Genomic DNA, 55,848 nt, shown 5'->3' on the forward strand with positions numbered 1-55,848 from the left:
TACAACTGTCAAATTCAAGGGAATATTTTTTTCGACCTACTGTCGTATACAACCAGATGTGACGTACCATGATTTGGTGGTATTACACCTAAAGAAGTCATTAATGTTCAATAAACTGAATGTGACTTTTTTTCCTTTGTCTTACTGGTTATTTCAAGCATTTCTGTCCAATTTTGTCATAATCAGTTCAAAAGTTTGAGAAAAATCTAGTATAATGAAAGACGACATCTACAGCGAGTCGAGCAAAATTTCTTCGACAAATCCAAATCAAGTCGCATCAAGATAGAATTGAGTGTGGAACAATAAATGATCAAATATCTATCTTATCTGCCTACAATCAGTTGAATACGATACACAAGATTATTTAAGGAAGATAAATACCACTAATGGACCTCTTTGTCTTCTTTACAAGGTCTATTTTGGTCAATTTATATCTCTCATTTCCTCAAAATTTCAACTTTTTAGGCCAATAAATAAAAATTAAGGGGTAACTTTCACTCATTTATGGTAGAAATGTTATAAGAAATGAGTACATTTTAGCAGACTGAACAATCCATATAAAAGTTTACTGTCTCCAAGGAGGTTTCAATAAGTCCTTATGTAAAAATTAAATTTACGCCGCGTTCCATAGAGGGACATAAAAGGCTTTTCTTTTAGTGAATAATATGTCGTTACAGCATTAAAAAACCCATTTCATCTATTTATAACTATATATTTATTTAAGAATTTCCTAGGTTAATGTTCTATCATACCATAATATAAGAAATAAGGAGACCCCCCCCCCACAAAAAAAAAAAAAAAACACAAAAAACAACAACACTTGGTATGGCTTGTTTTGTCAAATGAATATTCATGTTAGAGTCCTATTTCAAGAAAATTTTCTCATAAAATGTGTTTTGGAGACTCAATCTACTCAGAGTATTTCATTTTTTGTAATATTTCACTTAAATAGCAAGTTATTTTAACACATGAGATTACTCACAAGGTCAAAGGTGCATGTACAGCTTCCCATATTAGGTGTAATACCACCATTAATCTTTGTTAAATTTGCACTTTTCAAAAAAATGTGCAGAATTTATCTTTGTTTCAAATAAAGAAATACTTGGCATGAGTAAAGTTTTACCCTGTCCAGTACTATAGAAAAAAATTTCACATAACATTTCATGGCATATAAGAAAAATGACCATCATTGGAAGTTAACCAATCAAACCTCTTATTTTATCTGTGTACAAGGTTTAGTCACCATGTAACCTGAAGATTACAAAATATTCTATAGAAATCCCAAATAAAAATAAAGGTGTTTTAAAATACCCAAGTACATATGTTTATGACACAGAAATGTTTTACTGTAATAACATGAAGGATTAATTACCTACAGCTGTCAAATTCAAGGGAATATTTTTTTCGCCCTACTTTCGTATACAACCGGATGTGACGTACCATGATTTGGTGGTATTACAACTAAACAGAAATACTGACGATATGATTTCCATTTTATTTTACAACACACGTGTTGAAAAGGACTTGACCACAACAAAATAAGTAGAGCTCATCAATTTGCCATAAATTCATAATTAATATACTAGTATATCGTTATTCGTGATTGTTATTTATTACTGAAGTAATTCACTTTTCTCGGTTTTCGATGGTAGGAACATCACACGCAAATATTTTCTTTTCCGGACAGTTCCCTTTTTACGTTTTGCTATACTATTGGTTTTCATATGTATTTGTATACATGTTGTTAAAATGTAGACACACCATTATTTTAAATTAAATACTGTTTAGTCGTGCATGAAACAAATTACGATTTTTTTTATTCTAGTGAGCCGCAATCAGTTATCACATTGTAAATCGTCGAACAAATTATATATACAAATTTCAATAATGACGAACATTTTTAAGTCAAGGTCCAAACTATAGGACCAACAACAATCCACACTCGCCTCCATAGTTAAGCTGTATCAAAACAAATCTTTACATTTTTATGTATTTTATCAATATGAAATTTCCGGTAATTTTTTATAACTTCACGTTCTCTCGATTGAGAAACATTCTATATCAATAATGTTCACTGGCGTTTCATTTTGGAAACTAGTAGATATAGACCGTAACTATAAATGACACTGATAACAATGACAATCATCTATCGATTTTTTCTCGGAAACGAATGTTTCCATGCATATCGACTGAGCGTTATAAGTCTACTCCGGGATTTCTTCTTGCTGGCCTTTATATTGTGTTTGAATGTTCTGTTTTCAGCAGCATTTGGGTCCAGACAGCTACAGGGTTTACCACATGTAGATGGAATAGATAATACTATTCCATCAAATACTGTGGATTTGCAACAGTCCCCTCCGTCCCAAGAGCATTCCGCGGTATTGTAATCAGCCTGACACAGCCCATCTGCTATATTGGACTACAATATAAAAAAAGCAAAAAACTAAAACATGTTGAACAAATTCAAAACCGAACAAAGGGCTAAATTTTCAACATAATTTTCTACTTTATTCAATTTAAAGAACAAATTCGTTGATCATAGAATAAAATTGAGAATGGAAATGGGGAACGTGTCTTAGAGACAGCAGCCCGACCAAAGAGCAGATAACCGCTGAAGACCACCAATGGGTCTTCTTCAATGCAGCGAGAAATTCTTTCACTCGGAGACCAGTGCAGTAAAAATGAACGTCATACTAGACTCCGAAATATACAAGAAACAAAAAATAAAAATCATACAAGACTAACAAAGGCCCGAAGCTCCTTACTTGGGACAGGCAAAAAAATATTTTTAAAGTATAAAAATGTGGTGGGATTGCCAATGTGGCATCTATCCACCAGATACCACATTCCGTAGATGAAAGCAATAAAAGGTCACCATAGGCCAAACAAGAACACGATCTAAGACAGTTACAGATACTAGCTGGTTAAATATTTGGTACATACATAACTACTTCATACCTTACTACATTCTGCTATGCATGATATAGTTTCTGGGTCTGGTATCCACTCTAGTAACACTCCACATGTTATTTTTCGTACTGGACCTTTTTCTTGATGACTGTCGGTAATACTTGCAAGCCTACCTCTCACTTTATTTGAATGACCATTTACTATTGCAACAGCTTCTGGTAAGAAGCAGTCTACTTCACATTGGTCGCCTAAAATATCAATTATGTTTTAATTTAGGAAATCAATTTAAAATTTAAATATTAATAAATTGAAATGAATTTTGTGCAATTTTGGAAAAACATTACTAATGTAAGTATATGCGAAAGACACGATAGGACTGTTTGCGGTAGGATTCTAATATAACAGAAAACGTTCAATGTATGTTACATATTATTAATGGAAGTACCAGGCTGAAGATTAGTGGATTATATGTTACCGTATTGTTTACATTGATTCATTTATATTGATTGTGAAAAGTAAAATGACTACTACTCAGGCATACTCGGGTCGAGTCTCACATAAACAATATGTGCAAAACAATTCGAAAAGTATACAAAATAGATTTTGTCTTTGGCTCAAAATACCGAATGACCTTAATCATAGGATTTTTATTTGTCACTGGCAAAAAAATAGCTACCACTTCATTTGTAGTTAAGTAAAAAGTGTATATCCTTTCGAAGCATTAGATTGCATACCTGATTTCATTAATTGATTAACAACCAGATCAGCCAACCACTTTGTTCTTCAAATTGTCCTGTACCAGATAAGGAATATAGTAGTTGTTATCACATAGTACGTTTCTATGTTTGTTGGTGTCGTTTTTGTTGCATTTCAGTGTTTCTGTTGTTCCGTTGTTGTCCTCCTGTAGTAGGTGTGTTTCTGTTGATTTTGGTTTGTTACCCAGCTTTATTGTCACTCAGTCGAATTGCGATTTTTGAATAGCGGTTTACTACTATTGCCTATATTGACACATCATCCCGCATACATTATATGTGTGCTTCTTGTTGTGTGGATTGTTTTTATTTTCTCTTATTTTATTCTTTTATTGCGTGCTGTCGTCTATCTATAATTTAAGGTGATATTTGAGGTCTTTTTACATTTTCTATTTGTTTTAACTTTTATAATACTTGCCTACTTTATTACCATGACAGTTGAATTTGACCTTTGTACTCTCAGCAACAGTTGGACATGATCCAGCTAAGGACGATTTACAAATACTAAAACTGTTGTTCCAGGAACCGTCTATTCCACAATTAATCACTTGTTTAACCTAAACAAATAGATGTAAAATCATAATTACCTATGGGATAATATATATTGTAAGGTTTTTAAACATTTTGCAATGTCAACACAGCAATACCAAACAAACGTAGACACATTCAATCTGATATATGAATCATTTAAATAAAGATATATATAAAAAATAACACTCAATTTTGCCCAGTGGGTACGCTTTAAAACTCACCACTGACCAACTGATAATTCATGTCAAGACGTAACGCGTAATAAAATATTAGTTTTCTTTTTTGGTTGCTGTTTTCCATATGGTTTATGAAATTTTAGGTCCTTCTTCCTTTTTTGTAACAAGTCATATTATTTTTTTTGCATGAAAAAGGTCTTACAAAACTGAAAACTAAACATGTTTTGTAATGCATTGTGGCTATATGATTTTGAGAGTTCCTGATGAAGGTTATTCAAGAAAAGAGCTTTGGACAGACGAAATGTATAACGTGTTTTTTTCTTCAGTTTCTTATATTAATATACAGAAAGGACCGAAAATTTATTTAAATATATACATACTGGGTTATCTGGACATATCATTGTACATGTACTGCCTACATTGAACAGATCTGTACATCTATATAAACCTTTGAACACTATGTCTTGCGGTGGACATGTAATTGGTACACAACTTTCACCTTTCCACAATCCATCCTCATCGCATTCAAGTTTATATATTTTTCTGTGAATAAAAGTAATATTCATACATTTCGGGTGTATTAATATGAAATGACATTAATGATAACAGTACAAAGTATTTGCTATTGTTGTTACTTTGTTGGTTTTCTCTTTGAACTGTTGAACAAACTATTAATAAACAGTTGTAAAAGGTATCAGATCGACTAACAAAGGAATTTGAGCCACAAAGTATCGATCTGAGATTGCGAGAAGTAACTAAACGCTATTTCTTAACCAATTACAACTAATTAACAGATAATGTATTCAAGTCTAAAATACGGAACAGTACATATCTGGTGGATTTTTAATAACTAATAACAAAAACATGACTTTGTACAATGCTAAAATATAAGCATTGACAGAACGAAGGACAGCAAAATAGTTTACACACGAGATAGGAAGGAGTGGGGTAGGATTTCTTCAGAACAAATATTCTTTAGTTCATAAATATTTCTTCAGGGTCAAGTATCAAATTGTGAGTGCAACAATTTTAACTTTGCTTATTCGGGAATACAAACAAAAACATGTATCCTGTTTAATTCTACGAAAGAACTATTGTTAGTAGACTGTTGACATGTATTTTCACACACAATAATAATAAAAAAATACAATTCATACCTGAAATTGCTCTTTCCTACTACATGGAATTCTTTCTCACATTTGAACTTGCAGACTTTTCCAAGGCCATGATACCCCCTTTTACATGCTTTAGTCATGAGTCTGGCATCATCGGTGACTGATGGTGCTTTACAGTGTATCTGACAAAACGAATTTGGTAAAGACCAGGTTCCTTCAGAATCACATTGTATTGTTGAGACATCACCTTTAAAGTACCAGATATCAATTTGGTAAAAAATTATTCCTTATAACTATTTCCATAATTCATTTTATGAAAATTTGGGTTGGTGAATAACCAAATAAACTCATCATAGATACCAGGACTAAATTTTGTATATACGCCAGACGCGTGTTTCGTCTACCAAAGACTCATCAGTGACGCTCAAATCCAAAAAAGTTAAAAAGGCCAAATAAAGTACGATGTTGAAGAGCATTGAGGACCAAAATTCCTAAAAGTTTTGCCAACTATAGCTAAGGTAATCTATGCCTGAGGTAAAAAAAGCCTTAGTATTTCAAAAATTCAAAATTTTGTAAACATACGTTTATTTAATATTAACCTGTGAGCTTGATACATGAATCCGTCTTCATTTGTTGAAATTGTAGAATATAAAAAGTAACATAAAAAAATACTGAACTCCGAGGAAAACTCAAAAAGGAAAGTCCCTAATCAAATGGCAAAATTAAAAGCTCAAACATATCAACGAAAGGATAACAACAGTCATATCCTGACTTAGTACAGGCATTTAAAAACAAGAATGTGTCCTCAGTACACGAATGCCCCACTCGCACTATCATTTTCCATGTTCAGTGGACCGTGAAATTGGGGTAAAAACTCTAATTTGGCATTAAAATTAGAAAGATCATATCATAGGGGACATGTGTACTAAGTTTGAAGTCGATTGGACTTCAACTTCATCAAAAACTACCTTGACCAAAAACTTTAACCTGAAGCGGGACAGACGGACGGACGAACGGACAGACGGACGGACGAACGAACAGACGGACAGACGGACGGACGCACAGACCAGAAAACATAATGCCCCTCTACTATCGTAGGTGGGGCATAAAAATGTAAAATGGTGGATTGAACCTGGTTTAATAGCTAGCTTAAACTCTCACTTGTATGACAGTAGCATCAAATTCCATTATATTGACAACGATGCCTGAACGAAACAAACGAACACACTAGATTAGAATGTCAAACCTATGGGTAGAGCTTATATGTGCCGTTTACTGTATAGTTTTTTTAATAGAGAAAATTTTCTAGTACGGCGAAATAATAAAAATATGTTGTATAATCAATTATGTATCAAGTGATATGTGTGGATTGTGTTAACGTATTCAGAATATGTATACTGAAGTCTACATATGATTTTGAGTGTAGTCTCCATATCAATATTCACCCTGTAATCTGGACGGTGCTTTACAGTTGAAGTTGCATTTATCTCCATATTGAAATCCATCTGGACATGAAATACTTGCATACGGAATGTATGGCTCTCCACAGTTAACCGGAACACACGATAAAGAAGTGTAACTCTGCCATGTTCCGTTAACACACATTAATTCATTAACACGACCTTCCAATACGTACCTAAAAGAGAAGAAATTTCGCCTTGTCATATGCCCCTTTTTGAAGATTACTGTTAGTGCTACGGATGTTTTCATTTGGTATTTAGTATACAATTAGATAGATTTGTTATATCATTATAAAAGGAATATCGACTAACACTTATTGGTGAATTTTCATCACGATCATTCCAGATGCTATGATGTACTATCTAAATTAAAAGACACGGACTTTTATTTGTTCACATATAGTGTTGCACATTTGTTTAATTTTTATGGAAAATTGATTTATAGTGGGATAAACACAGATACAACGTTGATCCATAAAGACTTTGCAGATTTATTTAAAGAACAATTATGGCAAAAAGTTGCAGATGTGTCTATATTTCTTTTAATCTCCTCACTATTATTCGCGTGTAATTTTTAAAATGCTTAATTGTTTTGTGTGTGTAACATGAAAGCAAGCCAGTGTAATCTTTATTGGTAATGTTAGTTTGTCGATTTAAAAAAAACCAACATGCAACAAAAATTACTGCCGGAAGAGCTTTTTTCTTAGTCATCAATCATATGTATATACAGTATATTTCTTACCCCTGATTGCATTTGACTGTACATACGCTTCCCTCTCTTTTCCCATTACACATTGGAACACCATGCTTCACACGTGGAGTCCCACAAACAGGTCTGTTACATGATCTATTGAAACACCTTCCTACAGAAGGATCATATAATTCCATAGAGTCACAAGATGCGATCGTCACTGGGTCTAAAAATTTAGAAGACCTCAAACGAGCACCTGCTATGCTGATCCTTGGTGAGGAAAACTTTATCCTCACGCCTAGAGAGAAAGATGAAAAATCAAGGTTTTAAATAAATATAAGCAATTACAATTTTGTATCCAATACATGCTAATAAACATAGAAATGACATTCACGGTACCAATTTAAAAATATGTAACAAATTAGAAAATTCAAACGTTTGTTCAGGGCATGTTTTTTTTCATGAACAGACATGACAGTAAAACAAATGAATGCATTCATGCTTACAAGTTTTTCGTAAAACGTGAAAAATCACAAAAGTATGGATTGCACCTTAAAAATCATTTCTTTTTAAAAATAAACGTGATCAACATTTTTACCCAATACATGTACATGAAGATAGCAATTCCATGCATTCATGCTGACAAGTGTAAACATATAAACGAAAGCAAAAATCACCAAAGTATGGATGGCTCCAAAAACTTATTTCTTCCGACTTGACAACATAACTAGTAATTCATACGAACTTCTAGTCATTACCATGAACTTAAATTTGCCCGATTTTTTTAATAATTGCTATGAGGTTGTACTATTGTTCACCTTTAGTAAGTAAGAATTGCTGTGTCAAGTCATGAATGATTGGCACATGAATCGGGTTGTGTTTACATGAGATAGAATGGAGTGCCGGAGTTAAAGTCTTGGTTATGTTGTCATTGGTAATAAGTTCGATCCTCATCAACTGTTTTCTATTCAGATCATCTAATCCGTCTGATCCGAAGTGTATAATTATTTCTGTTGCAACCTTAGGTTTTCCAAAATAGATCTGGAATAAACATTGTTAAAATATGAATTGATGTTTTACGACATTACGTTTTATCCTGACTTTGATATTAACAGTAGTACCAGGCATTGTTATTTGATAAAGCCGACACAACACGTTTCACTCTTATTAGTTTTTTTCTCACAAGAATGATTGTATTTTTTTATTTACAATTATTTTTTCAAAACTCTTTGAACTCACAAAAATACACAGTTGGTATGGATAAAAATATTGTTTGCAAAATATGAATTTAAGCTTTGAAAGACACTATGTAAAGTACTTTAGCTTAATACAAATACCAGACTTGGGGTCAATTACATTGGAATGTAATTAATTAAATTACACATTGCATTGCAAAAATTGTCAATTACACTAATTGCACAGTTTTTGAAATGTAATTAATTAAATTACAATTACTTTCCCACAGTAATTAATTAAATTACACATTACATTTCATCATAAATTTTTTTAAACAATATATATCATGTATATATAGCATGTGTAAAATATTCACGTAAGCTTAGTTTTAGCATTGCATTTGATCATCATTAATATTTTTAATGTTTTGTCATTTAGTCTGCACCTCTCTGGTCTGAACACTTTGTTTTGACAGGAGCTGATGTGGCAGGTATTGCTTGATCATAAGATGTGTTGACAGAAGAAGGAATGTGTTCCTATTAACTTACCAATACATAAAGGGGTATATTGAAAACTCATAAATGGCTTCATTTATACATAATATAAATAAATAATTAAAAAATGTGTCCATTTTTTTTTACTTTACAATTATTCAAAAGTATTCTTGTCACTAGATTGAAAATAAATTTTAGCACAAACAATGTATAATGTCTAAATATTAGCGATATTTTGCAAATTAGATAAAATACATGTACTAGTGACATTGTCTCTAGGCTGTTTTATTACACATTTAGTCTGATTAATTCCCATTTGTTTTTACAGCTGATAATTTTTATTTTTATAATCCTTTTGTGTATACTAATTTGACAAAATGATTGTATGCATTGATTTAAATTCTAAATGAACAGTCTAAGAAATTTTTACATATTTGTTTTACCATACATACATGTATTGATGGTATGCATACATATTATCAATCTATTTATATGTAAGATAAAGATCTTTCTTAGAAACTGACAACACCAATATATGATTATCACATTTTTTTTTAAAGTTATAAGACTACTAATTTAGCAACACTTCTGTATGTCAAATAAAAAATATTTATATGTACACAATATCTTATCATTAAAATCATAACAGTACATGTAATTGAAATGTAATTCAAAAGTAATTTAGCATTACATGCTTTTTTCATTGAAGTTAATTAAATTACCATTACATGTAATTAAAAAAAATCCTCAATTACACATTACATTCAATTACATGGAACATTGTAATGCATTACACTTAATTGCCATTACATTTTTAACAAGAAGTAATTGTAACAGGATGCTGTTACGAAGTCTCCCAAACAAAGCTCCGATAACTCCCCATTCATATGGTCCCATGTTCATTTGATTTGATTTTTTGTCCCATACAAGAATATATATGGCTTACGAGTAGGGATCTCCACCATTTACAAGTTTTCAAACAGGAGGGGGTGGTGGTGACCCCCAGGGACTTTACCTACATTTCATTTGATTTGTTTTATTGTCCCCTACAAGAAAATATATGGTTTAGGGGTGGGGATCTGGACCGTTTACAAGATAATAGTACATAATCAAATTGAACGGGGTGGGGGTGACCCCCAGGAACTTCCATCTAATTTGATGTGATTCGTTTTATTGTCTCATACAAGAATATATATGGTTTAGGGGTGGGGATCTGGACCGTTTTCAAACAAGAGGGGTTGGGGTGACCCCCTAGGGACTTCCCTTTTATTTCATTTGATTTGTTTTATTGTCCCCTACAAGAATATATATGGTTTAGGGGTGGGGATCTGGACCGTTTACAAGTTTTCAAACAAGAGGGGGTGGGGTGACCCCCTAGGGACTTCCCATTTATTTCATTTGATTTGTTTTATTGTCCCCTACAAGAATATATATGGTTTAGGGGTGGGGATCTGGACTGTTTACAAGATAATAGGACATTCTCAAATTGAACGGGGTGGGGGTGACCCCCAGGAACTTCCATCTAATTACATGTGATTTGTTTCATTGTCCCATACAAGAATATATATGGTTTAGGGGTGGGGATCTGGACCGTTTACAAGTTTTCAAACAAGAGGGGGTGGGGTGACCCCCTAGGGACTTCCCTTTTATTTCATTTGATTTGTTTTATTGTCCCCTACAAGAATATATATGGTTTAGGGGTGGGGATCTGGACCGTTTACAAGTTTTCAAACAAGAGGGGGTGGGGTGACCCCCTAGGGACTTCCCTTTTATTTCATTTGATTTGTTTTATTGTCCTCTACAAGAATATATATGGTTTAGGGGTGGGGATCTGGACCGTTTACAAGATAATAGCACATTCTCAAATTGAAGGGGGTGGGAATGACCCCCCAGGGCATCCCCCTATATTTCATGTGATTTATTTTATTGTCCTATAATCATTTCTGAAGACTGCATGTATCTATCACTTATAGTTTTCAAGTTATATTCATTTAAAAAATTTTGAAAATAAAATCCCATAGGGTTCTATAGTAAAACCCTCCCTGCTTTCTACCCCCCAAAACACCCCTTAATAGACCCCAATGCACAAACGAAAGATTGATGGCTCACCTAGACATATTAGTCTACCATTTTATGAAATCCTAAGTCAATCTGACAAGCGGTTTTGGAGAAACGCTGCGGACAAGTTCATTTTTTAAAGCGGCGGAAGAAGAAGAAGAAGAATAATAAAAATAATAAGAACTGAGCAAAAACAATAAGTCTCCAAACTTTGTTTGGGAGACTTAATTACCCAATCCCTGATAGATACCACAAACGTTTTTATGTATGTTGGCGTTTGTTTATGTTGCAGTTCGATGTTTCTGTTTTTTCGTTGTTTGCCTCTAATAGTTGATGCGTTTCCCTCGGTTTTAGTTTGTAACCCGGATTTATTTTTCTCTTAATCGATTTATGACTTTTGAACAGGGATATACTATTGTTGCCTGAACATATACAAAATACCTCTATCCAATAATTATCCTCCTTTCCATAATTGTTACATGGACTCCAGTATTCATCAGGAACAGTATTGCTTACACACTTCTAGAAAATATACATTTTCATTGGTTGATTTAAACAAAGAAAAGGGAATAAAACAGTCGCCTTAATATTATTACCGAGTTAACTGTTAAAAATCTTATTTTTGCAAAGTTGATGTGCCTCCCTCTGTTTTGGTTTGTGGTCCGAATTTGTTATAGCTTAATCGAGTTATGCCTTTTGAACAGCGGTATACTATTGTTGCCTTAAGTTGTCTAAATTAAAAACTGATATGAATTCTTATATAACTCTCGTCGTAAGGCTATATCGAAATGTTGAATAGGGTTCAAATATGGTCATCACAGACTTCCACCCGACAAATAACAGGACTCTTCTGAAGAGCTTACCGTACTATCTGCATTTAAAAAACAATTGCTGAAAGAATAAAAGATACCAAGCGGGAAATAAAAAACCACAAGTTGAATAAAAACAAAGAACACATTGCCCCAAACCAACCAACTAATGAAAAGTCAAACACAAAACACTACACATACAAACAGAAGATTGAGTTACTTTCACGCAACAAAACATCGGTGGTAATCTTATACGCTCCAAAAGGGTCAATAGAATTTGTTGACGTATCCTCATTTTCCAGAAGCAGTTGTAACTGCCGACTCGGTCTACCCTATTTTCATGACCGACCTATTGGATATATTTCAATAAATTCTCGTTCTGTATTTACATGCTTCCACTGAGTGTTGTGAAAACAAACAATCAATAATTTGAAACTTACTTTTCTCCGAATCAAGAACCTTGAGAATGAAACCACACCAACTTACCTGGTTCCTGGAAGGAATTCCTATGATTAGCGACTCTGGACAGGTATCATCCTGGAATTCTGGATTTGCAACTGCTGTTTTGGCCCACTGGTCTTCAAAACCTGGAGGGAAATAATATCCGCAGTCTGTAACGCTGTATGGCCGCTCAAAATCTTCACAAATACCATCACCATCATGAATAAAACAATGACTAGGTTCTCCTAGAAGGAAGTATAGCAAATGTTAGTAAAGTTCGGTTGAATTTGAATACGAGAATAGGAGTTTCAATTATTTAAACTACAAAGATACAAAATTAGTTCCCAACCCAAAAAGTAACCTGCTACAATTAAAAAAACCGTGACAATAAACTTTATGTAGGGATAGTGAATACATAGAAATGTCGCAGGTCTGACTCACTGTAGAAAGACGAATAGTAAACGATACTAGATTCGAACATCATTTTGAAATTGAAAGAGAATGTTTGAAGTGGTCCATGGGTAAACACACCAAGATATTCTGTTTTATTATGTTCATTGATGATTTGTTAATCATTACATATATTAGCATACCTGCGCATTTAAAGAATTCTTCTTCTTTGCAATCAATATCACACCCATCGCCATCTATTGTGTTACCATCATCACACTTCTCACCACTTTTATCAAAAACAAAAATCTGCATTAATTTTTTTATGAATATATCAATTTGTAGTAGATAACTGCCTTTAATTATTAAACATTATTTACCCAAAAAAAATCACAATATTAACATGATTAATGAAAAGAAATAGACACTTTTCGATAACTGAAGGCCGGGTGTTTAAATCTAAATGTCCCTTGATTAAGTTTTTAGAACAACTGTCGTATGTTTGTTGGTTATTGACATTTTTAACCTTCGTCTTATTTTGATAAGTCTTAAACATAAATACAGAAGTTAAGTAGGTAGAAGTCAAAGTATCTACAGAAATCTTTATGATATAACTACTAGGTTTAAATAAAAAGGGAAATTTCAGAAATCTATGGAATACGAACGACACCGATTTCATTTCATACTGTATTGATTTTTCACAATCTCGATTTTTTTTAAATAATTGTCTCATGAAAAGAAATGATCAATCAACAATACTCACGTGTTAACATGACCATCTCCACAGAAAGACTGACCAACGATAAAATCGACAGACGGTGATGGTACACTTTCATGGTTTCCTGTTACAACAAGTATACTGTATGTATATGTAGTATTATGTTGGATGTCCCTGAAATATTAATAGAATGTTCATATTCTTTTAATAAAGTAAAGGAATATGTCAACGACATTTTTTTTAAATACGTAAATTCTTCATTCATTTCGTGAATTTAATATTGCATACCAGAACAATTTATTCATATTAATGATTCTAGAAAATAAGTCATCTGCAAAATTTCCTAGTTAAATATCAGTCTAAATTTTTTTTTAAAATAATTTCCGAATATTTGAATAAAAGTTAAAACTTGAAATATTTAATTATAAAATGATTTTACCGGTCTGTGAATTCTGTTTTACTGGTCTGAATTAACTGGTTCCCTGTAATTTCCGGAGATCTGATTACCCTGTACTTTTGCTGTCTACACATCGCACATTCTGATGCGGGCGTACTTGTTGATAATTCTGCTGCATCTATAGCTGTGTATGGATGCTGCACATATATTCGTACCTGTACGAGAAAATGTATTAAAGAGGGTTTGAAAGGTACCAAAAAGGACATTCAAACTCATTGATCGAAAATAATCTCACAACGCTAGGGCTTAAAGAAAAAAACAAGCAAACAAATAATAGTTCACAAGACACAACATAGAAAACTAAAGACTAATCAACACGAACCCCACCAAAAGCTTGGGGTGCTCCGGAAGGGTAAGCAGACCCTGCTCCACATGTGGCACCCGTCGTGTTGCTCTTATTATTAAAACCCGATAAATAGTCTAATTCAGTAGGTCATATTCGTGAAAAGGGAACGGGTTTGTAGTTACGACATAAGGAACATATCCGATATCATTTGTGAAACCGATATTCCATACTCGTGATGGCGTCCGTAAAACTTACGAAGGGATGCTTTCATCTTAACCATTTGGAACTCTTGGTTTAATAGGTTCCTTGTAAGCAGCAACCCTCTATCAAGGAGATCATGACAGGAAATACAATCCCGGGAATATCGTAACAATTGGGAGATATATGCTCCGTATGTGTTCTGTATATAACACAATAGCAATGATGTGTTTATAAATTAATGTACAATACTTCTCAGGTAAGGCTTCTTGATATACTGACAACAACCAATAACAGTTACGAGTGTACATTTTTTTTTTTTTTTTTTAGAAAACATGATTTCTACTGCAGTCATAGCAATTAAGTACCTAATGACAATTCATTTTCAAACAACTGAAAGTATAAGTAAATGATGCTAGTCGTACATACCTTTATGACAGGTCTTCTCACATTCAGTCTGATTGACAACGCATTATCACATGAAGCAGGAAAACTATCCAATGGAATCACTGTAAGATCGTCTGTCGTGATTTCTATAAATTTGATTGAATCACCCATTCCTGTCAAAATGAAGTCGTCAACGGATCCAGTATAAGGTACCCATATACTCAATCTAAACAAATGGTTGATACAGTATTCAATGATATCGCTTTTCTTAGTAATTCAGACTTGGTAGCACAGCTTTTTAATTTATAAAAGTTGAAGCTTATAGGGTAAGATGCAATATCTATCTATCGGTTTGCGTTTTTCCCTCTGTTATATGCATTAATGATAACATAAATTCAACGTGTTAAATAGATCTTGAATGAGGGATAGTGCAAAAAAGTGTAATTGTAAGGTGATTTCTGTATGCAGAATTAAAAGAGAGGCGAAAGATACCAGAGGGACATTCAGACTCATAGTTCAAAAATAAACTGACAACGCCATGGCTAAAAAAGAAAACAACAATAGTACACAAGACGCAACATAGAAAACTAAAAACTAAGCAACACGAACTCTACAAAAACTTGGTGGGTGTGATGTCAGGTATAATGGAGAAAGGAATTGTTAAAGACCCAAAACACTCTCGTGGTATGCACTTTCCGGACAGTTTTTAAACGATAACCTAACTATTTTTTCCTGCAAAATAAACATCAGGTATGCACGTGTTCAAATGATTGGAAAGCCAAAACCAAAAATAGTTTGAGTGAATTAAATGCAAATTGGCTTAAACATAGCAACCATAACGGTATAAGGTTGAATTTTCTGACAGAGCTTACTTTAGTTATAGTTCAATTACAAGATCAAGATAAGCTGAAATCACATGTACTACCCGGATGGTCTGAAAATCAACCAGCAGCAATACCGATTCAGTTGTAGTATGAAACGAATGATACATTACGAAAACTCTTCTCCAATCTTCAGACGTTTGTTAATGTCATCACAATCTTAATGGTAAACATATATACAACCAGAACCGTAAATTGTAATTGTTGTAATTTGTATTGGCGATCGGATGTTAAGCAATGACCCTGTTTCAGTAATTTCGTATGGTTTAAACGGTTGAAATCATCTATAAACATTTTAATTGTTTAATACTATACTATTATAAAAGTATTTCTGAATCCAGCTTGAACAAATGGTATATACTAATTATAATTAGTGTCTACGATATACTTACTTGTCAGGTATGAATTTGAAGTTAAACTCAAGGTCTATATAACACTCCATTCTCTGGCAGGTATAACTGTCAGGCATCATCCAAGCCTTGTCACTGGCTGTACATGTCTCAGAATCTGGTGGACCTGAGCAATAAAGTAATTAATAATTGTATAATAACCTTAAGCACTATAAAACAAACACATATGTCAACAAAGAAAAACAAAAAGTCATATAGACACAGCACCTTAGCAAAAACGAAAGACAAGAATACAACAACATCACCATAGCCAAATAACACAATGACGGGATGTATAAGTACCGAGCCACGTCAAATGGATATTACCAAAGGTAGACTAAACAGTCAAAGAAACAAATTACATTGACGAGTACAAAGAACACTTTAATAGGTAATTAAGATAATACAGAATGTCAGTACTTACAATCTAGACTACAACACAATCGTGTATTATTTGTTAAGTTGATACAGAAGCCAGTCAGTATAGAAAGAAAAAAGACAGATTGACTTTAGCAACATAAACTTTTAAAATTGTTCCAATAACAAGTGCTTTGATTTACCTGCAGCTTGCATTGGTTGGGATAAGTACAGAAAACTCTCTGGATGCGATGCTGTGGCATTGTGGGCATACTGAGCAGCACTTCCATCAGGTTTACAAACGTCGCATATAGTTTTTGGAAATGCTTGATTAGAGCCAAGTGGAGATATCCAGCTGATGGTAATACTTACATTGGTAGATCTTGCGATCTAAAGAAAAAATGTAAAATTTCTTATTTATAGCAGATCTATTTAAATAAATATATTTTTCTAAATATAAATTTATATAAAGTCAATTCATTATATGGTGGGATATAAAAACATTGCCGATAATACTGATGTGTAATTTGCTAGATAAAAATTACATCACAAACTAATTGATGTAAAAGTTTAGCTGGTCTTTTCGTAAAACGGACATTTTGATAAGGCAGACTGGAAATGAACCATGCATTATTCATGTTTTAAATGACCGACAACACGTCACATGTATCTATTATCACTTTCGATAGCCCATATTACCCATAATTCTAGCTATAAATAATGCTGCTCTGTATATTGTCATTTTTATGCTCTTTTTTATATACCTTCTTTTCGAAATTTACTTATGTAATTACATCCCGAAGATGTTGATTGAAATGTTTGTAATGGTTTTGGTTTTGAGAACTATGTAAAAATTGAAAAAGAAATTACAACTAAATTACAATAAAACACCAATGACGACATTAAAACGATTCGCATTAAAATAATATTAAGATGTCTATGCTTTTTTACTTGAATGTTAAGGAATATGATTGTATTCTAGTTTGACATTGCTACCCCAACTTCCGATGCAAGATCGATCGTCCGCTCACCGAACTTTCCCGTAGTTCTGCGTTTAATTATTTGCTCGAGTTTATGAGTTTCGGTCTTCGCTTGAAAGTTGTTGCTACTCCTCTTCAGATAGTATCAGTTTCGTCAAATAGACTGACCAGTCTGTCCATTATCTGAAAGATAACCAGAATATCAAAGGGAGACAACAAAACTCTAATGACGACTTACTTTTGGTGGCAGCGGTACTGGTGTTGGTTTCTTTTCTGTCCTCCATGGTTTGTATACAAGGTCAAGGTAACAGTGCATTCGTGCACTCTGGTCAGATGTGAAACTATTTATACAGCTATCTTCTAATATAAGTACACAAAAATGTATATAAGTGTTCCAAGAAAACTGCTTGGCGACTAACTTCTATTTGAGCAATTCAAATAATTTCCCGAAAGGCAGCTAAGTCAAATTCAAAGTTAAAAAATAAATTTGAGTTCATTACCGAAAAAAGCTTTAATGGTTTTATTCCAACTTTTGATGGCCGTTTTCCCATAATGTTTGCAACTAAATGAAAAACAAGCAATCAAATCAACTGATGAGAAAGATTTGAAAAATACATTAAAATTTGTGGAATCAATCTTTAAATCGCTTAATGAATGTATCCATTTATTTCATCCATTTTGTCGATCACTATATATCACGAGATCACAAAGTTCAAAACTGTTTTGACTAACAGTTACACGTAGGTGTGTTTTTAAAGCAAAGAGTTCCGAAGAAAAAAATCAGTATTATAATCTATTATAGTCGGACTTACCAGCATAACTCATGTAGTTATTGAATGGGGTGTTTCTGAAGCTTTCTAGACCACATGTTGACCTTATACTACCATCTGGATCATGGCATTGTTTATTATCTGGTGTAGGTTCGGTATCAGAACAAAGATCTCCAAGTTCTAAAGACGCATGTGTCTCTACACAGGGATCGTCACAATCCATTTCCGATATACCATGGTGCACGTGCCATAGGCCAAGGACATGTCCTATCTCATGTATCAAACCTTTCATTTTACCTGATGCACCAAACGATTCTGGAGGTACAATCACACCACCTATAACATAAAATTGAGAATGGAAATGGCGAATGTGCCAAAGAAACAACAACCCGACCATAGAAAAAAAACAACAGCAGAAGGTCACCAACAGGTCTTCAATGTAGCGAGAAATTCCCGCACCCGGAGGCGTCCTTCAGCTGTCCCCTAAACAAATATATACTAGTTCAGTGATAATGAACGCCATACTAATTTCCAAATTGTACACAAGAAACTAAAATTAAAATAATACAAGACTAACAAAGGCCAGAGGCTCCTGACTTGGGACAGGCGCAAAAATGCGGCAATATACAATTCAATTTTTTTTTACCTCGTTGTTGTTGCATGCAAATCACAAAAAAAAACGGTAGAACAAAGGTAAAATAACAAAAATGCCGAACTCAAAGAAAAATTCAAAACGGAAATTCCCATATCAAATGGCACTGAAATCAAAAGCTCAAACACACCAAACGAATGGAAAACAACTGTTATGTGCATGACACATTTAAAATTTTACAACAATAGTCCAAACTTTTTGACACAATTTGGAACCATCAATAAATTATTATAGTATATTAAAACAAATGTAAGCTAGTGTAATGCTACCTTTTCTATTTTGAAACATACCGTTTATGCCATACACGTGTTTGTCCCAAGGGTATGTGGACAGACCCGCAACATCCGTGTTTATTGTGGAGGCCAGATAAATGTTAAGTTGGCTAGAACTATCCTCGCCGACCATGTCTTGAAATTCATCTTTGCTAAGGTAACCTCTACAATATAGTGTATGTTAATATAATTTTGTTACTTAAGTAAACAGTATTTAAAAAGCTTTGTAACTTGAAAGTTTATTGTTAATTTCGAGAGTAAAAAAAAACAAAACGCCTTAATTGTCAATTATTTTTCAGTAACCGAAGGCATCAATATTGTTTGAAATTATGTTTGAAATTATAACAGTAAGACATGGTTAGAAATTGTATATAAACCATTAGAATCGTCCCCGAAATAAGCAATGAGTAAAACCCATATCGCCTAGTTAGCTATAATAATAAAATTAACGGTACCAATTTTCTTGCACCAGATGCGCATTTCGACAATACATGTCTCTTCAGTGATGCTCGTGGCCAAAATATTTGAAATCCAAAGCTTATATAAAAGATGAAGAGCTATAATCCAAAAGTTCCAAAAAGTATAGCCAAATCCGTGAAAGGAATCAGAGCTTAGCTATAAAAGGTCCCAAGATGTTACACGTAAATCAATTTAAAAGAAAAAAACTAATGGTCTGATTATGTATGAATTATAAAAAATAAAAATAATAAACGAAAACCAAATATAATATTCTGTATTTTGTTTCCGTCTCAATTTTTTTCCTTTTCACTTTGTAATTTTTTAGTCCTTCTTATTTATGGGTCATCCATAATTGTCAATCATATTCCGAAGTATTCAAAAGGTAAGCTTGGGGGAGGGGGTTAAAAAATCAACATTTTTACCGTACACGTTTTTTTTAATAAAAAATAAAACTGTCAGATGTTTCAAATTATTTTCAATGCAACTATATAAAACTAAACTTTAATATGCTTGATCTTCTTTTTATTAAGAGTGATTGATTCTTGTCTTTAAATCTGAAAATGGTTGAGGTACACTTTTTGAAGGAGGGTGGGGATCTGAAAAAGTGTATGTTTTGTAGAGTTTGGAAAATGGTTGGAAATAATGGATGACCCTGACAGATGAATAGTTGTCAGTTATGAAACTGAAGATATGCGAATGGGGTAACTGTTTTCTGAACATCCTATTTTATACTGCAACTGCTTATGATCAAATTATCTACCAAGCATCAAATAATACCAATTTTAGGGGGGGGGGGGGTAATGTCAGAGACTACACAGAAAAAGCAAACGTTAAAATACTTACCGATGCTGCGATTCAGGATTAAAACAAAAATCAGAACCTGGTGTACAGCAATCTCCACCATCCCATTCCCATATAAATTTGTTACATTCTGGATCACAATTGCCATTTGCAATAGATATTAGGTCGCATTCTGCGACTGCCGGAAGTAGATCATCACAATCACCGCCATCATATCCGGTTTTGGCATGAAAACAGTCATCGTCGCAAACATTATCACCAATAGATATTGAATCACATGTGTAAAGCACTGTAGCCTGTCTGAGAAATGTGCTTTTAATATTTTTAACGTCTTGCTTAAATGTTATATTATGCGGTGAGAATGCATCTATAAGTGCTAAATGTTGCTTTTGTAACTGCTTTCTAGTAATTTGTGGCTGGGAACCATCATCGTTCATTAAATTGTAAACTTTATAATTAATTTCTTTAAAATGCCTTAAGTTTGAATTTTCTCTGTACGATTTCAGTAAAACTGGATCATCGCACACTGTTTCGCCACAAGGTGGCGCTTTGATTACAATTTGACTGGAGGTTGATAATGTAACCCTTTGTATAATGTGCGGTGGTGTTTTGAACAACGACCGCCATTTCTTTGCATCTGTAAAACTATCAGATACAAAAAGCCGGTCATCTTTGCCATTTGAATGTTCTAATTCAGAATGATTTTTAGCATAATCCCAGATAAATAAATCTTTTAATGATCCTCGGTAAAAGGTTTTTGAATGTTCGTCCCCTCCAATCAGAATGGTTTTACAGTTTTGTGAAACCTTTTGGAAAATCGCTCCATGCTGATGTCTGTCTACAGCCACTAATGCACCGTCCCTGTACAGCTTAAGTACATGTTTGTCATACGTTACAACAATGGCGGTCCATTCTTCGGGTTTGTAGTTAGTATCTGTATAAACAGTAGATGCATGTTTGCTCCTTTCTGTCTTTAAAGTAACAAAATATTTCTGTCCAGAGTTGAGAATTTCGGGATTACTAGCAATTCCAATTTTTAACCAGTTGTGTGTTTGTTTTCCATTACAAATATCTACAAGCTCTGAAATAAAATATGCCTAACGTATATAAAGCACTTATACATCATACTATAGTAGTTATATCATTAAACTTAAAAGATGTACATGGGTCAGGTTAAGGACTTTTTGTCAGATGTTCAGCCTCCTTGGGTTTTTCCCCTACCATACAGGGTAAAAAGTAAAATTACAACAATACTGAACTCCGAGGAAAAATTCAAAACTGTAAGTCCCTAATCAACTAGAAAATCACATCAAACGAATAGACAACAACTGTCATATTCCTGACTTGGTACAGGCATTTTCAAATGTAGAAAATGGTGGATTGAACCTGGTTTTATAGCGCTAAACCTCTTACTTGTATGATAGTGGCATCAAATTCCATTATATTTGCAACAATGCGTGAACAAAACAAACATAATAGGTAAAATTGTCAAAATAGAGGTACAGCAGTCATCACCGTGTCACAATCTCAATTATAACAAAAACAAACAAATATTTAACAAAGAAGCACAAAAAGCATCTTTCAAATTTAGCAACCACATTCATTGCTAACTTTTATATGTATTTTAATTAAACCCATAAAGCATTAAAATATTTGAAGTCCTGTGACTGAATGGCAAGGTTCGCACCAACTCTATGGCAGAGTCGCGTGTTTGACGTCAGAATGTAAACGTCCCACAGGAAGAGATATAAAATAATTTTGTCGTTCAAAGTATTTTCAAAATTATAATAGAACAATAACATAATGGCATTACAATAGAACAATAGCATAATGGCGGGATGTTTAAAATAGTTTTCCCCCTATCATTTTACTTTTCATATTAAATTCAAAAAATGTCATTTTGGTAAACATGAAAACCATTTATTACTGTACAAAGAACGCTGAACTCCTTATCAGAGAACACTAATTATCCAGTTTATCGTAGTGAAATTAATTTGGTAAATCCTGTATTCTAGAATAATTTAATTTTGGATGTAACGCGTCTTCTGATTGGCTGACGTTATTTTGTTATCAGACCATAGACATAATTTAGTCATGTGACCGTGACGTCTTTGCGGGGTTCTTGTTGCTCAGTCTATTGTTTTCTATGTTTTGTTGAAAACATATTTTTGTTATTTTGTCTTTTAATTTTTTCTACTATGAATGTCCCTTTGGTATCAGTCGCCTCTCTTTTATTGACAAGGCTATACTAAGAATTTAATTATCTTAAACAGTCATACTGGTTTTTTTTTAGATAGAAAAACAACATTTAATAATAATTCATTGTAATAATGAGAACAACGATGTAAGACATTATATTCTAATCCAATTATTTACACTGTATATTGAAGTTGCAACGTGTTGTTTTGTGAACATTTGACACGTTTCAAACGTAAGACAGACATCCCATAACACATTATTGTAATTCCCGCTGGTATTTTATTCTTGAAGCGTTAACGAACACGTTATAAGGCATTATCAAGCGTCTAGACATGCATTTAAGTACATGATGACTGTGGAGAATATCTTGGCAGTTTTCAAGAGTTTGGATTCAATTTGTAAGTGAAAAAATGCCTAGTAGTGTTATCAATCGATTCTGGTGTGTAAGTATAGTAGCCTTAGCGGATCTTTTATTCTATAAAAGGGGAGCAGGACGAGAGGCGAAGAGAAAAATACTAAAAACAAATGTTTTTTTTTTACATATACTCTCTATCCCCCCATTTCGGTCCAACTCTAGTTAGGTCAGGATATTCACCGCGATGATTTACTTAAAACAATATCCAATAGTTGAAAAGAAGTGTATTTGTTTTACTCTCAAAGGCATTGAATCTTACTGAACTAAACATCACTGTATAAGAGAATTTATGATACAAATAGCAAATTAATCATGTGCGTGTGCAAATTTTTGCATCGTTTAAAAGACAATAGATAGCCCTATCTTCTTCGAATAAATTTAGGTTACCGGTATGTTCAAGCTTTCCTCTCATTTCTTTTTATAAAAATTAATACTCTGTATTTGCCTAAATATATTAGCAGCAGGGATGGGGTAATCATAATCTGTAATCGTAATCGATTGTAATTGATTACATTTTTCCAGTAATCGACAGTAATCTGAAGACATTTTCGATTACATGTAATCGTAATTTAATCGATTACAGCAAAATCATGATGTAATCATCGATTACTATCGATTACATTTCGATTACTTTAGTAAAATAGTTCGATGAAATATAACCTATTTTAAATGAAAACATGTATGCATTCATCACTTTGAAGTACTGACATGACTTACAAGTTTATCAACTGCTTTTATATTTCTATCTATTGCCTCAAGCAGAATTATAATTAACCAGATCCCCTACCATAATTTACTTTATATCTATGTATGGCTATGTATCTTTACGCATTTAAAATTTGGCATAATAAAGAGAAAATTCAATCGTAAATGTGAGAACCTCAAAAAATATACATGGAGCTTTTACGGTGAATTTTAGTAAAAGAAATAAAGTTAGAGACCATTAGATTGTGTGCATGAGGCACTGACGCGCTTCTAGTTGAAATCATGATGGTCACTTTCACTTCGAGTACATTTAAAAACAAAAATCCACATTATTCTATTTTCCTTTTATTACACAAACTTTCGGGAGAAATATAGATGAGTTGAATAGAGACCAACGTTTTGCCTTTGAGCAGTCCACCTACTGACCCCTCCAAGAGTTGGTGCATAGATTCTTTGACGTGCAGAGAGCATGACACTCTCATTACACATGCAAGGTATTGCATTAAACATCCCCATTCAGACACGACTTGGTTGCGAATTCACGGCCGACACTCGGCTAACCGAGAGATTGGTCGGTTAATCTATATTGAGTATGCGGCTATATCGGCGGTTGGTCTGTTAATCGTGTTGGCTAAAGTCTGTTAACCAGGTGTTATCGAAAAAATCATAGAAAGTTCAGCATGTTTCATGGTATAACTTTTTAAATATATTGTTATCATAAGAATTATTCATGTCTAACAAAACAATTCAATGTACTGAATGCAGTGGTGTAATTATTATTTTTCTAGCTTCAATGTACGATCTATTAAATGAAAAGGCGAGTTACTCATCAATAAAATACACATTTTACACACACATAAAGTACACAAAATGACACGTTGGTTGAATTTACTTGCATGCAATTATTTGAACATCGAAAAAAGACAGGCATTATGTTTTTTAACCATATTGATATCATTGTGTGAAAAATCTACACGAAAATCTGTGTTTTCGTAACATAAATCAATCTTTATTTAAAACCTGGTCTGTTAATGGGTCGGATGCATAAAACTCGGTCTGTTAATTGGTCTGTTAAGAGTAATGAATGGCAATAAAGTATAATTTTATTGTTATATTGGGTGTGATCGAATCAAATGGGTATAGGCTCAAGACGAGCGGCTAAAATAAACGGAAACATCACATGGGCAGTGAAACATAAAATATACGGAACAACACATGAACAATGAACAATTTAGACAATGGAAAATGAAAGTTGATAAAAATGGTTTCAAAAAGTGTAATAATGTAGTAATATTAATTTCATCCAAGAATGTCGCATATATCATGTGGATTCTGTTTAATTGCCATGAATGCCACCAATTTGCCATCTACATTGGTAACCAGTATATAAATCAGAGATAAACGTCGTAATGAAACTCAACATCAGTAAGTAAAATATATTGGGATGCTAAGATATAAAGAATAGAGAAAGAATAATGAGTAAGATAAATAACATTGAAAAAAGTGACATAACAATTTTAATAGCACAGAAATAAACAACACCCCGATCCGGACCCTCGTTGTATACACGAGAATCTGGATGGAGACGCAGAATATAGAATAATAGATAAGAACAGGAGAGACTGATGCATTGCTAAAAATAGAGAGAACAAATAATATGTTTTTAAGAATACAGACATGAAACCCCTGAGTGTTGAAACAGTAACGGATTGCGATGTACTCATATTGGTGACAAATACTAGAATTTTACATGTGTAGTTCTCCTCTGCACTTATGTAGAAAGGAATTAGACCGTTGGTTTTCCCGTTTGAATGGTTTTACACTAGTAATGTTGGGGCCCTTTATAGCTTGTTGTTCGGTGTGAGCCAAGCCTCCGTGTTGAAGGCCGTACATTGACCTATAATGATTTGCTTTTTTTTAAATTGTTTTTTGGATGGAGAGTTGTCTCATTGGCACTCACACCACATCTTCCTATAGCTAGAAATGGAATGAAATGAGTTAAAACTTAAGATAACCTTATGTAGCTGCATTCGCTTCTTTCCACTTACTTCTTAAGAATGATTTATTAACAACATATGATTAACATGATTAAGTAAAAGAAGAAAAGAATCAATTGGATGGTTCTGACGAATTAGGATTCACGTCCAGTGACAAACATTATGTGCATATGAGAACGACAACACGTTATATGTACCCAGTGCTGTATTAGAAAGACACTTTCAGTCGGATTTGAGAACGTGCTACTCTGAACACACACACAAAAAGTCTGATTGAAAACGTTAATAATAAATGCATGCATATTCCAGCGGCCAATCCATAGAAACATCCTTCCATAAAATGCAAAGAAAGTCAAAATAAAAATGCTCTTACTAGAAGGATACTGTTGCACCGTATTCAGTTTCATTTTTTTTTTACTCAAGTACATCTCATTCTTAGTTTTTCAATGGGAAAATATAAAGGTAGCAAAACTATTATCGTGGCTAAATAACTCTTAACTGACACAATTTCAATTGTCCAACCCATTAACAGACTGTATTCCCATAATTTTCACTAAAACGAGGTATTATTCACGTTATATTACAATTATGAAATATTTACTAATGTCAATTTATTTTTTAGAACCAAAGGACTATTTTGTGTCCTTTAAATGATATCTAAAATTGTTTGTTCGCCTTTTATTAAAAAAATTGCTATGCGTATAAGCATAAATAAAACATACTTGCGCGACGCCTTTTAGTTTTACTGAAAACTGTTCAGACTATGAAATGTTTTTACAGGTGAAAACTGTTCTATGATAGATATCATTTTGTCAGACACTTTTCTTTTTTTTTTTTGATTTGGTTCTTATAATATGCCAAAAATATGTATATTAAATAGAGTTTAACATTACATTGTTCGTTTTACTCTTAACAGACGTATAACCAACCCGATTAACAGACCAATCGCCCATATAGCCACATACTCAATATAGATTAACCGACCAATCTCTCGGTTAGCCGAGTGTCGGCCGTGGAATTTGTACATTCCTCACAGCCACACGAAGACCCAATGTTGGCACAGGTTTTATACCACAAAGACGTGCGAAGTCTAGGGCTATAGTTCTATACTAAGTATCTAATCAAACCTTGGGATTGATTTTGTTTGAAATAAACTATCAATACTAAATACAAATATGGAAAAGTGTAAAATGACAAAAATACTGGAATGAATCATCATTAATATTATAGATCATAATAAATGAACTCATGATAGATACAAGGATTGAATTTTTGTATTTGCACCAGACGCGCGTTTCGTCTACAAAAGACTCATCAGTGACGCTCGAATATAAATAAAGTTAAAAAGGTCAAAAGTACAATGAGCATTGATGACCAAAATTTCCTAGACGTTTCGCCAAATACAGGCAAGGTAAACTGTTTCAGAGGTAGAAAAGCCTTACAATTTCAAAAATTTTCAAAAAAAAAAGTTTTGTAAACAATTTTTAATTAAAACAATAACAATGACAATTCATGTCAACACAGCAGTGCCAATAATAAATATTGTGTTTATGATCTTGACACTTGTATTCATTTTAATTTAAGGATTGCAAATGTTATTTTGTAAAATCATCATTATTTTTTAGTTAACTTATCGAATTATAATGAAACTTCACATATTTTTTTTTTAAATTAATGTTTTATGTCGTCGATAAGCTAAGTTTTGTAACAGTTATAAATAAAAGTAAATCGCAAAAAAAAATGAACTCCGAAGAAAATTCAAAACGGAAAGTCCTTAATCAAATGGCAAAACCAAAGGCTCAAACACATCAAACGAATGAATAACAACTGTCACATTCTTGACTTGGTACAGACATTGTACAGACATCTTATGTAGGGAATGGTGGATTAAACCTGGGGTCTGTTGTTCAACTTGGGATTAAACTAATCAAATGATTGATTTTAATCGAATGATTAAGAAATTTTAACGACACGTTAGCACTAACGACAAGTTGAACAACAGACCCCTGGTTTTATAGCTAGCTAAACCTCTTACTTGTATGACAGTCACATACAATTCCATTAAATCGACAACGATGTGTGAACTAAACAAACAGACATTATAGGTAAAATTGTTAAAAATAGGGGTACAGCAGTCTGCATTGTGTTTAAAGGGAAACTTCGCAAAAAAATCAAAAATTGATATTATGTTCATTCTGTATAAAAATGCTCAAATTCATAGATATTAAAGTTTTATTCTGCTAGATAAGCGATCACCATCGATTTTAAATTTAGAGTATCAATTCTCTGCGTTCGGCCATTTTGTCTTCTTTCTCGATTAATAACAACGATATGTCTATAAACCACAAAGGAACAAAACGACAGTAACCGATGTAGTCGTAATTGCGTGTCGATATCTTGTCACTCGTACGGTTGTTTTATCCGACTAACTTGATACGGAAAATATTCTTATTTTTTTTTAATTACCATGGTCTGTTGTTTTTAAACTGTTAATATTGGAATTAGGTAAAAAGTCAAAGTTGAAATCATAAATAAGTGTTCCGTGAAAATTGTTTTCGAAAATCTAATTTGTTCATAATTCTTTAAAGTAATAAACTTTTTTCAAATAAATTCTGATCTTCCCTCATCTGATCACCAGCATGGCTAAAGGTATTACTTCCAAAGGTATTGTGAGGGGTGTGAGGTGACACGTCCAGGTATTCAAGCGATTTCCTGTCGGGCTTGCAAGTTCATACATCGTTTCACTTCTGCAGGTATTGATCAGTGTACACGGCCGATAACTTTTGAACTATCAGATGTATAATATACAAGTCTGTCTTACTTGTCATTACTAAACTCATACGCTTGTTTATAAATAACATTTTTGGTGTAAAGAATATTATTCATAAAAATATAAATAATACCCCAAAAAATAAGATTTGATGAAATTAAAATCTATTTAAATATTTTTTCCAAGGGTGAATTTGGGAAAATATAATATATACTCGTTGTCAATAGTGAAGGACAGAGTGGAACATACCAGAAATATTGATTTAAAAAATGAACGCACTTGTCGACGATTCGTTTATACGACTGGGTAGGAAGTTACGGAACTATAGCGCAATTTAAAATATATACATGTATACATTGAACATAAGAAAAAAAAAATATTTTGAATAAATTGGTGTAAAAGTTTTGTAAATAGACTAGTTCACGTATGCCAACAGTATGTAATCATCGAATGTCGATAGACTATTGTATACCAAAAGAAGAAGAAGAAGAGAACCAATTTGATTTAAATACAGGTCGATGTATAACTTGCTTTGGTTCATCGTAGTTGTGGACATAGTAAAATCACAGATTTATATTTCAATAAGATTGTTCTCGAACAAAGGAAGGAATTCGTCATCACAATTGTTATATATGCCACTGGACGGACACTAATTATAAAAATAAATTGCTTGTCCGCTAAATAGGGTTATTCTTGTCAGATAAAAGACTTTTAGTTATATTAAAAAAATAGGGAAATATGACATTAAATTGGTTCTTTCTTTTTTTTTAAACATCGTTAAAAAGATGTGTGTCCAAGGTGAACGCCACAAGAACCTTGTAATACTAGTACGAGACTATAGCATGTAAACATTCCTTCTCAATAATATGGTTGTATTGGAAATCTTTTCATACAGATTGACAACTCATGGTCTGATATGCATGTAATATTTGCCACATGACGCCCATAGTTCTTTCTACCATCATCATCTTATTCTTTAATATTGCTGTTAACATCGATGGTTCACACCCAAACAAAATGGGAGTGATTTATACCTTCAGAGCTTCTCTGTGTTATAACTTGTGAATCTTAATATATAGTAGAAATTTCGGTATTGAAATGAATCTACATCTCACAAACAGGATGTTTAAATAACGATTTTGAGTAATCCCCAAACGAACCAATATAAACGTATGGCAAGATATAACCATGATTGAAGGAATTTAGTTTTTGTCAGACGCAAGAACTCATCACTATCATAAACGTATACGTATATATGCATGCAGTTTCAAATATCAAGAACAAGCGGTCGATGTCGATAGTCCGTTTTCTAACTGTTCAGAGTTAGACATGTCACTTGTTCATTCTTGGAAGCCTTTATATTCCCCGTCCAACGATTGGAACTCTTTCTGGTTGTGTTGACTATATATGCTTGTATGGTTATTCTGTCGTTCAGTTATCAGTACAACTGGTTTGCATTTCCTCTCCTTTCCCAACAAACAAACTAACGAAACGCTACTATTCTGCTTTCTCTGGAGCTCTTCCTCAATGGCGCTTATACGTCAGGAAACTTACATGCATACTAATAATGATTGTTTCAAGAACAACGATGTAGGGACGAACTATTCTAATTTCGTCAATATCAGTTATGCATGACTAAAATATTAGTTTTATTACAACAACTGTATTTGGTCTCGAATGTATGTTAATAATCGTTTCCTACCACACCGAGATTTAATGCCAAGCGGTAGACATATTTTAGGTACTACTTCTATTGATCCTACAAAAACAGATGCCAACAATAACGACTTGTAAGGTTTAAATGTGTTTTATGAATTTATTTCAATCTTAATCATCAATTTCTTTGTCTGTTGGAACTTTTAAGATTTTTTCTCAGTACCGGTTTGTTTTTATAAAGGGACATAACACCTTTACTAACCGTGTATGAAATAAGCCCCGCCCCCTTCTTACCTAATATGGAATATAAAGGGACGTAACTCCACTACTAACCGTGTATGAGATAAGCCCCGCCTCCCTACTAACCTAATATCAAATATACACGGTTCGCACGCGGACGCTTTAAACCAATCATATTCCTGGAAATGTATAGGAGGTAAGATAATAATTAATACATGGGTTTCAAAAGTCTAAATGTAAGTATTCTCTTACATTTTTTTGCCTAAAAGACAATCAAAATGCTTTGGTAAAGCTATTTCTAATTTCTAAGTTCCCCTTTTTTATGAGACATAAATCAAGGACAAGAGGTGTATATCATTTCATTCTGACACATGAATTAAGTTTCCCATCTTTTACCGAAAATTGTTTATTTCTTAGTAAATTAATTTATTTGAATTCAAATAAATAATAGCACCAAATATAATTAAATAATTCCACGGCGATCTATTTTCATTTGTCACTAACTTGAATATGTATTTTAAATGTGTGTATTAAATGCTCCCTTGTTTTATAATCCACTGATCCGAATAGACAGTCACACCTGGCAAGGTGTGCCCGAGAGGCGTGGTTAACATGATACCGAAGTGCAAATAACAATTTACCTTTCAACAAGCCATCTACGAGTTTTGCCACAGAACTGTGAATACACACATCGTATAAACCTAGTCATAGCAGAGACAGTAAAAGGTCAATAAGAGTACACCAACATATTGTCTTTACATATTTTGTACTTTAATTTGTTCACCTTATCAGTCCGAAAATGCATTAATTAAAAATAGATTTTTAACATTTTGTGTTGTCTAAAAAATTAATTTGAATATATACGTTTAACATAGAAAATTTATCTCATGAATATGTACAATTGCACGTTTGTGCGTTTTATCTTCTTATTATCGGCTGGTTATTAGATAAAGCAGAAGTCATCGACGCGCTTACGATTACGTTAAAATATCATTAAAAACCAAGACTTTTAATGATTGCATTTTAAATCCCGGCATGCAAAAACCAGGAGAAAACGTCACGACCTACAGGAAGTTGTTAATATTTTTTCATTGATTATTAAATTTCTCCTTTATTACTGCAATTACAGCGATAAAACTTTGTGAATATATATATTAACACATGGCATGGGTAAAATCTCTTTGTTTTTACTGTGCTATAATCTGGATAATGCACAGCAAAGGTGTGCATTAACTACCTCAGATATACTGCACAGTTCAAATCTATTTTTACCTTTAGGGGCGGTTCCTAGATTTTGAAAGGGGCGCTATTCTATCAAATTAAAAAATATATCACCGCGTGTAGCGAGACTAAAAACAATATTGACGATTTTAAGGCAAAACACGATACTTTGTCCAATCCTAGGGTGAACGACATGTTCGTCCCCACCCCGAATCCGCCATCTGCCTTGAAATTACGACACAATTGAACTTTGTACAAACATCGTAGTTTCAAAATAGGAAAAAAGAAAGGTTTCTCATTCTTTTTTTTTACATCTTATCTTGAACATAAAATGTTTTATTATAATTTGCGTACAACATAAATCTTAAATCAGTGTTTTAAAGTCAGAAAGATAGTTAAAACATTTTTTGGTAATTTCCGCCAAAAAAGAAATGTATCTAAGAATATCCGAATAAAAGAAATCTGATTTGGATTAGTTTTAGACTCAATGGAATTTATAACGACTTTTTGAATATCTATTCCCCATATTTTTGGATCGAATTTAAAGGGGGTCATATTTAAGTTTGTTTGAAAACAGGGAGATTAGCTGGAGATCAATCAGACTTCATTTAGATGGACGTGTCTTAAAAATTAATACAGTAGATACAAAGAAATTTGGGGAAGGGGGAGTAAAACATTGGAAAGAGAAACGTATTCTCCGTTTATTCAACATTAAAAATTTAGGTAATATAACTAACATCTTCCTCGGTTTATCTTTCTCTATTAAAGCATAAAATTATCATTGATGGAAAGAAATTCAAAAGCAATTAATCTAAACTCAATAACCCTTCCGGTTATGATTTTTTTTCTTCATACAACGATTTGAAAGTACTCAATTTGTCAAAGTCTTAAACGTCACTTATTAAATAAAAATGGGAATAGATTTAACAGAAACCAAGGATTTGTATAGTGAGATCTCACTATACAAATCCTTGCAGAAACATTAAAAAAAAATCTACCATTAAATCGCAATTTTACAGTAAGTCTAAACCCCCAAAAAAATTATCAATTTGAAACTTACCAATGAAAGTCGTATTTCACCCTTTCTTTACCCTAAAATAAACTTTCCTAGGATCCGTGGATTGCGGAACATCGTCCACATCTAAAACGTTCACGTAAATCAATGACGTCATGTGTTAAAACAGTTATTGGCCAATCAAATCGGTATATAGAATTTAATCTGCACGCGCTCAGGATGACCCTTTAACCCGAACTCCTACGTCGTTCGGGTTAATAAGGGTCACCTGAGCTGTGCAGATTAAATTCTATATACCGACTTGCTTGGTCAATAACTATAACTTATGTCATAATGAACATATTTAAACCATAAGTAAAAAATCGCGAATTTTCCCTTTAATATTAATCACTATAATATAAACAAAATTATATAACAAAGAAGCACATTAGCAAAAATTAAAGACAAGAATACAAAAAATTATCAAAGCACAATAACACAATGACGGGATGTTTTTAAAAGTACAGAGTCACGTCATATGTAACAAAAAATTACAAAAAGGCATATAGACAAAGCACATAAGCAAAAAAGAAAAAAAATATAAAACGTGAACTTTTTATATAAGAAAATCCATTATATTATCAAAATCTTCCTTAATTTGATGCTAATAAATTATTGTCTTCACGTAGACAAATTCGCCGATATTTCCCCGTATGCATTGACCTTAACTACGAGAACTTTCGTTAGAACTTTTAAATTTGGCTACCGCCAAGCGCAAGTTCGAGGGAAAACCGTGACAAAAGAATGTAAACGAACGTGCATAGCAAGCAAATAGTACAAATTGATATGTGAAGAATAAATTTAATACAACAAAACATTTAACAACTGTTAAACAAAAGTTTAATTCACAAATGGAAGCGCATAGAAAATACAAAAATATAACCATGGCTCTATCAATTCACTGCTTCATCTGGTCTGTGTTGGTTGTGTATCAATGCCACGATCCGAAAAACATCGACAACAAACTCGAAAGTTAATTAGCTTGCGATCAATAACCACTGGATGAAATAGTATTTGTAATTAATACGTAATAAATATTTTTTTAAAAACGTGCTTACAGGACTTATTTTGGTATACATGCATGCTTTGGTTCAATAATTTTTCGATAACATTAAAACAACAACAAAAAATTGGTTCACATGACTTTGAATAAGTTTGGTCTGGATTCTTACTTAAGGTGATACATGTATTATCGATGTTTAATCAATTATTGGTATCTTTTAATCTTAGACTTTGGACTTCAAAATTACTACAACGTGTTTATGTTATTATTCCTTTTAACTAAACAGGAGTGTAAAATATCGGACTTTAGACTTAAATCAATACTTAGAACCTCTTTAACGTAAATATAAGAAGTAAATATACTATTTCATACATTTTCGGAGTAAACTTGACTGTATCCGTTTATTTTTGTAATTATTTTTCTCATAACGATTGTAAAAAAGATCGGATTTCATTAAAATTGAAAACTCTAACTTGACATTTCTTAACACACATATTTTAACTTTTATTAAGTAGGTGTGATAATTACATATTAAACAGAAATCATAAGTTATAGCTGATTTAATGAAAATTATAATACTTGTATTTAATAAAGACGTAATCCGATTAATAAGTTGTGAAAACCAAATTATTAATACGACTTTCTTACCTAGTATGGTGACTGGGTCATGTTGTCCTCCCTCGGGATTTAACAATAAACTTAATGTAAAACTGCCACTCGGAATTTTAGAATAAAATGCTTTTAACTTCAGAATTTCTTTTCCAGAAAAATACACAGCGCTCTGGGTGCCAAGTTTATCATAGACACTTGTTGTATCTCTTGGATGTCGAATAAGATGATGAATTTTATCGCCTTTTCTTTTTGGTTTGGTACACACCGTATTTGACTTTTTTCTTAAATTCTCAATTTCTTTGACAACAGCTTCCTTGTGATATATATTTTTTAGAATAGTTTCCTTGATACTTCTTGAACTATTTGTCTCATTGAACATATATATAATAATTCCAATACATATGTATTGAAAAAAGTTATTCCGTGCAATGTCCATTTTGCCGATCTGACAAATATTAATGTTACTTTCTTTTTACAGACTCTCAACAACAAACAAATGACATAAGTTCTAGTGCACCAGACATATCTATTGTTTTCCCATAATGAACATTTAAATGTTTTCGCTGTTTGACGGTTTTCCAATACTAAGAATAATTTTCTAATGGAATTTCACACTATCCAAGACATTCATGAAAAATGTAGTTGTTTACGTACGGATGTACTATTAAGTCTTTGAGATATTTACTAAATAATAAAATCAATTTTTAAATTCGGATGAATATATACAGTGTGAAGTGACCTCAACATATAGAAGGTCATGAAAGTTTGAAACTGTCCAAAACTTGTTAAGAAGAAACACCCCATTGTTACTAGTATAGATTTATAGTACTATTTTAATTAATTAAAAAACAGATTAAAATGGATTACATACCACCCATAAAATAACGTACACATGCAAGGACGATCATGCCGTTTGATTTTGTATTGTAACATGGGATTCTGACCCCATTTTAATCATTAAAGTATGACAATCCGTTAAGACGAACAAATTGTTAGTTGTTTGTAAATGCATAAAAACTGTATGCTTCCTGTAACGGATCTATTATATTATATATTTTTTGTGCGCTCCCCCCTTTTTTAAACGAGGGGTCATGATTCTGAAACAACTTTGCTTTGTTGTAATATTTTTCTAAAGTTTTTTTTTTTTTATATATTTTTGAATTACACATGTTTGAAAGATCAACAAAACTTGAATCATAATATGAATGCACTTTGATGCACCTCCGACTGTTAAGTGTCTCTCATCTTTCTTCAACAATACAGATGAATTAATGATGAAATCGTTACTATTCAAATTATTCAAGGTTAAATTTAATTATTCAAAGTTAAATAATATATGTAAACGCTTATACACGACAGTTGAGCTACAAATACCATTGAGTGATGATATTTTTTCAAATAGATAAAAGTTCTTGTTTTTGCAAGTATTTGAAAATTGGTCCTTTTAATATTTTATTAGGTAACGGTTTAAAAACTTTAAGGTTAAATGTAAAAGTATATATTTTAAAAGTGTTGTCTGCTGTAACCCTATTTTTGACATTTTTTGCCTATTGTGTCTATTTTGATTTGTTCATCCATTGTTTTAAATATAATGGAATGGTATGCCACTGTCATACAAGTTAGAGGTTTGACTTCTATAAAACACGGTTCAATCCACCATTTCTACATACTAAGAGAATACCTTACAACGTCAGGAATATAAGTTTTATTCATCTTTTGTTCTTTTGTTGTTAACAGAATACCTTTAACAATAATAGTTTGGCCTTTGGCATGTGTTTAAAGTCGGAGTATAGACTGTGTTTTGGTAAAATGCAATGTACCTTCAAGTTCATTTCAGTACATGTTACTTCCTCACGAAAAAATGTAAACAAAAAAAAATAATTTGCGTCAATTTAGGACAATTTAAGATTTGTGTTTAACTGATTTATTGACATGTGAATAAATGTGAACTTTCTATTAAAGTCTGAACTTAACTTAATCATGCATTCAGACATTTTTATGTACAAGTCTCGTCTGTATTTTTATAGACAAATTTATAACACCAACGACCAATCTGGGCATTGACCGATGATTATTTAATATTTGATAGGAAAATACATTTAAAATATGTTATTGTTTTCCTTGAACAAGACATGCTATGCTACATTTAGTGACTTCAATATTTAGTTACTGGATAGTGATCAACGGACTGCTACTACAGAAAAATGTTTAAGAAACAAGGAATAGAAAAAAAGAACAAAAAAGTAAAGAATAGAAATCAATGGGTTGATAGATTTAAAAAAAAAAATCTAGAACAATAGGCAAAATTATAAAGAAAGAAAAAACTGAAAAAAAAATTTAGAATTGAAGGACACCCCATCTAAACCCTGAACAAGGAAACAGTAACATAACTAATCAAAATGTTATCCAAAGCTACAGACGATTTAGGGAAAGAAATAAGTTTGAATAAGTCTAAAAAATAAATTGAGGTGATGGCGAAACTGTTTTTTTTTTATACTGAAAAGTAATAGTCCTGCGTCCTGTTACGTCCTTTAAATGGTGAAAAATGGTTGTCCTTGAAGCTGATGTCAGGAGACCTTTGGATTGTTGTGTGTATGTGTGTGTGTGTGGTTATACATATAGGTGTCACAAGTATTAATTATTTAACCAAGATTGAATATAGGAGAGAAAATATATACAAAATAAAAAATCGTGGTATCATATGATTGGCAATTATGTTTCAACTTCTACAGATTCCAAATGTCAAAGATGCAACAATATGTTTGAATTTAATTCATGAATATAATTATTTGTTAAACGTCCAGTGATAAATATTTCATGCTTATTCAGCACATGAACAAATTAACAATTCATACCATAGGTAGTTTCTTTAGCATGCTAAGGTCGACCGATATAAAAGGAATAAGATATTGATGACTGGCATAGGAATTTAAAGGTATGCTATACGGAACCCTAACTGGGTTGTTGTAATGGTTTATTTAAAGGTGCAAAAAAATTATGTCTTGAAAGGTTTTTCGTTTTTACTTAAAGTCTCATTCTAAAGTTAGCAGATAACCATGCATGAATTCGGATGTAAGACTCGATATGAGCGGAAGCATATCTGTGACTGTAGATGATTAAATTTCAATAGAAAAAAGAAAAGATTTAATTGGAGGTGTGCGTCTGTTCAGATGGGGTTCATGGTGTCTTGTTGACTGTTGTTTATTGATTCATCTTTCCCTTATCATGTTGACCAAATGCTATGCGTCTTTCTTAGACTTATGACTTTAGATTGACATTATGCTATCTTCAATATTTTTCAAAAAGTCTTTTTACAAATAATCACACGTAAATGATATAATTTTGCATCCATACATGGTCTTTTTTTCAGACTCATAAATCAACATGATAATAAACTATAATATAGTATTAAAAATACCATTTGATGACTCCGTCATTGCGTCAATACCGTGTAATCAACCAGTCCACACTAATAAACAGCCTTTTTATTAAATATAAAATTATAACAGTTAAGTTATATAAAACTTCTGTCCATAGACTAGACATGTGAATACTATTCCGAAAAAAGTACAAATTGATTTATCATATTTAATTGGTCTAAAATAAGGACAACATATTGACATTAACGTCAAAAAGATGCGGATCAGACGTAACAGACGATACGCATAATACATTTGTAACTTTAGCAGGGGTGTTTGTGTTCTTCATAACAGTGTTATATCCACGAAAATTCGAATGAATGATATCCTTAAAGCCTCGGTCACACCTAACCGGATAGCACGAACGGATACCTAAAGCCTCGGTCACACCTTACCAGATAGAACGAACGGACGCCTAACGGATGAAAATAAAAGTTTTCCGTTGACAAAATTGTTATCCGTTGGGACTTCGTTGATGTACTGACAGAATAAAACGGACGTGTAACGGATGCATAACGGACACACACCGGAAATGCAACGTACGAGAAACGGACACGTACCGGACAGAACGGATGTCGAACGTACATCAAACGGACGAGTACCGCATAAAACGGACACTTACGGAAGCGTACCGGATAAAACGGATGAACAAGATATACGGAAAAATCAAAGGCAACAATAATAAAACATGTAAATCGCATAAATATTCAAAATGTTTCTGTGTTACTGGTTTTGGTTTGTTTTTCAAAATTCCGCCAAAGGGCAGTGTCTGCCCTGAATATGAACTGCTTGATTGTGATGACGTGCCGTTACTCTAAGATCGATTATGAATAATAAGAATTCTTGAACCTTAAGAAATCTGACATACCAATAATTGGCATTTCTGACGCAAAATTTTCAATTGGCATTTATCCGTTTCAGATCCGTTCATCATCCGTTTTATCCGTTATACGTCCGGTAGAAGTCCGTTTCTCATCCGTTCAACATCCGTTAAACGTCCGGTAAAAGTCCGTTGGCGAATTTATTTTCCAGACCTCCAACGGATGTATAACGGACACGTAACGGAAACGAAACGGACGAGTACCGTACAAAACGGACGTTCAACGGACATTTTATCCGTTGGACGTCCGTTCAAAGTTTTGAACATGCTCAAAATTTTCCACCGGACAGAACGGACGTCGACGGATAAAACGTACGCTTAACGTACATGCAACGGATATGGTCGGACGTCTAACGGATAAGAACGGACGTCTAACGGACATGAACGGATTGAAAAAAAGTTATCCGTTAGGCGTCCGTTCGAGCTATACGGTAAGGTGTGACCGAGGCTTTTGAAATTGAATTAATATAACATTTGGTATCCGATCTAATGTTTTATTAACTTATACTGTGAGCTACTCCGCAGAACATTTGTTATAGCAGGGTAGCCCGAAACCCCTAGCTGTTTCCCCCACAATGCAGTATAGTATCCCTAAACAATCTGACCACAGTTTTATTTAAATGTTGAATATTTTGCCGGCATTTGGCTTTCTATACTAATACCACACATAACTGTTTTGTCCAGGTTTTCATTATAAAAGTGGTGATTTTAGAAAATGTTAGTATTGTCGCCTATGGAAGAATGAATACTACTGTTTTCCCGCGTCGTGTACTGAGTATATACGGAACGGGAAACGAGCGCAGTACGGCGATTGCCGCACTAAAATGATATTATGAGTGTACACATGCCTAGTGCTTCTGTCACCGATTTCAACCCATTCGATTCACGGGATCATGGGATGAAAAGAAGACAAATGCTAATCTTTATATAGTTTTATCATTTAAAAAAAACTTCATCATGAAAATAATGTTATTTTGACCATAAGTCTGTATTCATAAATGTTGTTAAGGAGTAACATTCTATTCAATAAATTGTTAATGCTTTTCATAAATAAAATAAAATGTTATGATGAAATTGCACCATGTCGTCCAGAATCGACAAATAGCAAATGTCCGGTAGTAAATGATGCTTCATCAGATGCCAGAAATCGTATTGCCTTTGCGACGTCTTCCGGTTTGCCCGCACCACCAAGAGGTTGTATCACTTTCAACCGCTCGAGATACTGAAAAGAAATTTAAAAGCTAACCAACAAAACTAATCAATTCACTTAACAGTAAGTAAAAACATTAATAACATTGAAAAAAAAATGAAGCTTTACTTATTTGGTGCGTTCACAGCGGATTCCCCTTCATGAGGAACGCTAAAACCCGGGAACATGTAAAGCTAAGAATGCTTAATGCTTAAATAGCTATATGACCAAAAGAATATAAGAATAGCTAGCTCCACAAAAGGTCAACTAAACCATTTTCCTTCTTATAAATTCTAAATTTGTCAATTGGGAATTAAAGAAAGTTAAACGAAAACTATGTGCGTACCAAATCACTGACTTTTGAGCTGAAGATGCTCTCAAGGACTACCAGACTCCGAAACAGGGATGACGTTGCTTCGCTAAACCCAACGCACCGTAGCAAGGCGGACGTTACCAATGAATCGGACATTGTACCGGACTAGCAGTCCATTATCTTAGTGATTTTACAAAGGTGTAGACCACCTAAATTACCACTGATTCGGACTTTGTACCGGACTAGCAGTCCATTATCTTAGTGATTTTACAAAGGTGTAGACCACCTAGATTACCACCGTTTATACTTTGTACCGGACTAGCAGTCCATTATCTAAGTGATTTTACAAAGATGTAGACCACCTAGTTTACCACTGATTCGGACTTTGTACCGGACTTGCAGTCCATTATCCAAGTGATTTTACAAAGGCGTAAACCACCTAGATTACCACTGATTCGGACTTTGTACCGGACTAGCAGTCCATTATCTTAATGATTTAACAAACGTGTAGACCACCTAGATTGAACAACAAATCCCGTTTTAAGAGGTAATATTACAGTAATCAAGTAACCATGAAAATACGGATAGGATTTCCTACTTCCTACCAGAGGAAAAGATTACATGAGATGTATTTGGAATACCCTTTCGGAATTTTGGGTCCCCAATGCTCTTCTATTTCGTACTTTATTTGATTTATTTCTATTCGAGCGTCACTGATGAGTTTTATGTAGACGAAACGCGTGTCTGGCGTACAAAATCATAAGCGGCCTTGTATTCCAGTTGAGTTTTTTTTTTAGTTTACTTACCTTTGCTTGCATATCGTTTGTATATCCAGCATTATCTGCGAATGACGTCATAATAAATCCCGGACTGTAAAAATAAATCAGTTATAGAAATTACATAAAAAGGGACCGTTTTGATACAGCATAATTTCGTATTGGTCATACAATAACATTTATAATCAAGTATTATTTAAAATTCGGATACTCACGGTTTATTGGTACCATGTTATCCAGATTCATGTGCATGCAATAATCGGTAAAATGGTTCATATGAAATCACAAAAAAATAGTTCTACAATAGTCCATGCTATGCTAAAAATGCGTTCGTAAGTTGTTTTTTTTTTTTTTTTTTTTAACTCTGTGCAACCAATGGTTCATCTTTCAATCAGCCAACTATTGTACAAATAACCATGATAACAGGTACACAAATACATTTTTGCTTAATTTGTACTTGTACAAATAAAGTCTCCTGTTACCCTGCTTCATGTTGAGCCAGCGGTAATGTGGATATTTCTTTTTCTTGCGTAAGTTGATTTTGGGGTCCTCTTCGCGGTACGTGTTTAAACTACATTGACAATGTAGTTTGTTGTATGTCGATTTCTTTAAAAAAAAATAATAGAGACAATAGTTTGGATTATAACAACTAAAGTTCAAGTGTCGGGTGTAAATTGCAGGATAATAAACAGCTGCGCCATGAGCGCATGATACGCCCGACGTCTTGTGTGGAAGTTTTATGTAATAATCATAAATAGTTTCTGAGAAAGTTTTAAGCAATAACCATATATTGTTTTTGAGACACGGCGGGACATGTGAAACCCCTAACCCTGTTTTTTTTTTAACAAAAAACTAAATATCACTAAAACCAAATTTTAAATCAAAACCAAAACGTATACAGATCTTTAGATTAATATAACAAAGAAGTGTGTAAAGTTTTAAGCAATAATCATAAATTGTTTTTGAGATACGGCACAACATGTAAAAAAAACCCTCCCCCCTTTTATTTTTACAAAATACTCAATAACTCAAAAATGAAATTTTGAATCATCACCAAAAAGTATACAGATCTTTAGATTAATATAACAAAGACATGTGTAAAGTTTTAAGCAATAATCATAAATCGTTTTTAAGATATGGTGCGACATGTAAAAAAACCCTCCCCCTTTTTTACAAAATACTCAATAACTCAAAAATAAAATTTTAAATCATCACCAAAAAGTATACAGATATTAAGATTAATATAACTAAGAAGTGTTTAAAGTTTTAAGCCATAATCAAGAATCGTTTTTGAGATACGGTGCGACATGTGAAAAAAAAACACACCCCTGTTTTAGTTACAAAGTGCCGTAACTCAAAAAGTTTTAATCTTATTTTCACCAAAAAGTATACAGATCATTTGACCATCATAAGAAACAACTATGTTAAGTTTCATGCAATTTGGATAAGTCGTTCTCAAGTTACGGTGCGACATGTTTACGCCGGACAGACGGACAGACAGACGGACGGACAGACACCGGACGTTTGTATACCATAATACGTCCCGTCAAAATTTTGACGGGCGTATAAACACAATATATGTACATTGTCGGAAAATATATAATTTATTTGTATTCGCTACGAAATAGTAGAAAAGCTCGACGAGCCTCGCTTTTCTTCCTGTTTCTAAAGCTCATACAAATAAATTTTATATTTTCCGACAATGTACATATATTGTATATGAATGGGGTCGTAAGAAATTCTTTCTTTAGTTTTTAACTCTCCCTGGACAATCTTTTGAAAACAATGTGTATAAGAATAAAACAAAAATGTTTGTTTGAACATGGAAACAGTTTAATTCTGATATCAGAATTAGAAAACACACTAGTAATTTAAAATAATTGTACGTCTAGCTTCTTGAATTATTTGGCAAAATCAAATACATGTAAATTCTTGGATCTACTCTGTTTGTTGTGGTTAGTAATGCACTTTCCAATGGAAGTGTGGTTTCAATCGTTTATGGTCTTCTCATTTCTTCGTCTTAAAATCTTTCCGTAAATATTTGTTATAACTTTACTTTCGGTCATGTTCTAAGGTTAGCCTATTATCATGCAACAATTAATTATAATAAAATTACATGTATATGACATTATAATACGTTATTTTGATTGGCTAACAGCAATCTCGCGTCATTCTGAAATTAACCTTCCTTTCAAAATGAAATGTAACATCCATGATGGCACGAGCTTCCACAATAAAGTGCACAGGTAAATGAAAGAAAAACTTGGTATAAATCGTGTTTTCATGATCCTAGCAAAAAAAATGATAAGTATTGAATGCTTCATTTAGTAATTTTATAGGGTTGTAAAAGGGTTGACCGTGCGCAAATTTATAGAATGAAGCGCTTTTTCGCGCTTCAAACAAAATGTACTTCGGTCAACGCTTTTACACTCCAATAAATTTACAAATGTAACATTCAATTCTTAAATTAATTTGATAACGTCTTACTAGAAATTACCCATCGTGTACGCCTGTTTTGGTTAGGTTTAAAGAACTGTTGCGTAGTATCTGATTGTCGGTTGTTTGTGTTTTCGTTTGTTGTTACCCTTATGACCAGGGTGTCTGATCTCTGTCTTTCTTGAGTTACATAAACAATACATAATTGTGCATTTCGTTCTATGCCATGTTCTTTTTTCAGACTGTTTAAAGATCAGATTGATATATACACATGGAAAAAAGTATTGCAACACCTTGATTTGTTAAAACTTGAAAAATCAGCCTCTTTTTTTGGATGAAATATCATAAAATATGTGTATAATATTATTGAAACATAGTTTATGATAACATTGGCATTGAAACGAACAAAAAATGTTTGAAAAAAAAATGATTTATATAACCACAATTTTAATAACAAAATGAAGTGTTTTTTGTACAAAAAATGCATTTTACAACTTTTACTGTAGTCGAACTTTACAATGTCAGACATTTCAAAATTAATCTTCAGATGACTGTTCACATCATGGTTGATCGTTATATGCCAAAAAATTAGTACTTTGTGCGAAGCCTCCATTCAAACGGATAACCGCATCTTAACGTCTTCTGATTCCTGCCATAAATCGACTAATTTGTTGCTAAGTTAGCAGCAACCATTTCTGATGAAGGGCATTGTTTATTTCATGATGTGTTTGAACTGGGGTATCCTTTCGCGCACTTTCCGCCCAATAGTGTCCCATATATGCTCGATATGGTTCAAAGTCGGGCTACGATCGGGCCAAGGAAGATGAACCAAATTCCATTTGAACATTGGATCTTCCTCCACGATGCTAATTTCCAACTTTGGCGGGCTCTGCACTACATTAGATACGGAAAACTGTGTGTCTGTTCGTTAGCAGAGGTCTCCGAAATGGTCTTATCGCACGATAACCAGTAGCGATAAGTTGATCTCGAACAGTTCTTGTTAAAAGGCTCCTGTATGGCCACCACTCTCTTTTTAGGATTGTCTTGTATGCAATGGGTTTCCTTCTGACCAACCTTCATTATGCTTGATTTGCTCTAGCAAATGGTATAGGGGGTCTTCATTATCTCGGAAGGTCTTTAACAGCGTTTATTGCCTGATTTTTATTCTCAAAACGACTTATATTGGAATGGTGATGACCAACAATACGTGCAGTTGTTACAGCGACATCCCTGTTTCTCTTATGCTGATAATCTGCCATCTTGTTGCAGTTAAGAGTTGTCAGGGACCCATTACAATGTGTCAATCACATAACTTTAAAAACTTGGTTATTTAAAGTGTTGAAAACAATGAGGGTAAAAACATCTGTTTTACTGTTTACGGGTACAGTAGCTGCATGTGCAGATAAAAACTTATCGAGTCGATATTTATTGATTAAACTCAGGTGATACTTTAATAATGTTTAACTACTTCTATTTTACCAAATTATATCACAAAAAAATAAAGAGTGTTTTTTTAATTTCAATTTCAATTTGGTGTTGCAATACTTTTTTCCATGTGTATATAAATATAATACTTACTTGACTGAGTTAACTCGTACTTTCTGAGGAGCTAGTTCTGTAAATACATTTTACATTAGATAAGTTTTTCGTTTGAAATGTATGCATTTGATTTTGTAAATAAATCACCAAGACAAATAAGAGGGGTTGGACAGGGGGGTAACCTTCTCCAACCTACCGCACTCTCACTTTTAGAATCTTTTTCTCTCTCCCGCCTATTTTTTTGTCTCCCACCTCCCTCAATAGCTGTCGACCCCCTCAAATAAAGCATGTAAAAGTCATTACGCGCTTTAATATGCACTTATATATGTCCAGACTTTCGTTGTTGTAAATGGGGACTTGACATGATTATGATTAAAATCCCCCCCCCCCTTTCCGTGCCGTTAACCAAAGAATAAATATAAACTCATAGATCCGATTTATAAGTAAAATATAACTAATATCGACAGTCTGGACGTCTCTATAGATAGAAGAAAGGACCAGAAACAGTTCATAAAATACAAGTTTTATGCAAGGCAAACCAAGTTGTCTTTCTTATTACAGAAAATTGCTTGAATTAGAACTACACATATCATTACGGAGAACATTTTATTAATAAATGCAATTAACACTTTAGGATTTGTAAGCGTCTTCCAGAAAAACCTTCATCAGGAACACTCAAAGCAAACGATATATAAGTACCGCAACACATGAAGATCCATATAACCAAAAGGAATCTATACATAACAAAATCCATATAAGGTAAATTTTGCTGAAGTTTCGCAGATCAATAAAGGGAATCGAATATGATGTCATTCGATGGATATTATTTTTTTTGTTGTATCATTGAATTTTGTAACATGATCGTGCTTTAATCAAAAGTTACAACTCGTGCGCTTTTGCTATATTGAATTGTCCAGACTGACTTGCTGAACACATTTTATTGAAGTGCTGAATTATTTATACCTTTAAACATGGTTTCCTTTCATGGAAAAACTGCAGTGGCAGAATTAATGATGTAACACATACCTAAGGCTAACAAGCGTGTAAACATATCCAAAGCAGCTTTAGCTATGCAATAAGCAGAAAGATGAGGACCCTGCAAATTAAAAATAAAACAATGCTACTGCCACGTGACACTAATATTAAAACAGATTTAAGGTATAATACGTAAAAGAAAAATCAACAGAACCACATTGTAAAACAAAAAAGAAGTATTCAATTGTTATTTCATCGATTTTCAGCAGGCTCCCATTTGTAGTTAATGCGATTTCGATTGATTTTGTAACTTTTTGTATAATACTTTTCTCTGCCTCTTTTCCATGTGTAGTTATGATAATATGGATTAAAAACTTTGACTTTGTGACGTTATTTTTTCATGTAAACACGCCACTGTGACTGGTAGGGGCATGTTATTTCATTAGACACTATGCATGTATACATATGTTTATGTACTCACTGCACGTTGTCCTAATACACTAGAAACATTCACGATGCATCCTAAAAAGTAAAAAAAATAAATAAAGTTGTAATTTTATATTAACTATACATATTTATAAATGAATGTACTAAAAAGAAAATCCGGTAAATAACATAAGTGATGTTTAGGTGTGTTTTAAGAAATCTTTTTTGTTCTAATGCAGTTCGAATCTAATTCAGATTATGATGCGTTATTGTTTTCAAATGAAACCTTATAATTTTGTACCATTTTGCAATTTCAGAGCTGTGGCTCGTGAAAACTCGATTATCAATTAAATAGTATTAGTTTGTCTTATGGTGAAATCTTGCAAAAGTGGCATCCAAATGAAATTAAATGAATTTTGCAGGAGAAAGTCCACAAACGTTTCTGAGAATTATCTTTAAAACAAACTGTTGTCTCTGCGTTATCTATCCAAAATTGTAAATGTATTAATGTTTTTTTTCGCCTTCTATGGGTCGTACAGGCCAAATAAACTCATCATAGACACCAGGATTTAAAATGTGTCCCAAAACGCGTGTCGCGTCTACAAATGACTCATCAGTGACGCTCGAATCAGAAAGATTAAAAAGGGCCAAGTAAAGTACGAAGTTGAAGAGTACTGTGGTCCAAAAAAAGGTGTTGATTATCCCCTTAGTATCTATTGTCTCTTTTTTGCAGCTCATCATTGTTCAACTGTAGTCGGTTGTACAAACAAACATGTGACAAACAGTGGCGGATCCAGGGGGGGGGGGGGGGGGGTTCCGGGGGTGCGCACCCCCCTTTATTTTTGCCGATCAATGCATTTGTATCGGGACATATGTTTTGCACCCCCCCCCCCCTTTGCCCTGGGTGCCCTGGGTTAGCACCCCCCCTTTCGAAAATTCCTGCATCCGCCCCTGACAAAACTGTTGTTTGGGCAGACGGATAAGGTGATTGCACATTTGCTGTCAAAAGATACAGTAGATACTAAGGGGATAACCAAAAGGAAGGACACACACACACATGATATATTAGCCCTCACGTTCAAAATTCGTAGACGGCTTAGATATAATTTGCTATTCTGTACTCACCTTGAGTTTTAATAAGATGTGGAACACACAACCTAGACAAGTTATAACTCGATTTGAAGTTGGTTTTCATTGTTTCGTCCAGAGTTGCTTCTGATGTCGCCATCACATTCCCCATGTTACCTTTACCTGCATTATTGACCTATTTAATGAAAATAGATGACGCCATAATCATGATTTGTGTCGATTCTTAAAATCAAAGACATCAGATTTAAAAATAGTTATAGTTATAAATTAACTACCACGTCTAGTCTCTTTTTATTTAACAGTTGTTTTTATACTTTGTATCGATCTCATGAATTAAGCCTTTTTCGGTTGAGTTTTATATTTTGTTCTTATGTTACACTGTTACACCGCTGTCCCAGATTTAGGAGAGGGTTTGGTGTCAGCAAACATGTTTAACCCCACTACAATCTTTATGTGCCTGCAGTTCAGTGGTTGTCGTTGGTTCATGTCGGTCATATTTGTTCTTCGTAAATTGATTTGTTATAAACTATGCCGTTAGTTTTCTCAATTGAATTGTATCACATTTTTCACGTTGGGGATTTTAATAGTGGACTATATACATTGTAATATAGGTTTTCCTCATTGTTGAAGACCTAACGGTTGTCTATAATTGCTTACACCCACTTATGAGAACGTTGGTGGATAGTCGTCTAACTGGCAACCATACCACATCTCCTTATTTTTATATCAATTATAACTTTAACGGCAATAATTGTACTGCCCCAGATGCGCATTTCGACAATTAAAAAAAGTCTCTTCAGTGATGCCAAATTATTTGAAAGTCTCTTCAGTGAGGCCAAATAATTTGAAAATCAAAATTTAATACAATTATTGTAGAACTCATCAAACCCCAAATCACATACAGTACAACAAATTCTGGAATGCTGGTGATTTCCTCGGACAAATGTTGATGCTCTCGGATGTGTTTAGTATTTGACGTCGAAAACATTTGATATCGAGCATAATTGCTTTTAGTATATTCTGTAATGTGAAGTGTTATTTTTAATTTGTTTTACTGTTTTTTTTCTCAATATACATGTAACACTATTAGTAAATTCAATGTTTAAATTTTATTTTTATTTAGTTTTAGTAAGTTATTGAGATCTGGGGGTGAAACTGTAGAAGAACTTGGTTTTAAACTTGAAAAAAAACCCAACTAAAATCTCATTATATTGGACACTGTTGTACATAATTAATGTACATGTAGTACATTTTTGTTTTCGATCATAAATATCCGTGTTACATACCAGAACATCGATTCTTCCAAATTTCTTTACTGTCTCATCCACTAATGTCTTCAAATTGTCGTCATTAGTGACGTCGCATGGAATAACCAATATCTGAGGAAAAAAAATTACATCAATATTTATAGATATTAGTGTTCAACTCAACATTAACAACTACGTTTATATAGTTCATGGACTTTGTACTATGCTTAAACTAAACAAACTACTACGATATGTGTTTGTAATTTATTTAGTCCAATCCTTTGGTGTACATTCTTTTAGCTATATGAACTTGGTGTAGGAAACTACAAAATGCATATTGAATAACTGATAGTTGAATATAGAATTTAAAGGTAAAATATTGATTGATATTTATTTGCTTAACCTCAAGTGGCAGGCATGCACAATCTTGACAATTTGATATAAAACAGAAGATGTGGTAAGTGTGATATGATTGTCAATGAAACAAATCTTCACAAGACTATAGGTCACCGTACAGCCTTCAACAATGAGCAAAGCCCATCCTGCACAGTCAGCTATAAAAGGCCCCGAAATGACAAATGTAAAACAATTCAAACGAGAACACTAACAGAATAATTTATGTATAAAATAATGAACGAAAAACAAATATGTGATACCGAGTAACATACGACAACCACTGAATTACAGGCTCCTGACTTGCAATTGGGACAGGCACATACATAATGTGACGAGGTTAAACTAGTTTTTGAAGGATCCAACCCTCCCCTAACATGCAATAGAAAATTTTGAAAAGTAGGCCGACCAGGATGAAAGGTGGATTTTATTTTGCATTGAAAAAGATGGTACATAATGAAAAAAGATTGAATATTTTGCTCTGGAATAGGTCTCCTGCATACCTCTAGAAGAGCTGTTGTAAGTGTTCGTTAACCCACAAAAATGCGCAACACTCTTCCTACACGAATAATTGTATAGTAATAACTTAGGCTACATGAACTTCTGTCCGACAGTAAGACCAATGGTAAGAGAAGGTCGTTTGCCTACTCGGGATGAATAAATACACAGCCACGTCCTGTTGGAGTGGGGACTTAAAATCCATTGTGTTATTGAGATGACTTTATAAATATTGTTTACTTGTTTTCTTTTCCATTCTGTTTAACTGATGCAAAGTAAATATGTTTACACTAAATTTGGAACGTTATTTAAACTCAAGTTTAAATATTGAGACAAGAACTGTTTAGAAGAGTAATGATGAAATACAAAGAGTCTCATGAAAAGACAGTGCAACGCTTCCTGTGCGTATACCTGATATTTTTTTCAAAATCCAATGGGGGTTTTACGTACAAGATGGCTCTTATACTCCTACATAACCTCCAAGGGGCCTTCATATATTTTAATGTTGTTTTTTTTAGCTTCTTCATACTTTAACAAGCCTATAGCCATTGTAAAATTAATTGTTATGTATAAAATTGTGGACAAAATTGCTCTTTCAAAATTTCCATTTGGGTGCCTCCATGGGGGAAATCCCCCGCAAATAGTGACAGTTAGCAGGTATGTGTGCGTCGGTTCATCAGATTGATTGATTTTTGGTTGCTTAATGTCGGTACATGAGTGGCCTTTTACAACGATAAATGTTACAGGGTGGATTTATACATTTTTTTTATTGCATTTGTTCTCATATAACGAATAAGGATTTAATATTTGAAACTGTTCGTTCAATTTGTAAGCAAACAACATAAATATTAAACGTATTACGAATTACTTGTAAGTTGAAATTTCAGTAGGCTTAAGATAGTTTGCTTAAATTACTAAACTTGCATCATTTTTCGATAATCCTTTAGACCTACACAAGGAGGCTACTTTCTCAAGGTTCTCCAGAGTTCTAGATGCTAGAACTACCTTTGCTTTGCTCTCAGCAAACAGTAATGCAGTTTTTTCTCCAATACCCGAACTAGCACCTGCAATAAATATATGATTTATATTTATATATATATGCATTTATATAATTATGTATTATATCTGCATGTCAACAATTCCATAAAACAAAGAATAACAACCATGTGTAACAAACGTCTAATATTCATATAAGTATTTTACAGTCTTTCTGTATTGACAGTATTAAGGGCATACGATACAGTTACAGGGAAGGTAATGACGTTGCTAACGTAAAATGTTATTTTCGCGACGTCAAACTATGACATATCGGGAAAAGATGCATTTTTCGACTGATTTTTATCATTCAAACTGTTTTAATTTGAAAACGAGTGCATGGACCCCTATTTTTTAAAACAGCAATTTGTTTCATTTTGCAAGGAGATTATGTGACCAAAACTTTATAAAACTGTAAATAGCGCATTTTTTTAAATTTTGATAAACATGCAGCAAAAAATGACGTTTTTTCCTCTATTCATGAACATTTGATAAATATAGAGTTATTTCGGAATAAAAATTGCATAATTTGTAATGATACTTATAAAATACAGAAATTACCGATTATTTAACAAAAAACAATTTGTGTTTATCTTTTAAAACAAAAAAGTTATGTCTTTCTTTCGAAAAAGAAAATACGGACACAAATCTGAATTTTGAGCAAATATACAAAATTTCGACCTCATTTTACTCAAAAAGTAGCACATGAAGGTATATTTTTTATTACATATTTGATTTAATCAGATAAAAAATAGCCTATATGCAAATTTTCATCAACTTGTAAATACAGGTTCAAAACTGTATCGTATGCCCTTAAATAAAAAAAGACTTAAAAAAAGGGAGATTAATGGCGTTTAAACGATGTAAAACAAGGGAGCAGGGGCGAAACTGTCCATGATTCTCACGATTAAGAAACAAATCACGATTATGATTAGTACGTAGTTTACAATTTATTTAAAATTGTGTCCGAAAATAAGATTTAATCTGGAAAAGAAAAAGTCAAATTGGTCATAATCAAACTGGATCTGTGTTAAATGTCTTTTAAATAACATTAAATTTTCTAAATTTTGAAATGATTTGGTTGAGACCAATTGAAGTTATACTGCCGAAACCAAATATTCTGCAATATTTAGCTTATCAAGGAACCATCTATAGAAAAGCAAGTGCAATCTGTTAAATATGACTGGATCTGTGTTTAGTGATCTCTTTATACTAAGGGAGTTACCATTTGATTTTTATGGGGGGGCTAGGATGAAAAATTTTTTCCTGCTTTTTTTTTTTAGTTGTAATCTCTGTCCTGCCTTTTTATTTTTTACTCTATTCGGTCCTGCCTTTTTTTTTACTAGTTATCCTGACTTTTTTTACACAAATTGTCATCCTGCCTATTTTTTTTACCAAGTTGCTCATCCTGCCTTTTTTTTTACTCAAAACTCCTGTCCTGCCTATTTTTTTAAAATTTCATCCTAGCCCCCCCATAAAAATCAAATGGTAGCTCCCTAACAGCATTTTCCTTTCAAATGATTTGGCGAAGTTACTCAAGTAAGCATGCATATACCAATTTATGGACGCTCGTACATTACGGGAGTAAAACGATATGCACTGGTCGCATTTCAGCATGGGCTTATTTAAAAGATGCGGGTTCTATATACTCTTTAGACAGCAACCAAAAAGATATCTTACTAGTTTTAAAAGAGTTCAACTTACAGTCTTCAACAATATTTTTACAATCAATATTTCAAGCTCTTATCCGCCATGAGTCTTAAACGAATTGTGAATTGAAATAAATAGAGTGTATCAAAGTTCTGCCATCCACGCAAAATGGTCTATATAACAAACAACGGTGGTTACTTTTATTAAAGTTCCTGTCGTCCCCCCAAAAAATCAAAAAGTTTATGACGCTAGACCTTTTGTGTAAATATATACATGGATTTTAGAAAGTTGCTGAAAAATATCTCTACCAGTTATGATGTGACTTTGTCCAGTAAAACAAAAGGTAAGATACACGTATAGATATATTATACGGAATTTGATAAAATTTTAAACACTGCTTCCGATAAACACTTTGTGTGACTATACCATGCATGTATACCACGGAGTTAAAACAAGTCCATTATATGATAACTTAGGAATGTATAGGACAACGTATTTGTTTTGATTAAACGTGATCAAATTTATTCATCTCTACCGTCAGGTTCTACTTCGTCAAAATTATCTTCCAAGTACGTACGCCACCTATCTTTTCAATCGTAAAAACGGAGGCCATTGCAGTAATGCCAATGGCGGACTGTCAAGTAAGCTTTTAAAAACCAATCAATTATATATCAAACTGTCATGATTACAGTTGTGTTTTAAGAAGACAAATATATCTACCAGCTATAAAGTTTCACTTAGTGAACTTTTAGGCCTTTTTTTTTAACTTTTCAAAAAGAACTGTTGCCTAGGGGCAGAGATGCAAATTATTGCTTTAAGAAGATAAATAGACTAAGGGTGACTACTTTTCGTTGGAATTTATGTTTATGCACATGAAAGATCCAAACGATTTTTCACCTACCATTATCTACTGTTTTGAAAATATGTCTTCAATTTAAAGTTTACAAATATCTCGAAGCTTCATGCTATAATTTGAGTATTATAAACGCGTACATTAGTCGAAAATATCCTAAATCATGAATCTAAATTAAACTTTCAGAGGCCATAGACACAGATTTAAACAATTCAAATATAAATGTTTATTCTTTTTAATAAAGAATTCAATTTCGTTTGTTTTATTCCAACTGGATCTCAGCCTAAGTACTGTATGAAAGATCTTATATTCCCGTACAGAAGGCCCTTAAAAAAATAATTAAATGCACTTTTCAATCAAACACGTTATCTTCGATTTTCACAAACTTTAATTATATTATATATTTATATCGTCATTCTTATAAAAAGTTTATGTCCTGATATTTAAACTTTGGGTTTAAACTATGTCCTAGATTTAGTTTAAACATATTTTATTTGATCATTTTAAGCAAAATAAACAATTGACATGTAAACACACTTATACAGTTTTCTAACGTACACACTATGAAATTATAACAATATTAGCTTGCATGTAAGGGTTGATTGATTGATTGTTGTTTGCTTAACGTTCAGTGGCAATTATTTCATTTATATTCAGGACGATGCATACGAAAACAATTCCTCAAATATAATACGATCATGAATGAAGACAAAAGAAAACAAACGAAACGAAACGAAACGAAACGAAACGAAAGACAATTTTTAAGATAATGATTGATCGGTTGCTTAACGTCCAGTGTAAAATATTGCATGCATGATTAGAGTGAGAAAAAATTAACAATAAATACAATAGGTAGGTCCTGTAAAAGGGGCCGTCCGGAACGAAGGTCGGAGAATTTGAATTGCAACTGGAAAATGAGAGTATATTGGATATGAACAGAAATTAGGCTTGCAACAGGTTAATTACGGAACCCTCAAAGAGTTGTTGCAAGGGTTATTAACGTGCAGAGAGCATGGCAGTTTATATACATGAGACATCGGATATAACGGTCCCACTTTCATCGGACGTGGCTGCGTATTTTTACATCCTGCACAGCCAAAACGGATGTCCAACTTTTGCAAGGGTTTTACTGCCGGTCGGAAAAAGACCAAGAATTACCATATTTCTATTCCCCAGTCACCTTAGGGTTTTTAAATAATGATAAATAGTGCTAGTATCAGTAATGTTTGAAAAATTGGATATTTTGTCACTATATGCGAAAGTTCAAAGTTAACTAAGTTTATAGTTTAATAATAGTTTTCGTATAGCAAATTATGATAAGGGACTTATATTTTGCCTGAGAAAAAGGGCAGCGCTGATCATTTAAAAAATACGACCCTTTTTATTCCCCAATTAAGTTTTTTTTTATCTTAATTAAAAAAAGTACACCCATTATCCTTGACAAAAGAAATCCTGAATCCGCCACAATGTATAGGGATTTTAGTTTCTCAGGTACATTTTGATTGGTTTGTCATAAAGTTAAAGAACTTTTCATATTACATATATTCAAATTTTATAAAGCATTGTTATATACAGAATATTAAGTACACCAAATTGATTCTTTACGATTTTCACTTAACTCAGAACTATTGAGCACAAGTTGGAAATAAAAAAGAAAGACATTTAAATATACCCACGGAACAAAGGCTGTGCCTCAGTTATAATGCATTATAACCAAATAACTCTGGACTCTTTTTTCAAAGTTCCTGTTTCCCCTTAATGATCAAAATGTGTACTCGTATACCGAATTAATTCCATATTTTGCTATAATACATGTTTTGTTGAATTAAATATATACTTTAGAAATTCGTTGAAAAATACAAGTGATATTTACCTGTTATGATGGTGACTTTATCCTTAAGAGACGCCATGGTAAGCTACAAATTTAGATAATTCAAATGATGTATGAGGGTATTTAACCACCAGGGGGTGCTGCTATTTACGTTAGTTACACTTCGTTTCTACAACACGGAAATTTAAAATCCATGAACTTCAGAATTTATTTTATTATGAAACTCATGTTTGCTCATTAAACGGGATCAAATTTATTCATCTCCAAGCAAGAAATAGCTCGACGATACGTGGTCACTTTGTTGATTTGACAAGTCTATCATATTTACCTAAAATATTATATAAGGATTGCATAGGCCCTTGAAACTTTAAATGTTCTTTCTAATGAAACACGTTGACTACGTTTTGTACACCATTTATTTCATTTGAGTATGACTGCTGCAAAAACTTCTTGTCCTGATATTTAAACTTTCGTCCAAGATTTATTTTATAAGCATACGTGTAGCTTATTGGCTAGATTTATACAAAATGAATAAAACACGTGTTAAATTATACTAGAAAATAAAACCTAAAAGGGCAACCAAAATTCATTTCGAAGATAAAAAACAAAGCCTTTACAAAAAAAATAGTTTTTCTTTAACGACGAAAATACCATCAATGAACACTTAATAAAAAACTAAATACTGGGCAACACGAACCCCACTAAAACGAGGGTGACCCAAAGTGCTCCGGAGAGGTAAATAACTCCTGTTGTATAATATGTGACACGCGTCGTGATGCTCATGGTAAATACAATAGAATAACACCCAAATGTTATG

At 33.0% G+C, this 55,848-nt stretch overlaps 2 protein-coding genes across 2 annotated transcripts; both read right to left on the reverse strand.

Moving 5' to 3' along the window:
• Nucleotides 1–1,469: 1,469 nt before the first annotated feature.
• On the reverse strand, nt 1,470–35,282 carry LOC143063795 (pappalysin-1-like). The gene is made up of 21 exons (XM_076236178.1): nt 34,519–35,282; nt 20,653–21,691; nt 19,369–19,514; nt 18,469–18,762; nt 17,895–18,016; nt 16,880–17,066; nt 16,323–16,446; nt 15,092–15,275; nt 14,161–14,333; nt 13,767–13,895; nt 13,207–13,292; nt 12,659–12,858; nt 11,805–11,885; nt 8,454–8,676; nt 7,687–7,933; nt 6,930–7,120; nt 5,527–5,731; nt 4,750–4,912; nt 4,081–4,219; nt 2,959–3,158; nt 1,470–2,419 (listed from the first exon to the last, which is right to left on the reverse strand). The coding sequence occupies exons 1-21, from the start codon at nt 34,916–34,918 to the stop codon at nt 2,147–2,149; spliced, it is 4,806 nt and encodes a 1,601-aa protein (XP_076092293.1). The 5' UTR covers nt 34,919–35,282; the 3' UTR covers nt 1,470–2,146.
• A 4,416-nt stretch (nt 35,283–39,698) lies between these two features.
• Nucleotides 39,699–55,230, reverse strand: LOC143063796 (3-oxoacyl-[acyl-carrier-protein] reductase FabG-like). The gene is made up of 9 exons (XM_076236179.1): nt 55,074–55,230; nt 50,587–50,726; nt 48,811–48,903; nt 47,561–47,699; nt 46,491–46,531; nt 46,061–46,130; nt 45,074–45,110; nt 41,090–41,153; nt 39,699–40,003 (listed from the first exon to the last, which is right to left on the reverse strand). The coding sequence occupies exons 1-9, from the start codon at nt 55,108–55,110 to the stop codon at nt 39,845–39,847; spliced, it is 780 nt and encodes a 259-aa protein (XP_076092294.1). The 5' UTR covers nt 55,111–55,230; the 3' UTR covers nt 39,699–39,844.
• Between the last annotated feature and the right edge of the window lie 618 nt (nt 55,231–55,848).

Source organism: Mytilus galloprovincialis, chromosome 2, assembly GCF_965363235.1.
Source record: "Mytilus galloprovincialis chromosome 2, xbMytGall1.hap1.1, whole genome shotgun sequence".
NCBI lineage: Eukaryota > Metazoa > Mollusca > Bivalvia > Mytilida > Mytilidae > Mytilus > Mytilus galloprovincialis.

Coding starts and splice junctions, on each gene's coding strand:
- LOC143063795 (XM_076236178.1), bottom strand. CDS start 34,918: ATGGACATTGCACGGAATAACTTTTTTCAATACATATGTATTGGAATT. Junction 18,017..18,468: donor TAACTACATGAGTTATGCTG/GTAAGTCCGACT, acceptor TACTTATATTAG/AAGATAGCTGTATAAATAGT. Junction 11,886..12,658: donor GAATTCCTTCCAGGAACCAG/GTAAGTTGGTGT, acceptor TATATTTTCTAG/AAGTGTGTAAGCAATACTGT.
- LOC143063796 (XM_076236179.1), bottom strand. CDS start 55,110: ATGGCGTCTCTTAAGGATAAAGTCACCATCATAACAG. Junction 48,904..50,586: donor AAGGATTATCGAAAAATGAT/GCAAGTTTAGTA, acceptor TTTTTTCCTCAG/ATATTGGTTATTCCATGCGA. Junction 47,700..48,810: donor TTGGAAGAATCGATGTTCTG/GTATGTAACACG, acceptor TTCATTAAATAG/GTCAATAATGCAGGTAAAGG.